Here is a 72,089-nt window from a genome sequence, read left to right on the forward strand (position 1 = left end):
GGACCATGAACTATGCTCTGATACCAAGTTTGTCACAACCCAAACTAGGGCCTGTCCATGACAGACATCCCAAACCAAGAAAGCTCAGGTGTCCTACTCTATCTGGTAATCATCCACAACATTCACATAATAAAAGAATATGCAGAAATATAATCTGATCCGAAAACATGGTCATACTCTGGACTAAGTTTAACAATAAGGAATGAAATTCAAAAATCACTAACAACATATAGAACAGTCTGCGAAATCTCTACTACATGAAAATCTGAAGACTATCTAAAAACTAGGACAAGACCCCCAGTAGACCAAAATAATAATAGATGACAAAATCTGAAAGGGGCAGGCCTTTTGGAATAGAGAAGTCTTACCACTGCATAATCTGAGCTACTATCTGAATTATCTACTACTTATTTGGACCCCTAGACTGAGCCTCAGAATCTGAGAGGTAGGGGAGGGGTCAATACAGATGTACTGGTATGCAGAGCAAATCCAAAATAATTATGTATATTCAATATATATGAGAGAAATTTAAAGCAGTTTATAAACATATCATAAGTAAGAAATCACATGGGCATTTTAAAAGACTCTGCGAAAACATCTAAAATTTGTGACACTCTTTGTCTTACTTCTACGCTAGGTAGTGTACCCTACAATCTGTAATCCCATGAGCTATATGGGATCTACCATCAACTCGGCAGCCAAGCCCCCAACACAAGTGTGCCGCAAGGGTCGGAGTTTCTGAATCTACTAAGCCACACGGCCGTCGCCAACGTACAATAATAATATACCCGTATCGGCAAATACGTTTTCAGCCTAAGAGTTTCTTGAACTCATGCCTTATTCGGGTAACCACCTAACACTCTATATGCCCATTTTTAGTTCTTTAAACATGCATGCTCTGAAATGAGTTTGCAAATATAAAATTGTTCCTTGATTCAGAATATAGAATTAAGGACTTAGGAGAGATAAATTATTTTTAGGAATGGAGATTTTGCGAGAATCATATGGATTCATCCTTAGTCAAAGAAAGTTTGCTTCAGAATTGTTGCTGGAATTTGACTGCACCAACTTACCTATGGTATCTTCCCCACTTCATCCTTCTTGCAAACTCATTCTTTCCACAGGACCACCACTATCAAACCCAACAATTTACAAGTGATTAATAAGGAAGTTTAATTACCTCACTCAAATAAGGCATGATTTTTCATTTGCAGTCCTGACCCTGAGCTAGTTTATGCAGCAACCTTGAGTGGGTCACTTAATAGCGGCACTCTGGGTTTTGAGGTATTTATGGGTAAATCCAGGCCAAGGTCTATTTTTAATTCAGATCCATCTTTTTTGCTAATTGCTTTTTATGATGTCGATTGGTCATCATGTCGAGGCACACAAAGATTAGTTAGTGGGTTTTTTATTTGTTTGAGAGGCTCGTCTATTTCTTAGAAATCCAAGAAATAAGCCTCTATTTCCTTATCCTCAATGGAATATGATATAAGTCCATGATAAGAGTTACTGCATAACTAACTTGGATGATGATACTTCTTCAAGATCGATTTATTTCTCCATCATTGCCCATACCAGTTCACTCTGATAGCCAAATAGATATACACATAGCACGCAACCCGGTCTTTCATGAACGCACCAAGCACGTAGAGCTTGACTGTCACTTTATAAGACAATAGTTTCTTTCTGGCCTTTTCTCCCTTATATTTATTCCATCGGCTTCTCAACTTGCCGATTTATTCACCAAAGCCCTCTCCGGACCATTACATCATTCGATTCTCTCCAAGATGGGCATCGTTTCCCTCCTTCCCCCTTCCCCTCCCACATCTTGAGGAGGGTGTTGATAATATGAATCAAAAGCCAAGTAATCAAGTAAAACATGCAGCAAAACATGCTGAAAAGAAGAATCAAAAAGCACCTCTGAGGCCAAGTTCATATGGACCAAAGATGGAGCAGAGTATTAGGTTAATTTTGAAGATGACATCGCCCAATTTTCTTCAGCCCAAGAATATCCATTTGGATGATTACAAATCAGATTCTCAAGATTCTTATTAGCTGTAAATATTTGCAGTATTTTCCTAGTATAACACAAGATATGTTGTGATATTTAGCTTCCTAGTATAGTACAAAATCTGCATAGATGTTATTTTGTTTCTTTTATATTCTACCCATACTTGTATATATATATATGTATTCTTGAATGACAAAATACCCAAAAAAAATTCCCATCTCTTTCTTCATTTATATAGTTATTTACTACTAAGTATAGAATTAAAAAAATATATTTCTCTTGATTTTATAAATTGAAACAACTATTTTTAATATGGTACCAAGAAATATGAGATGAAAGATGTATGTACATTTAAATCTTGTGGTCTTAGACTTATAGTATAGAATGTTGAATTGAAAAACATACTTGTAACACCCTACGAGTTCCATCATATTCGTATAGTTCCTTATACCATTTCAACCATGAAAACGAAGTCATGGACCTTTAAATCAATTGAAAATATTTGGAATGAGTTACGGAACTTAAAAAAAAGTTTTAGGCATGAGAAATGGTCGATACACCTCGTGGGGAGGCTTGACCCTCCCGGTCGTTAATGAAATTTTCTCATCTCCCATATTTTAGCCCTTCGCGTAGTTTGTATATGTGAATTATGACTCATGGGATGATTATTCAATTTTTGTGGTATTCAAAAGAAATTTAAGTCATTAATGGGGTTGTTGAGTTTGGAAAAGTTAAACCCGATAATGGTTAATCTTTTATCAAGATGACCTCGAATTAGTGTAGTAATACTTTCAATAGGTCCGGAATGTACTTTTTAGTTAATATACATAATTGATTTATGTTTATGAGGTTTTTGAAATAAATTTTGAGTATTTATTAAAAGTTTAGGATATTTTAGATGATTAGTGAAACTAATGGTTCAATGGGTTAAAACCACAATCCTTTTACCATCAGATATTACGTGAAAGGACTTTCAGTTAATAGGGTTAATTTCTTTGGAGGAAAAGCAAGAACGGAAGGAGAAAAAAAAGGCGAGAACTATGGCTGCATCAACGAGCTTTAGGTAAGGTGTTAACTACAGTAATAATAATTGCCTATAAGTAAAGGCATACCTGATATAGAGGAAATTGATGTAAGTTTATACATATAGTAGTTACTTTATCCTAATCATTTATAAATTGATTGTGCTCTACTTGAAAACCAGAAAACAATTATTTTTGTTGTTAAACTTGTAGACTATTCTTCAACTAGGGCGAACATACAGTACGCATACGTCAAATATATATATATAGTAATACCATGCATGCTTGTTGTTCTCTTGGATAAGGTAAAAAGTGATCTTTGTGATTAGTCTTTTTGAAGGTTTCTGGTGTATGTTTTGAAGCCAATTTGAATAAAAAAATAATGAATGGGTAATGATGAAAGTAATTATTAGCCAATCATTAGATATCCTAATGCCAAGGTTATGTTCTTAGGGAATTTAAGTGTGCAGAATCCTAAACTCTCAGTTAATTCATGCATGACCCTTAACAGCGTTCTTAAACTTGAGGTTGTCATCAATACTCGATAATATAAATTAGAAATAAGCCGAGTAATAACTCTAGACATGTTCATGCCACAATTTTGATTATGGGGGTTTAGGTTTAGAATTTTTAGAGTGAATATTCTTGACTTGGGGCCAAATAATAACCCATTTTAGTTGAAATTCGACATGCTCGTTCGTACTCTTATGAGGGTTATATGTATTTGAACAGATTTTGAACATTCTAAATTTGTGAGGAAGAATAGGGCACTTGTGGACTAGTGATATTCAGATTCGTTGGTTGAGGTAGGTTATAGTTTAGTTGGACTTTAGACTTAATTTAATTATGTGTATGCTCCTAAATTATATACTTGTTAATTAGTATTTAGATATGCTTGAAATTGTTGATGTTTAGACTGTTAATGCGTGTATAAATGATTATTGAAATTTTACTTGATGGAATTGTCTTATGACTTTTAAGTGTACTTGTAAACTTGGTACATTCTGTTGTATGTTATGACGTTGTGTAAATTGATATTGATAATACTTGTTTATATATATGTTGGATCGGGTACTATGCTGATACATTTAAATTTATGTTGGATCAGGTACCACGCCGGTACGTTTATATTTATGTTGGATCAGGTACCATGCCGGTACGTTTATATTTATGTTGGATCGAGTACCACGTCGGTACGTTTATATTTATGTTGGATCGAGTACCATGCCGGTACGTTTATATTTATGTTGGATCGAGTACCATGCCGGTACATTTATATTTATGTTGGATCGGGTACCACGCTGGTACGATACATGAACATAGATTATTCCCTGCAGGTCATGACTATTTGGGAAAAAATAAGTCCCATAGCATGTGTGTACGTATTTATGTTGATTCTGTTGATGTTTACAGTATGGTTGATGCTCTTGATGGTTATTTGGCTTATTTGTGAGTACTGTTTGACCTGTTATTGTTGTATTGTTGATTCATTGAGTATTTATTATGTGACAATGTCTGTCTACTTGTTATCTAATTTATGTTGTGTACATGCTATTAAATTGAGTTTGCCTATGATACCTACTAGTACATAGTGGTTTGTACTGATACTACCCTGTACTCTTCTTTTATTGAGTGCAGAAATTATTCTAGAGGCTCATACCTGATCTCATCTCTAGAGTTCGATAGCAGATCTTGATCCAAGGGTTGGCACTCCATCTCCAGGCTGGCATGGGTCATCTTATTTGTTCTTGTCCATCTTTTGGGCAATGAAACATTCTTTACTTACTTTATTTATGAATATCTTTTTAGACATGATCTTTGTTAGTAGTTCTTGTACAATGACCTTCAGGTCTTGGAAATTTTAGTAAGTAGTTTATTTGACTTCCGCATTAATAATAATTAGTCCTGAATTATTGTATTATGTCAATTTTATGATAATATCATCTTAATAATGACTAAGTGAAAGGGTAATGGTTCAATTTAGATGGTTCTCCCACAGGAAGATTAGTGTGGGTGTCACTCATGGCCATTTGGGTCGTGACAAAGTTGGTATCAAAGTCCTAGGTTTGTCGATCTCGTCATACAAGAACATGTCTAGTAGAATCTTGCGGAACGGTACAGAGATATCTGTACTTTTCTTCAAGAGGCTATTGGACACTAGGAAAATTCAAATTCTTCTTTCTTACAAGCTATTACTTGAATTCAATTGGTATCTGGCGATTTCAATTGGTATCTGTTAATAAGAGCAATGTCAAGTAGAGTTCTGTAGATTAGTGTGTAGGGCCCCATACCTAATCTTCGTAAGACTATGAGGCAAGTAGAAGTCATTTTTCTTTCTTTCTCTCCATCGTTCCATCCTAATCTTGGACTATTAGATTGAATCCAATTGATATCTAGACAATTCCAGTTAGTATCTTAATAATTTTGAATAAAAATCTTGGAGATTTCGATTGGTATCTATTAATAAGTTGTAAAAGTTATTGTTAATAGGTAAAGACTTGTGAAAGTTGTGAACTTATTGATTGCTTGTGTTTGATATTTGGCTAAACTTGTGTTGCTGGATTTTTGTCATTATTGTGAATTAATTTTTTTTAAGTCATTAAGTGATAAAAATTGATGAAGTTTTTTTTTTATAAATATGATGAAATTATTTGATTTCTTGTTATTGTGAAACTAGAAATTCTATGGTTCTTACTTATTTTTGGTACTATTATACTGATGAGATTGTTGGTATAAGAATTGAAAGAATGATATGAGAATATGATGTTAAGAAAAGATAGTGGAAAAGTGACATGAATAAAAAACTAAGGTGATATGTGTTTTTCGGTAACGAGAGATTCTTGTTAATGATGTTGTGGATGGATCCTTGTGTAGTTCAATTATTTGATATTATCGGGGATCCTTGTGTGGCCCGATCATTGAGATTGTGTTTAGAATTTTTTTGGAGTTCTATTATTAAAATTATAATGGATTCCTTGTGAGGACTAGCTAAGTGACATTATCTTTGAGTTCCTTATGTGAACTAATTCTTAATGCTTGGCAAAATAATGAGTTTTAAATAAAAGTGATAAAAACTAGTAGAGGTTGCAGATACCTATAGAATTTGATTGATGACTTATCTGGAATGTGATATTGGTGATGAGACTATCAATGAACTATAATCAATTTATTTTGTTTGGCCTTGCTTATGTGCTAGTGGTGTGGGGACCACTCTTAAGATGATTAAGAGTTAAGTAAAGTTCGTAATAAAACTATTGTTAGGTAGAAATAAGAATAACTCTGTATATCTTAAATTGGTGTTGGTGATATAAGAGAGGTTTGCCTTAACCATGAAGTGTTTGTCGTTGAAAAACATTGAGTTAGTGTTTGTCAAGACATAAGTTGTAGTTGTGGATTTATGCACTAGGTAAAATTTTAAGAAGATAAATTGTTAATGACTTGACCTTGTGGCTGAATTATACATTTACATATCCCACATAGTTGGTTGTATATGACACTTTTAGATGATAGTAATTTCTATGATAGTGGCAATGCAAAATCAAATGGCTTAGTTACATTCATAAAATAATTAAGGATGATCCTGAATGGGAGAATAAATGAATTATTAAATGGCATGATTAATCTTTCCTTGAGTTATGCTTGGTAAATATTTCTTGTTGAGTGGTTTAGGTATGATAATTAGATGGATATTAACAATGTTGTGGAGGATAATATATTGTAGGCTCTAATTTTGTGGATCTGTAAAATGGCATGTTTATACCCCTTTTGAATCCTATTGATTTTTCTCTCTAGTTTAGATTAGTTGTAGCGTAGTTATGATGTAAACCTAGGTTTGGGAGGTGGTTTTAGTATTTGAAGCGTGATTTGTATATTTAGCCTTATTGGACTAGTGTGGTAGTCTTGATATCGTAAGTTGGGTAGAGTTCACTTGAGTAACTTGTTTCTAGTAGAAGCAATTATCTTAGGGTTGAATATGGCTTACTTGACTTCGAGAAGATGAACTAGATTTCTTATCCTAATTTAGGGCATAGTGTGCCTAATTATGGAAACTAAGGATTAGAAGTGGGATCGTCTGACCCACTTAAGCCTAAACTTTTGTTAAGTTTTGTAGACTTAGTTGCGGACGTTAGACATAGATGAGGCTAGTAAACCTTAAAATAAGATTACTTTGTAACTTGGTAACTCGTATTGATGTTCTCGGATTATGGGTTATGAGTTATAGTTATGATACTTCCTGTGGAAGTGATATTGGGCATTTAGAGATGATATTCCTCCTAGATACGTTATATGGTCTATAGAGATGTTATTTCCTCTTAGATATGCATTTTCCTAGAGAGGTGATATTCCTCGTAGTCATGATGTATGACCTATCGATATAAGATATCCTATAGAAGATTACATATCTATCTGCATTATGCCTTCAATATGTGAGATACCTCCTATATGTGAGATGATTAGAGATATGCTATAGCTTCTAAATATGATTATTGATATGAGTTTTGGATATGTATATGGGTATAAGGTCGTGATTATGATGTTGTGACTATTCTGGATAAATTAATAGACCAAGGGCCTTGTAATGATAATGATTGATTATCTTAGAAGTGTTTATCATTGTAAGAGATATGATTATAGTTTGTGAATGTATATATGTTTGTATGCATATCCCCCGTATGGGACAAAGGAAGCTATGGTATGTTGCTTACGACTTTATTAATTGGATATTAGTGATGGCTAGGAATCTAACGTAATAGTTAATGATTTTTTCTTAGTTGAAACATGGTAGCTAGCGATGGTTAATGCATGACTTATGGTGAGGTCGGATCTAGCATAGGTGAAGATTAGTTGGTATTGATGACTAAGTTTGTGATATTGATTACTTGATAAATGAGGAGTTGTGTGTTAATGAGGCTAGATAATAAAATATTTTGGTAGTAAGAGGTGACTAGTTAATAAATTTGAATAGTTGCTAAATGGTTAATTAATAAATAGCTAAGCAAGGATTAGTTGGTAAAAGATGGTTAGATAATGAATGATGTCAGTTAATAAAAGGTGGTTTGATGACCAATAGTAATGTGTTGTCTAGTAATGATTAACGAATATAGGATGATTAGTTGATAATAATGAATGGTTGATAAATGGAGGTTTTGATCTAGTGATAAACCTTGACTCGATGTTAGATGTTGGCTATTAAATAAATAGTGGTTAGTTTCTATCCCAGGAATAAAGATTATGTGAAGGATAATGTTTAGGCTAATAACTAGAGGTTATATGATGACTAGCGAACTAGTGATTCTATTATAATAAGTGTTGGTTAGCTAATAGAGAGTAGTTGGTAAGTATTGACTAGATACATATTCTATGGTGATATGAATATTTTTATGAATATTTTAGTGTATTTTATTTGGTAATGACTATTATGATGATATGTTGACACCCAGAAAGGCCGGAGGATACTTTTGTGATAATGTTGATACCCAGCAAGGTCAGAAGATATATTTATGATATGTTGATATCCGGCAAGGCCGGAGATTGATTACGATAGTGATGGTCCTGATGAGGATAGTTATGATGAGTTGTGATATTGATTGTGTACTTTGCATTTATTCCTGCTGGTGCATTGCCTATCACCAGTATGCACCTATATTTATCGGCTGGTATAGGAAAGTTGCATAATATGGGTGAAGAATATGTCTTGTGTTATTGTATGCTGAGTGAACCTTCCGAGTCTAGGGAGGTAGGGGCACGCATAGTCTTAGCTAGGTATATGGTTGTCCATAAGTCGTGGACTAAGAAGATTGAGTCTGTGAAGGTCCAATGGAAGAATGATCTTATTGAGGAGGCTACTTGGGAGACCGAAGCAGACATGCGTAGCAAGTATCCATATCTTTTTGATGATTCTGATAATTTCTTATTTTCCCTTCTTGTCTCTGGTTTGCTCGTTCGGGGACGAACGATTGTTTAATTTGTATCTGATGTAACGACCCTCCCGATCGTTAATAAAATTTTCTCATCTCCCATATTTTAGCCCTTCGCATAGTTTGTATATGTGAATTGTGACTCATGGGATGAGTAGCCAATTTTTTTAGATATTCGAAAGAAATTTAAGTCATTAACAGGGTTATTGAATTTGAAAAAGTTAAACCCGATAATGGTTAATCTTTTATCAAGATGACCTCGAATTAGTGTAGTAATACTTTCAATAGGTCAGGAATGTACTTTTTAGTTAATATACATAATTGATTTATGTTTATGAGGTTTTCGAAATAAATTTTGAGTATTTATTAAAAGTTTAGGGTATTTTAGATGATTAGTGAAACTAATGGTTTAATGGGTTAAAACCACAATTCTTTTACCATCAGATATTACGTGAAAGGACTTTCGGTTAATAGGGTTTAATTCTTTGGAGGATAAGCAAGAACGAAAGGAGAAAAAAAAAAGGCGAGCTTTAGGTAAGGTGTTAACTACAGTAATAATAATTGCCTATAAGTAAAGTCATACCTGATATAGAGGAAATTGATGTAAATTTATACATATAGTGGTTACTTTATCCTAATCATTTATAAATTGATTGTGCTCTACTTGAAAACCAGAAAACAATTGTTTTTGTTGTTAAACTTGTAGACTATTCTTCAACTATGGCCAACATACAGTACGCATACGTCTAATATATATATATATATATATATATATATATATATATATATATATATAGTAATACCGTGCATGTTTGTTGTTCTCTTGGATAAGGTAAAAAGGGATCTTTGTGATCAGTCTTTTTGAAGGTTTCTGGTTTATTTTTTTGAAGCCAATTTGAATAAAAAAAATAATGATGAAAGTAATTATTAGCCAGTCATTAGATATCCTAATGCCAAGGTTATGTTCTTAGGGAATTTAAGTGTGCAGAATCCTAAACTCTCAGTTAATCCATGCATGACCCTTGACAGTGTTCTTAAACTTGCGGTTGACATCAATACTCGATAATGTAAATTATAAATAAGCTGAGTAATAACTCTAGACATGTTCATATCCACAATTTTGATAATGGAGGTTTAGGTTTAGAATTTTTAGAGTGAATATTCTTGACTTGGGGCCGAATAATAACCCATTTTAGTTGAAATTTGACATACTAGTTCATACTCTTATGAGGGCTATGTATATTTGAACAGATTTTGAACATTCTGAATTTATGAGGAAGGACAGGACACTTGTGTACTAGTATCATTCGGATTCGTTGGTTGAGATAGGTTATGGTTTAATTGGAGTTTAGACTCAATTTAATTTTGTGTAAGCTCCTAAATTATATACTTGTTAATTGGTATTCAAATATGCTTGAAATTGTTGATGTTTGGACTGTTGATGCGTGTATAAATGATTATTAAAATTTTACTTGATGGAACTCTCTTATGACTTTAAGTGTACTTGTAAACTTGGTACATTGTGTTGTATGTTGTGAGGTTGTGTAAATTGATATTGATAATACTTGTTTATATTTATGTTGGATTGGGTACCACGCCGGTACGTTTAAATTTATGTTGGATCGGGTACCATGCCGGTACATTTATATTTATGTTGGATTGGGTACCACGCCGGTACGGATATGTTTATGTTGGATCGGGTACCACGCCAGCAAATTTATATTTATGTTGGATCGTGTACCACGCTGGTACATTTGTATTTATGTTGGATAGGGTACCACACCAGTACATTTATATTTATCTTGGATCGAGTACCACGCCGGTACATTTATATTTATGTTGGATCGGGTACCACACCAGTACATTTATATTTATGTTGGATCGGGTACCACGCCGGTGCAGTACGTGAACATAGATTGTTCCCTGCAGGTCCAGAGTATTTGGACAAAAATAAGTCCCATAGCATGTGTGTACGTATTTGTGTTGATTCTGTGGATGTTTATAATATGGTTGATGCTCTTGATGGTTATTTGGCTTATTTATGAGTACTGTTTGACCTGTTGTTATTGTATTGTTGATGCATTGAGTATTTGTTATGTGATGATGTCTGTCTACTTGTTATCTAATTTATGGTGTGTACATGCTATTAAATTGAGTTGGCCTATGATACCTACCAGTAAATAGTAGTTTGTACTGATACTACCCTGTACTCTTCTTTTGTTGATTGCAGAAATTATTCTAGAGGTTCATACCTGATCTCACCTCTAGAGTTTGATAGCAGATCTTGATCCAAGGGTTGGCACTCCGTCTCCAGGCTATCATGGGTCATCTTATTTGTTCTTTTCCATCTTTCGGGCAATGAAACATTCTTTACTTACTTTATTTATGAATATCTCTTTAGACACAATCTTTGTTAGTAGTTCTTGTACGATGACCTTCGGGTCTTGGGGATTTTAGTAAGTAGTTTATTTGACTTCTACATTAATAATAATTAGTCCTAAATTATTGTATTATGTCAATTTTATGATAATATCATCTTAATAATGACTAAGTGATAGGGTAATGGTTCAATTTAGTTAGTTCTCCCACAGGAAGATTTGTATGGGTGCCACTCATGGTAATTTGGGTTATGACAGAGGCCCCCACGATGAGCCCTGTGCCAGGACCATCGTAAAACTTTTGAGAAATTGCAAAGAAGCCACCTCGCGTGATTGAGAGAGTTCCATGTAGCTGGAAACCCACGTGGAGTCTGACGCCGCGAAGCTACCAAGGCGCAATGGACCTTGTCATACCCGATTTTTACCAAAGGTCAAACGAGCATGACATTATGGACTCAAAAAGAATTGATTTTGCACAGAGTCGCCACCTAATTTTTAAGGAAAAATAGGAAACCTACTTATTTGTTTAACAAGTGTGACTTTATTTAATCTGCGAAACCATTTTAGATTCCAGGTAAGGGTTAAAATTATTTCAAAGGGAAGGAATTAGGCACCCTTCAGAATCCACAAATGTGGTTTCTAGCCAGACTTAGGTTTATTAAAAGATGAAGGAAAAAATCGATGTTTAAAATATAAATATAGAATGCATTTTAAAATAATCTTCATTTAAAGTGTGTATAAGTTACATATGTCATTGTAAAAATATGAACGTGAAAGTATGTAAAGACATGCAATCAAAGTACATAAGAAAATTGTTTGAAAAATGAAAAAGAATTCATAAAAGAAAGTATTTTTAATTCTGTTTGATTAAATATCTAAATTAATTTAATTCTTTTTTGTATAAAAGTTAACGGCCTATGTTTGCATATACACGTGGTGAAGTTTGTATAAATAAAGAATATGCCCGTCCAACGCCCCAAAAAATAAAATTTCACTATGATAGTATTTGTACAAGTATAAAAATATAAAAATACAAACACAAAATTTAAGGTCTTCTTTGCATGCCATTCCCAACGAGTATTCCCAATAATCTGTATAAACATTTCTAATAACAAAGTTAGTAACAAATAACTAATTACAAAATAAATTATAAAGGTATGTGTGCATATATGTATTTAAAAGTATAATTTTTGTTAAAAAGCGGGCTCAGATAAATTTTTAAAGAAAATTATAAAAATTTCATCATTGCCCGAATTAATTTATTTTATTACATATTTATATACGTAATATCCGTCTCTTTGTTTGCAAAGGCCTCAAAAATCGATGAAAAATTTCTTCATCGTCCAAGTGTCGATCCTTGATATAAAATAATAAATTTGAGAAAATAACATCCGTCTTTTATAATGGAATGGCCTCAAAAATCTAACGGAAAGATAATGTCATTGGTCATATCAAATTAATACCAACGATAACAACATATCTTGAAAGGATAAATTAATCAAAACAATAATTGACACAATACAACTCAAATAGGATAATCAAAACTGCAAACAAAATTTAACAAAAGAAAAAATCTTACAATATAATAATTAAATAAACTAAAGCCACAAATAACATAAAGCTATTAAAGTAAATTGTTAATAAATGTCAATACAAATAAAGAAACAATTAGTAAATAGAGTCAACAATTCAAAACTAAGCCGAAACCATACGAAACAGAGGCACTTACTGAAAAATATTATCAATCACCACAAAATTCAAAAATATCAATTTAGATTATAGAACAAAATGACACGGGCAATTCAATAAAAGAGACGTACCAACAATTTAACAAAGAAATAGAATAACTTCAAATTGCGATGTCATATTTTGTATTGTCATAGTATTGTCGCCCAGATCTGAAAAACTGATAAATAAACCGACAATGGCTCATCATTTCCGATTGAGTTTAGCCGGAATCTGACATGGGTTTGTTCTTGGTTGGCCGAAATAGTGATAAGGAAGAGAAGGTGGTGGTTTGTGGTGGTGCAGCTATTTTAGCGGTGTTGGGTGGCGCGTAGCGGTGGTACGGTTGAATCTCGCCGGCCACGACCTTCGGCAAGGCAGCGCAAAAAAGGAACAACGAAAAGAGGAAAAATTGGTGGTGTTTTGCTAGAAAGGGAGACAAGGGGTGGCACTGATGGTTTCTTGGTGATTGTCAAAGTGGTGAGGCAAAGGAAGGGGGATTCCACCGAATCACCGTTGGTTCGCCGGTGGCGGTTTAAGGCTTTTGGGGAGTGAGAGAAAGAGAGAGAAAAAGGGGAGAAAAAGAAAGAAAAAGAATGGTGGAGAAGCAATAGTTTTTGTGTGTATGTGTGGTCTGAGTATTTTGTGTTTATATGTGTGGAGGTATATTTTTGTGATAAAAAGAAAGGAGATAAAATCAGTAGGTAGTTGAAAAATGCATCTCAATAATTGACCCCTTTTTCTTTATATTATAAATAAAAGTGACCCCATGTTTAACCAAAAAATAAAAATTGACCCTTTCTTGTCTTCTTAAGACTCTTCTCAGCCGTAGGTTATTGTTAGAGTTAAAACAATTTACTTATAATTAATTAATTATGCGAAGACCATTTAAAAATAGAGAAGCTTTTAGAAAAATTAAAGAATCTTTAATTAGTAACTATTCAGAATATATAAGTCTAAATAAAACAAAAGAAAATCCACAAAAATTAGCCTACTTAATTACATTAATATCTAGTATTGAATCAAAATTAATAACACATTTAAAATCCAGAAGAATAAAACATATACCACCTAATTATGATAAAATTAGATTTAGATATCCACCAAGATATTAGAAATATAATTAAAATGAATAAAATACAACAATATAAAGAACTAAAACAAATTATCTCTGAAAAACGTAAAGAATTAAAAATAAGAATAGAAAGACTACATTATAATATATTTGCCGGAGTTAGTAAAAATTCAATAGATACACAAAAAGATGAAATATCAAAATTAGAATCACAAATAAATAGTTTAGAATATGTATATCAACATGAACTATTCACAATAAAATGAATAAAGAAGAATTTATAATAGATGAAAAAATATATGAAAACTACGAAGGATCAAAAATAAAAATAGTATTTTCTAATCTAGGACGAAGATATAAGAAAATAGGCGAACATTTATATCTAATGTTAGAAAAAGAAGAATTAAAATTAGAAGATAAATTAACAGCAATGGTAAGAATAGAAAAAGAAAATGAAGAGATAGATAGGAAAAAAGAAATAGAAAAAATAAGACAACACACTACGGAAGAAATACGAAAAATAGAAGAAACCAAAAATAGTAGAATTGCTGAATTAGAAAAAGAATTACAAATGTTAAAAGAACTGTATGAACAAAGACAAAAAGAAAAAGAAGAAAAAGATAGAGAACAGAAATTACTAAATGAGATAAATCAATTTAAGGAAAAATTAGAAATAAAAAACGAAGAATTAGAAATAAATAATATAGATATTGAAGAGACAGATAATTATGAGTCCGAAGATAGTGAAACATATACAGAAATATTAACAAATACAAAAAATTTAGAAATCAATGAAGAACAAAAAGAAATTAATGAGGAAAACTTAGAAAATACCCACACAGAAATAAATACTCTTGATAAAAAAGAAAAAGGAAATATAATACCTAAAACAACAGAAACAAGAAAATCCATATATTATAAGAATAAGTTTAAAAAATATAATGAATATGATAAATGGATACCAAAACAAATAGTGAATAAAAATTATAACTTTTTAGATCTAGACTGTGTAATAGATTCAGAAAAAACAATACAATTATGGATAGGATATATGACAAAACAATTATTAGATAATAATATAAATATAACAGATGCACCGGAATATATAGAAAAAACACTAATAGGATCAGTAAAACTATGGTTTGCAAATTTAACCGAAAATAGCAAAAAAGTATTAAGAACTAATAAACCTATAGAAGGAACATCATCGACAACAACTAAACTAACACCTATAGAATTATTAAAAAAATATGAAACAGCTATAAAAGATGAATTTGGTAGTACGACAACAATCGAAGAAGAACAAAATGAAGAAAGAGATATGAATAGAAATTTAATGTTAAAATTAGCAATATGTAATATGTGTTATATAGATGAATATACTTGCGCATTTAAAAAATATTATTATAAAGGAGCATATAGTATAGAAGAAAGTAAAGAAATAAGAAAATTGTATTTTAATAAATTACCCGAGCCATTTAGTTCGAAAATAATAAAAAGTTGGGAAGAAGCAAAAATAGTAGATACGTTAGGAGCAAGAATAAAATATTTACAACAATGGTATAGAAACTTATGTGAAAAATATAGAGAAGAATTAAAAATGAAAAAAACATTAATAAGAAATTTAGCTTGTTGCAAAAATAAAATAGCACCCCAATTTGGATGCGAAGAAAGATATTATAAGAAAAGAAAAAGACATAAGAAATATAAAAAATATAAAAAATCAAAATATAAATATAAGAAACCAAGAAAAAGATATTATGTAAAAAATTATACACATAAAAGACCATATAGAAAAAAGAAATCTATAAAAGAATGTACTTGTTATAATTGTGGAAAGTTAGGACATTTAGCTAGAGATTGTAAATTACCTAAAAATCCAAAAAATAAACAAATATCAGAAATAAGAATAGATAATACAGAATATATGCAGATAGATTATATAGATTATGAATTAGAAAGTGAAGATAGTATATATGAAATTTCAGAAAACGAAACAGATAATGAAATAGATAGCGAAATAGATGAATCAAATGACTGAAGAAGATATAAAAATAATAACAAAGGAAGAATATTTAAATGATGAAGGAACGGAACAAAAAATAATATTTGACAGTAACATATTTGATGAAATAAAAGGGAAAGAATTAGATTTAAGTGTTAAAATACCAACAGTAAAAAATATTTTTATTAGGAAAAAAGATGAATATTATGTAGTATGTCAAAAAGAACATGTAATAGACTGCAGATATGCAAAAGGAAAAGCTAGTATACCACTAGTAACAAAAAGAATAATTAATAAAGAAATAAATGATATAAAAAGTAAAGGAGATCCAATAAAATATGTACACCTTGGAGGTACAGAGATATTAATAAAAGCATGTTTTAGGGAAGGAATAGATACACCAATAGAATTATATTTAGCAGACGATAGAATTATAAAACCTATAGAAAAGAGCATAATAACTGCCGTAAAAGGAAATCTAATATATCAAAAATTTAAATTTATAATAAGTGCAAATTATTCAGTAGCAGTAACAGATAGAAATATAGATAAATCATTAGTATTATATTGGAAAATATCAGGAATAGAATTAACCCCAGGAAGTAAAATATTTACAGCAAGATGCAAAAATCTATATGTATTAACAACAAAACATAAAATAACAGGAAAAAATAAGATTAACAAAATACAAATAGAAAGCCCATTCGAACAAATAGTAAAAACAATAGATTATAATGACTATACCTATAGAGACATAGATACAGAAGAAAATTTAGAAATAGTAAATGATAGAACAAGTACAACAAAAAGAATAGCTAATGAAAAACCAGAATCATCAAGCTCATCAAAAAGAACAAGTTATGAAACAAATTCAATAAGTAATTTAAACCAATATTACATAACAGGAAAAATAAATGAAAAAGAATACCTAATACTTTTAAATACAGGACAAGAAGAAAATCATATAGCAAAATATCTAGTAAAAAATGAAGAAATAAAAACTGACAATGATATATGCCCAGATCTACCAAGAAGTTTAATAAATAATAAAAATATAGCAGAAAAAGAAATAATATTAGGAGTGAGAAAAATAAAAATAGATTTCGAAATAAAGGAAGAAATGCAAAAAGCAGATATAATATTAGGAATAAAATGGTTAGAACAAGTAAAACCATATAATATAGAACATACACAATTAACCTTAACATATAACAAAGAAAAGTTATTCTTAAAAATAGCCTTAACATGAAATGAAGATATATGTATTAATGAAGATAGTAGTAGAAGGATATTACACTAGATATTATACGCCTATGATAGATACAGAAGCAGAAGCTAATTTATGTAGATATAATTGCTTACCAGAAAGCAAATGGGATAAATTAAAAACACCAATAATAGTTAAAGGATTAATAATGAAGGAAGCCTAATTACTTATAAAGCTAAGAATGTAAAAATACAAGTATGGGATAAGATATTAACAATAGAAGAAATTTATAATTATGAATTAACATCAAAAGATATACTTTTAGGAATGCCATTTTTAGATAAATTATACCCACATATAATAACCAAAACAGACTGGTGGTTTACAACACCATGTAAACAAAAAGTAAAAGCAAAAAGAGTTAATAATAAAATAAGAAAGAAAACTGATTGGATAAAAGGAAGTGAAAAATTACATAAAAGTTAGAAAATATAAAAAATACTGAAGATACAGTAGAACTAGTAGTATTTTCGATAAATAAAATAGAAATAACTACATTTTCAATAAATAAAATAGAAATAATTCAAAAAAAATTAGAACAATTATATAGTGAAGATCCATTAAAAGGATGGGAAAAACATAAAACTACTATAAAAATTGAATTAATAGATAAAAATAGCATAATAACACAAAAACCATTAACATATAATTTTGATGATTTAAAAGAATTTAAAATGCACATAGATGAATTATTAGAAAAACAATATATACAAAAAAGTAATAGTAAACATAATAGTCCAGCATTTATAGTAAATAAACATAGTGAACAAAAAAGAGGAAAAAGTAGGATGGTTATTGACTATAGAAATTTAAATGCAAAAACTATAACATATAATTATCCGATACCAAATAAGATATTAAAAATAAGACAAATCCAAGGATATAATTATTTTAGCAAATTTGATTGTAAATCAGGATTTTACCACCTAAAGCTAGAAGAAGAATCTAAAGAATTAACCGCATTTACGGTACCACAAGGATTTTATGAATGGAACGTGTTACCATTTGGATATAAAAATGCACCAGGTAGATACCAACATTTTATGGATAATTATTTTAAACAATTATCTAATTGTATAGTGTACATAGATGATATATTATTATATACAAAAATCAAAGAAGAACATTTAAAATTATTAGAACAGTTTACAGATATAATAGAAAAATCGGGAATAAGTCTAAGCAAAAAGAATGCTGAAATTATGAAAAACCAGATAGAATTTTTAGGAATACAAATAGATAAAAGTGGAGTAAAAATGCAACAACATATAGTACAAAAAATAATAAATTCGAAAGAAGAATTAGATACAAAAAAGAAATTACAATCATTTTTAGGATTAGTAAACCAAGTAAGAGAATATATTCCAAAATTAGCAGAAACCTTAAAACCACTGCAGAAAAAATTAAAAAAGGATATAGAATATAATTATGATGAAAAAGATAAAAAACAAGTTCAAAAAATAAAATTACTTTGTAGAGAATTACCAAAATTACAATTTCCAGATGAAAATAGAAAATTTATATATATAGTAGAAGCAGATGCTAGTGAATATAGTTACGGAGGAGTACTTAAATATCGATATGAAGCAGAAAAAATAGAACATCATTGTAGATACTACTCAGGTACATTCAACGAGACAGAAATAAAATGAGAAATAAATAGGAAAGAATTATGTTCATTATATAAATGTTTATTAGCATTTGAGCCATATATTGTATATAACAAATTTATTGTACGAACAGATAATACACAGGTACGCTGGTGGTTAACAAAGAAAATACAAAATTCAGTTACAACAAAAGAGATTTGGAGACTAGTTTTAAATATATTAAATTTCACATTTACAATTGAAGTGATCAGTACTAACAAAAATGTTATTGCAGATTACATATCAAGACAAAGCTACACAGACTGAAATAGTAGAGGAAGATACTCTAGAAAAAATACTTAACACCCTAACTACGCTTTCAATGAAAGTGGACAGTATGGGTAATGAGATAGAAAAGCTAAAGACTAATGAAGATAAACTGAAGTCTATAGCTACAAATCAGCTAACTCAGCAGTGTGTAGAGCTATGTCGATCGAAAGACATTAAAAATCCAGAGCTAGAAGGAGACGTTGGGACACTCCATAAAGCCCATAACATTTATCAATCTACTTCTGCAGGTACAAGCAAAGGAGTTAATAGACCAAGATACCAGAATGTAAATATGAATAAAATATTTGAAAAATCATTTACACCAAAAACACAAAAAGACCATTTATTCATACCCCCACAAGTTAACACATACCGAGATAGCCTAAACAAAGATAAAAAAGTATACAACTACACCGCCCAGAAATACATAGAAAATATATACAGAGTACAAACCTTTCTAAACCATAACCCCAGAGCTACAGACATCAAGGAACCAAATACCAATTATATAACGCAAAAATTACAAGGATATAATAAATTAATTGCACTACCCAAAACTAACCCAAGCCTAGTTAAAACCTGTTTTGACTATGGACTACTAAATACCATATATACCCAAGACGGAGAAGAGCTAACAACTATGGAAGAATTTTACAAGATATTCACTACCTACAAAAGAATAACAAAAGGAAATTTATTTTATATAAAGTGTTATACTGCACCAGCAGAGATATTATATGATGAAATAAAACTAGTTATACAAGTTGTAAAGATAGGACTAACAAGAGATATGATTATACCAGAAGATATTACGCAACAACTGGAGATACCCAGAATTGAGATACCAGATTTTTATGCAAATAAACGACTTATTGGACTAGCTACGATCATTCAAGAATTAGCAAATAATTATACTAACGGAAACCCAATATGGAGCTACTATTCAAGAGATCATCAAATGATATATTCAAATTCGAAAGAGCTACGACAAGCAGATATGGAAGATGTAAGACAATGGATAATGACGCTACTCAACCCAGAAAAACAATCTACCGCAAGAGCAATCAAAAAAGGATTTATTTCAGACGGACTACTAACAAGATACTGTAAAATAATTGGACACAAATATCCAGACCACCAATGTTCGAGGTGCAATGGAGAAGATAATATTATTCCAGAGGTACATCTAGAATAAAAATCAAGAAGACAAAATGCCAGCTGGAAAGATAAGATAAAGAGCAATAATGGAGCAGATACGACAACGGAAGATATTTGGACTTATTGTACAAATTTTTCTTATGATACAATAATGTAAAGCAATTATTACTTTTCTTACATTTATGACTTTTCTTTAGAGTAGGATAGGCCATAGGCCATTTTTGTTGACTTTATTTTCTTTAAGTTTTAAATTTTTAGTTTTTAGAAAACGTGTAAAGAAAGTTTGTAAATTTTCGTTCTATATATAACAAAGGCAGAAGGCATTGCAAAGGCAAGCCTTCATGCGTTGAAGCAACTTTCCTCTCTCCACTCCATAAAAAATATTTTACTCAGTTAATAAAATAAACATATTCCAATAGAAAAAGCTATGGAGCAACAAACTTCAGAAATATCAAAGCTACCTGAACAGGTATATCCATTTATGATTATGAATAGCTAATTTCATAATTCCCAACAATCATGATATGATAAAATAAATTCATACTAGTTACTTTATAGTAGAATTATTCGAAGAATAATATGTTAAGAAGTTTATTAACAAAGAGGAAACGGAGAAATATCCCTAAGTACTATGCCATCCTAAAGGTGAAACCAATGAGGCAAGAAGCCGTGGCGGGGAGTAACCAGAGTAGAGGCGTTGTTTAAGGGAAAAAGTATCCGGATTACCATGTTAATAGTGACGGAAGAACATATTATTTAAGAATAATCTAGTATATAGTAAGCTAAGATGACCATATTTTGTTATGTACATGGTTGAAGGAAATATTTTGAAAAAAGCAATTTTATGAAAATGAATGATAATTTATCTGATGTGATGGTAGATAAATTCAAAATACTTATTTTGTATGCACTTAGAAATATAAAAGTAGCAGATATAAGAAAAATCATATTAGAAAAAGCTTTTGGTAAATATTACATGACTAGAGTAAATTATATACCATATCTACCTAACTACTCTTATAAATACTTACGATGATAAGTTACATAAAATTTTTAGAAAAAGATATAAAAAAAATAAAAATACAGTTACTAGAAAAACAGATAAAAATAAATATAGATAAATACATGGAAAATAAAGATATAAAATTTCTTAATAAAAATATGCAAAAACTATTAAGGCTAAAACAAACAACTACAAAACACTATAATAAAACCAATTTTAAAAGATAGATTACCTAGATTATCTTAAAGTTTTAATCTTATATATACTCAAAGATATAGAAATAATAGATATTAAGAAAATAATATTAGAAGAGGTAATAAACTATGAAATTGAAACTACAAATTGTCTAGAACAGTTATACGAGGAAATTTACCCAGAAGGATATTATTCAGATTAAAAAATGTTAGAATATATTAGACAAACTAGAGAAAATCAAGAAAATCTAAATAATGAAATTAATTATAGAAACCGAATTAGAAAAATAATGGAAAACCTAAAAGAAAAATTAGTATGGATAGAAAAAACCTTAGAAAATTTAGATAAAAGTACATGTGATAGTTTATATAATTTAAAAAACTCACTACGAGAAGAACAACACAAGATAATAAATAACATTGAAAATCTAGAATTAGATATACATTATAGCACAGATAGGATAAATTATTATACAGAAATTTGTAACTCTGCAATTACTACAGGATAAAATAATTAATGAATATATCTTACGAAAAAAGTAAATTATTAAAAGATATTGAAACAAAATTTAAAAAATATCCACGCATAAATAAAAATAGATTCACTAGAGACCTAATCAATCTATTAGACCTATTAAATCCGCGCACCCCCCTACAAATGGTAATAATATCTACTGTAATATCCTTCTACTACTATCTTCATTAATACATATATCTTCTTTTAATCTATGTACAAAGACTTTTTATTTAATGGACAAAAATATCAATCTGTCACCTCAAGTGTCAACTTTTAAAAAGCAACGAGACCTTGACTTGATTTATCGCTCTGTGTATAAAAATAAGTGAACCGACTTACGTTTATGGATTATACAAGAATATGAATGACAATTTATAATTACAGAAAAATATAAATAATAAATAAAAAATATAATTATCTAAAAAACTATATTACACTATAAACATTTAAAATTATAATATGTAAGAAAGAATTGCAGTGTTATGCTATGTACGTATGTAGATAACTATGCAAATATATGATAATAAACTGATAAAAATTCTAAAATTTACGAAATTAGGGATAATTATCAATAAATAATGCAAAGTTAAAATATGACAATAAATTAATAAAAAATCCTAAAAAATGATTATTATCGTTAAAAAATTATAAAAAAAAAATGTGTGAAAAACAGCATTTTGTGTACTTTAACGATCACAAAGCCTAAAAGTACTAATTTTAAGTATGGAGAGCCAAAAATAGATGTCAACAGGCCTCACAGCATGAGGCAGCCTATTCTAGACAAGATTTCCCAAATTCATTTATTTAAAGGGCATTTCAGTCATTATACCCTTTTGAAATTGTTTTGTTTCCGAATGATAAGTGGTATTGTACCACTGTTCTGCCCCCTTTTTAAACTTAAAACAACTCGTACGACTTATGAGTTAGACACTTTGGGATCTTTTGTAAGATAATAGGGCGTATTAGTGTAACACCCCGTAGTTTGCCTAGCTTAAATTCGTTCCTAGAATGATAAGGAATAGCTTCCAAAAAGAAGAATAATTATTTCATATGGAATTTTCCAGATTTATACCTTCCATTATGTGGGAAATTGAATAAGATTTCCATCAATACCAAATTCTCCCAAATTCGAAACTCGGTTGAGGAGTTAGTGCATTTTTAAGTTGACAGTGTCCCACCTGAGCAACCACCGCATCACGGTGAAGGACAATTTCATAATTGTCAATTCCAGTAGACCTTCGTGATATTGGCACATCGCAGAGAGGTCCAAATATTCAATTTTCAATTTCCAGTGGCGCAACGCAATAGCACCGCGTCGCGCCAGAGTGGAAATTCGCACTCGTCCTTTTCCCGTGGCTTAACGTGATTCACTGCGTCGTGGTGAAGGTTTAATCGTCGTGTTCTTAATCCATCATTCGAAAATTTTTTCCATGACTTTTATCCTAAGTAAGTGAATTTCTTATTAGGTGAATAATATTCATAGAATTCACTTAGATCCAAGTGGAGCTAAGAACATTATATTCATTCAAAGTTTGGTGTTTAATTCTACAAGGGTCAACTTTGAAAGTGTATAGATTTTTATCAATGTAGAATCTTATATCTCAAGACCCACCAAATTTTAAATAATTGAATTATCTTTCCAACGATACCAATTTTGTCTTAATCCATCACCCGAGCAAAAAGTTATAGCCATTTTTATGTGAGGCAGTAAGCTGCCGCGATGATACCGCGTCACGGTGAAGAGCAAAATCGGGATACAGGTTACGAATTTCTGATTAAGATTAATGAGGGACAATGGGGTCTTCCATCCCCTCAACTCAGGTCGCAATATAGCAATAATAGCCGCCATTGGGGCATTATTTTGCCTCCATTATCCTACTTTACTCCCAAGAACAAACCTTAATCAATTCTCTTCGAGATTCATCCATTACATCACCTTCTATTCATGAAAACAATCAAGAATTAAGCTTTCTATTCCAAGAAGTTCAAGAAGAACATTCCCAAGAACATCAATTTGAGTTATCTTCTTCAAGAAACAATATTCAAGAACACAAATAGGAATTCAAGTGAAACTTATTCATCAATTTTTTTTCAAAAGAAAACCCTAAAGCTCAAACTTACTCTCCAAGAAATTCAATTTTCCTCATCAATTCTCCAAGATAGTTCAAGATTAAGAATTTCCAATTCAAGAACTCCAAGAACTCATCTTCAAAAGCATCATAGGAATTTAAGATTCAAGATTTCTTATCTAAGATCATCAATTAAGGTATGTGGGGCTATGAACAAGGACAATTATTTCGTCCTTGTGCCCAAAAACTTATTTTAATTCCAATTTTACTGAATTTTTATATGATTTCCCATGAAATTCAAGTTAGGGTTTATACCCATTATTGTTATTCACAAGCTTATGAGATTTCCCGTGATTTAGAAGTTAATTACATGATTATTTTCATATTTTCATGCATATTTAGGAAATTTTCAGATTTTGAATTAATTTATCAAATTTTACATTATCTAGCATGAACATTTTGATATTTTAACGTGAGTTTGATGCATGGGTCATTAAGCCCTAATAAAAGATTGCTATTTCAAGGTTGTTTGTGCTACGTGCACCCTATGATAAGATTATTCTCAGATTTTTGATAAAAATTTGACATTTGGTCCTAAGCTAAGATAAAGAATCCACATTATTCATATGACTTGAGATTTAAAGAAAATAAAGAGCATAATTGTTTTTCTTGTAGACCCTTCTGCTATTCTGAAGTGGATTTGCTAAGATCCTGAGCATAAGAATGGGAGTAGTATTTAGCACCGAGATGGGTATGTTATCAAGGTTTCATGCCCCAGAAATACGTTCCACGTTCCACTATAGGATTAAGATTATTCCCACTTCTATGTGGATGACTAAGATTGTGACCATTTAAGATAAAGGTTCTATTCCGATGGAAATGATAGAACAGCTCTCCCCAATGTGGGTAAGACGTTGGACTCCATGAATGCTCACATGGTTTATGTTGGTTAGAAGAACCTCCCAAAAGAAGTCCCCTACTCTTAAAGCAGTCTATTGGTTTAAAACCTTGAGATAAAAGCATGTATTTTAGAAGCTGTGGTTTTTTTTAGATTCCTAAAGCCTTAACATAAAGTGTTTTCCCTACAGACTAATGATTTTAGAAAAGATTAACAGAAAAGCTTTTAGTAAACTAAGTGTAAAGACTCACAAATTTTAGTCAGATTATGTTTTACAGAAAGATATTAGCTACAGATTTCAGATTCAGAAGTGAGCTTTTTTTTGCACTTAGACAGTATGATTTACACACAGAACATTAGTACATCTTTCAGAACTAAATATTATGACTCACTATATTTATAAAGTATGATTTTTTTCTTATTATTTTAGATTTTAGTATTTCAGATATTTCAGCTTATGTGAGTCATTTATATTTAGCATGCATTATTTTACGAATTATAATGATGAGATAATTTTTTACTTATGCATTCACCCCCATATACTCAGCATATCCTCAAAGTACTGATCCACATATATGTCTATGTGCTACATTATCTCATAATGTAGGTACGAGTTGTAGCACATATACCATATTTAGACAGTTGCAGATTTCAGCCAGCAAATAATGAGTCCTCTTTCTTCGGGACTTTAGTTAGATGTTATTTATATACTTTACTTTCTTACTCATATGTATTGATTAGTTGTAGTTAGAGTCGCATCCCAACTATATATAGCCAATATAGTAGAGGTTTCATAGACGTCAGTTAGAGTCAGTTATGTAATTCTAGTTCATCTTTTCAGACTTTATCAGAATGAAAAAGTTGTATCAGTATTGTAATTTCAAAGACTCCATCATTTTTATATTTTCTCATAGTAAACTCTATTATTTCATACCTATTTAATCAATTGCTTAAAAATATACCAGTCATGGGTTAGCTTGGGATTACTTGTGGTCCTAAGCACTGTGTGATATCTCGGGACATATTTTTGAGGCGTTACAAACTTGGTATCACAGCACAAGGTTCAAGTTTCCTAGGGTGTCTGTGAAGCCGTGTCTAGTAGAGTCTTGCAAAATAGTATGGAGACGTCTGTATTTTTCGTCGAGATGCTACAGGGTATTTAAGAAAAAGTTTCCCTTCTTTTTATACTCTAGATCGTGCTGTAAAGTTGTTCCTTCAGAAACTCCTGTCTACTCATGTGTTATCACAAATTTATTTATCTATGACATATTCACAAGATAACATGATCAGGAAGTTCCAATTCCTCTCCAAATAATGCTCTCAGATTTACTATCGAAAATTTCAGAAGTCATACAAAGGGCTTGAGAGGAGCTCTCTAGTGTTTCATAAGTCTTTCAAGTTGAAAGTTACATTCTCATCCTTATGAGTTGTCTAGCTGAGACAGAATTAGATATGTATTCAGATTGCCTATTGACCCTTTTCCATACAGATAGTGCTCATGAAAGTAGATAGTATAAACCTAGATTGTTAAACGTAGTGTGCATTTGAGGGATGTTATGAACTTTTTGTTATGATTTATGAATATTAGAACCTTATTATAGTTAGAAGTATGGGTATAGAAGAGTAGTGATAAGAAAAGTGGGAATGGCGATTGGTAGAAAGTGTAGAGGTAAACTTGTGCATATTATTGAGATGTGTTAAAGTGATATGTCCTTGTGTGTTATTTTAGTGGAGGATGAAGAAGGAGTTATTAGTTAATGTGAGCTATTGTTTGCTTGAAGTGCGGAAGGATTCATTGATGAAATTTATTGTGTTTAAAAAGGTATAGGATATCAATGAAGTATTTGGTGGTTTAGTATCATTAATTTAGGCTTCTCTTGAGGTTAAAAAAAAGAAGTTAGTTGAAACTTATAGAGCTATGATAGTAATTTAGATGTATAAAAGGGAAAATAGTAATGATGTGTAGAAGAAGGATGTGTTAATGGATTGTAAATAAGATAGGCCAAATGATTATGATTGGTTATTTGGACTAGTGTTTCTTGATGCTTTATTATATAGTTTCCCAGTGAGAATAGTATAGTATATGAGGTTGGGTTGGTACTCATGTTTAACACTAGACATTAAGTTTAAACAGTGGATGGTCATCAAGGAGGATGTAATGATTTCTTGGCTAGTGCGGCTAGTTGGAAGTAATCTAGTAGGCTTGAACAGTGTATGCAAGAGCTTAGGTTTATTTATTAGAAATTTAGTATGATGTTACAGGTATGATGTAGAGGTATGACCAAGGTGATATAAGGTTGCATTATTTTCCGAGGTTATTACGTGTTCTGTGTGCTTAGTAGTACCGTTGAGTTGTTAAGAGAAAGGAGACTAGTTATATAGTATATGATGTTCTTAATAGCTAAGTTAAGAGGTTATGGATAGATGATGTTGAACCTTGGTATGATCTTAATTTTCATGGTTTAGAAATATAAGTTTAGAGATGTGATATTAGTAGGCTATGACGGAAGCAGTATGGTTTATTAAAGGTTGAAGATATCCGTGTTAAGTGTTAGAATCTAAGTTTGAAACTTTGAAGATTGAGCAAATAGAAATAAAATTTAAAGCTCTAGATGGTGTAAACTTTGGATGTAGTGATACTCATGAAGACTCTAAGTAAGTGTTCAAGTTATTATGTGATGACTAGTGGGCTATAGAAAGATAGAGTTGTACCTCGGAAGGAATATTGTAAGTAGGTTTTACACTTTCAGGTGTAGTATTTCAGAGTAAGTTTGTTATTTACATGTCTTTTTGTGTTCCAGACTCTAGAGTGCAGTGAGTATAGTTCAGTTTAGAGTATAGAAAAGGGTTCCACATACTTAGAGTGATGGCTTAAAGCTAAGGGGGATATTATAGAGTGAGTAACAAGGTCATACTTCCAAATTATAGTGATGATGAATACTTGTGTAGATGGGAGAAAGTGAATGTGTTATGTTTGGGAAGATTGTTTTATGCTTATTTTATGTAGGTCTATAAATGAAGGATTATTGAGGTGAAGCTTTTTGTGTCTGACTTGGTTAGTTGGGAATATTTTATGTGTGTCTTCCTAATAATTTAATAGTGTAAAGAAGTTGTTATTGATAGAGGTATTAGAGAATATGAGAAAGATGCTCATAAGGATTATAAGCTAAATCAAGTTATTATGGTATTTAAGGGGATAGTATAGTTAAGAGAGTATTTGAGGAAGTGTTGCTAAGTTTTTAAGTAAGAAAATGCATTGCTTAAGGCCTAGTACTTCTAGCCTAACTTATGATTCATAAGTCTATGTTCCATGCTATAGATTTGGGGCAATGTTGTAATTTCCTATTCAGATGTCTTGCTCAGATCTTGCTCGGAGTCCTTTACTCCCTAATATTGTTAGAACTTCCTAAAAGAGTGTTGAAGAAATACCCTATTTGGGTGTGAGCATTTAGTCATGATTTAGTTCGTAAGTACCCCGCGTATCATCTCAGTCTTTTCCTAGGATTTCAACCAAATCAGTATCATTCGGGGACGAACGATCCATAGGGAGGAGATGTTGTAATACCCCAAGTTTTCCTGTCCTAAACCTCTCATTCTTTTTCTCACGAAATCAGATCCAGCCTAAAGTAATGGTTACTCATAAGTTGACGCTATCGTTTATATCTCAACCATATAGCTATTTTCATGAGAATTCATACACTAGAAGAGCAGTTCAGTAGCTCATTATGTTTAAGATTCAGTTATTCAGTTTATTTTAGTTGTGCATGATAGCTTATATCCTCAAATTCCTCAGTATTTTCAGCTTAGCCACATTCGAGGACGAATGTTTCCAAGGGGGAGATATTGTAACACCCCGTAGTTTTTCTAGCTTAAATTCGTTCCTAGAATGTTAAGAAATAGCTTCCAAAATGAAGAATAATTATTTCATATGGAATTTTTCAGATTTAGACCTTCCATTGTGTGGGAAATTAAATAAGTTTTCCATCAATACCAAATTTGCCCAAATCCGATACTCGGTTGAGGAGTTGGAGCATTTTTAAGTTGACAGTGTTCCAAAATAACCACCGTGTTGCGGTGAAGGAAAATTTCATAATTGTCAATTCCAGTGGACCTCCGCGACATTGGCGCATCGCAGAGAGTTCCAAATTCCCAATTGTTAATTTCCAGTGGCGCAACGCGAATGCACCGCATCGTGTCAGAGTGCAAATTCGCACTCGTCATTTTCCAGTAGCTTAACACGATTTCATCGTATTGCAGTGAAGGTTTAATCGGTGTTTTCTTGATCCATAATTCGAATAATTATTCCATGACTTTCATCCTAAGTATGTGGAGATCTTATTAGGTGAATAATATTCATAGAAGTCACTTAGAGCCAAGTGGAGCTAAGAACATTAGATTCATTCAAAGTTTAGTGTTTAATTCTACAAGGGTCAAATTTGAAAGTATATAACTTTTTATCTATGTATAATCTTATATCTTAAGACATACCAAATTGTAGATAATTGAATTAGCTTTCCAACAATACCAATTTCATCTTAATCCAGCACCCAAGCAAAAAGTTATGGCCATTTTCGTGTGAGGAAGTAAGTTGCCGCGATGGTACCGCATCGCGGTGAAGAGCAAAATCGGGATACGGGTTACGAATTTCTGCTTTAAATTAATGAGAGGCAATTGGGTCTTTTCCCCCTCAACCCAGGTCGTAATGTAGCAATGAATAGCCGTCATTGGTGCATTATTTTGCCCCAATTATCCTACTTTACTCCCAAGAACAAACCCTAATCAATTCTCTTCAAGATTCATCCATTCCATCACCTTCACCTTCTATTCAAGAAAACAATCAAGAATTAAGCTTTCTATTCCAAGAAGTTCAGGAAGATCATTCAAGAACAATCCCAAGAACATCAATTTGAGTTATCTTCTTCGAGAAACAAGATTCAAGAATACAAATAGGAATTCAAGTCAAACTTATTCATCAATTCTCTTTCAAAAGAAAACCCTAAAGGTCAAACTTACTCTCCAAGAAATCTAATTTTCCTCATCAATTCTCCAAGATAGTTCAAAATTAATAATTTTCAATTCAAGAACTCTAAGAACTCATCTTCAAAAACATCATAGGAATTCAAGATTCAAGCTTTCTCGTCTAAGATCATCAATTAAAGTATGTGGGATTATGAACAAGGACAATCCTTTCGTTCTTGTGCCCAAAAAATTATTTTAATTCCAATTTTACTAAATTTTATATGATTTCCCATGAAATTCAAGTTAGGGTTTATACCCGTTATTGTTATTCACAAGCTTATGAGATTTCCCGTGATTTAGAAGTTTAATTACATGATTATGTTCATATTTTCATGCATATTTCAGAAATTTCTAAATTTTGAATTAATTTATCAATGTTTACATTATCAAGCATGAACATTATGATATTTTAACATGAGTTTGACGCATGGGTCATTAAGCCCTAATTAAAGATTGTTATTTCAAGGTTGTTTGTGCTACGTGCACCCTATGATAAGATTATTCTCAGATTTTTGATTAAAAATTGAACTTTTGGTCCTAAGCTAAGATAAAGAATCCACATTGTTCATATGACTTGAGATTTAAAGAAAATAAAGAGCATAATTGATTTTCTTGTAGACCCCTGTGCTATTCTGTAGTGGATTTCCTAAGATCTTGAGCATAAGAATAGGAGTAGTATTTAGCACCGATATGGGTATGTTACCAAGGTTTCATGCCCTAGAACTATGTGCCACCATAGGATTAAGATTATTCCCACTTCTACGTGGATGACTAAGATTGTGATAACTTAAGATAAAGGTTCTATTCTGATGGCAAGGGTAGAACAGCTCTCCCTAGCATGGGTAAGACGTTAGACTCCATGAATGCTCACATGGTTTATGTCGGTTAGAAGAACCTCCCAAAAGAAGTCCCCTACTCTTAAAACAGTCTTTTAGTTTAAAGCCTTAAGATAAAAGCATATATTTTGGAAGCCGTGATTTTTTTTAGATTCCTAAAGCCTTAAGATAAAGTGTTTCCCCTATAGACAAAAAATTTTAGAAAATATTAATAGAAAAGCTTTTAGTAAACTAAGTGTAAAGGCTCACAAATTTTAGTCAGATTATGCTTTACAGAAAGATATTAGCTACAGATTTCACATTTCAGATTCCAGATTCAGAAGTGGGCTCCTTTTTACACTTAGACAGTATGATTTACAAACAGAACATTAGTACATCTTTCAGAACTAAATGTTATGATTCACTAGATTTATAAAGTATGATTTACTTCTTATTATTTTAGATTTCAGTATTTCAAATATTCCAGCTTATGTGAGTCATTTACATTTAGCATGCATTGTTTTACAAATTATGATGATGAGATAAGGTTTTACTTATGCATTCACCCCCATATACTCAGTACATCCTCAAAGTACTTATCCACATATACGCCTATGTGCTACATTGTCTCATAATGTAGGTATGAGTTATAGAACGCATACCATATTCAGACAGTTGCAGATTTCAGTCAGCAGATGATGAGTCCTCCTACTTCGGGGACTTTAGTTAGATGTTATTTATATACTTTACTTTCTTAGTCATATGTATTGATTAGTGGTAGTTGGAGTCGCGTCTCAGCTATCTATAGTCAGTATAGTAGAGGCTTCATAGACGTCAGTTAGAGTCAGTTATGTAATTACAGTTCCTCTTTTCAGACTTTATCAGAATGTAAAAGTTGTATCAGTATTGTAATTTCACAGATTCCATCATTTTTATGTTTCCGCGCAGTAAACTCAGTTATTTTATATGTATTTAATCATTTGCTTAACAGTATGACAGTTCATGGGTTAGATTGAGATCACTTGTGGTCCTAAGCACCGTGTGACGTCTCGAGACAGATTTTTGAGGCGGTACAATTAGTAATATGAGATTAGTAGTGTTGAAATTAGAAATACTGGGATTATTTTTTATACAGTATTTGATTTGATGTATTGAATATAATATATATTGTTATATTTAAAAAAGAATATTGTTTGTTTACCAAAATACCCTCGACATATAATACTTTTGTATATTTACTTTACAAAGCTTTATTATTCTTTTTTTAAAATAAAAAAAATCAACAATATAACTATAGGAATAACTTACTTTGGAATTTTAAGATTTAATCATTCACTTGCCAGATTTTTTTTTGTTATCTTTTCTTTATTTGTTCATCATTTGTTTGTTTTTCGCACTTTGTGGTGTATTTAAGTTGGAGGGGGTACGTGTTACTTTTGAATGAGACAATTGAATTGTTGTTAACATAAAATTGTGTTCTGTAAAGTGTTAAATCTAATAAAAAAATATTTTTATTTGTGATATATTCTATTTACAAAATGAAAGCTTTATGAAACCACGCAATTTATTTTCGAGCTTTGACCAGTAAGTATTTTTTAAGTTAATGGAATAGTTTTTTTTATGACTAAAATTATTTGGAGGGATATAATCATCTTGAAAATTAGACGAAATAACTCACATTGAATAAATTAAAAAATATTTAGAAAACATTTCAAAGAATTTGAGGCATTTTTGTCTTTATTCATATTTATCCACTGATTGTAATCCATGGATTACTAATCCCACCTAATTGGGTGTATTAGTTATACACCCTATGATATCATGCAGGGTGTATAACTAATCCATGTATTAGTTATACATTGCTCCTTATTTGGTGCCAAACAATGTATTAATTTATCTCACATTTTAATACATGAATTAAAAAAACTAATTCCCCCTATCAAACGGCTCCTTAATTATATTATTGGGGAACAATGGTAAAATAATAATAATAACAATATTATTTAACTTTTAACACAGTACTAATATAACAATAATAATAATAGCAGTATAATAACATAACAGCGTATAATACTACTACTATTAAAATAATAACATTATAATAGTAATATAATTTCTTATTGACAAATTAAAGGTACTGAATATTAAATAAATATTACTGCAATATTAATTTAAGTGATATATTAATTATACATGAGTCGTGCTAGGCACTGTTCTAAGAAACTATTTCAGCAGTGTAAAATATTTCTCTACGATTAAATAAGCACTTCCCTGATTAATTAGAGGATATTCTAAGTTAAGTCTTCCCTAATTAACCAGAGTATAGAGAAATCAACAAAATTATTAATACAAATACCAACAAGTTAATTTAGAAAATGATATAACTAATTCAAATAGAGCCCTTTTAATTAAACATATAATATAGCGAAGGAGTGAAAGAAATGAGAAAATAGAAGAGTAAGAAAATATGAAAGTTTTGTTACTGCATTATGGCAAAGAATGTTGCCTATTTATAGTGATTTAAAAGGCTCAACAAGTTGACAAGTGTCCATGTAGTTGTCTAGCTATCTCCATGCAAAATGACAAGTAGCAAGACAAGTGTTAAAAGACATGCATGCATGTTGCCAAGTTTCTTCCACTTTGCCATTTCTCCAAGTAACATATACACATTAATGACATAGCTTTTTCAATATATTTTTAAATATAATTTATTTATGAAATAAATACTTTTTTTCCTACAATCTCCACATTATTTCAAAATAATTTATAGAAAAAAGAGTTTTAACTTGCTGGATTTGTATGGATAAAATGCAGTTGGTTTGGTGTCTTCTGGACTATGAACCAAACTTAGTCCAATAAAATTTAACTTAGAGAATTATCGGTGAAATATAATATTTCTATGAACCGAATAACTCTTGTTGTAAGCCAGAAACTTTATCAATCACATTTTGACCGTAATTTTATTGTTCAACGCGGTTTTATGCCAATAGACCATGCGCGTGCCTGGTATTTATGAGAGCTCTAGAGAATAAGGCTAAAAGTCACATAGGAATGGCCTCATTCCACTTCTCATATAGGAGAATTCATCAAGTGTACATTGCTTTAAATACACCATCCATAAGGACTATGAATTTATAAAGAGTTTGTAACTCATCCCTCAATTTTAGTATCAGTTCAAGCACTCTCAATAAGTGCATAGAGTCAATATCGATTTTTTATTACCCATATGAACCTACTTCATGGGATCTCCAATCACATAGGTTGGGTTACCATCTCTATTGATAATCATATTGGCCTTAACCCCTATTTATTTTCAGGTTTGAAGAATTAATTTTCTTTCCATAGGTTTAGTCAGTGAATCGGCTGAATTCAACTCTGACTTCACATAATCAATGAGAATTATTCCATCTCTCAGCAGTTGCTTAACAACATCATGCCTCAATTTCATATGTCTACTCTTACAACTGTAAGATTTATTTTTCACAATAGCAATTGTGGCTTGACATTCACAATGTATATACACAGGAGGCACCAGATTATCCTTTTTTAAAGGAATATTATACAATAGATCATCTTTTTAAAAGGTCTATGATGCAACGGATCATTCTTTTTTAAAAGGGTTGTGAGGCAACAGATCATCCTTTTTAAAAAGGATATTCGCTAAGAAATTTTTTAGCCATTTAGCCTCAATACTAGCTAACTCCAGAGCTACACATTCTGATTCCATAGTTGATCTATCAATGATTATTTGCTTAGCTGATCTCCATGATACTGCACCACCACCTATAACATGAACACATAACCACTAGTGTATTTTGTCTCATCTGAGAGATCCAATTTGCATCACAATTTCCTTTTAAAGTAGAAGGAAATCCACTATATATAATATCATAATTTATGGTTCCTTTTAAATATTTCACTAATCTCATTAATGCAGACCAATGCTCTTTAATTGGGTTATGAGTATATCTACTCAATCTACACACAGCATATACTATATCAGGCCTGATAAAATTCATCAAATACATTAGACTCCTAATTATTTAGGCATATTTAGACTGGGCAACTGGTTCACCATGATTCTTTTTCAATTTAAAATTAGCATCATAAGAAGTGGCTACAGGAGTTACCTCCCAACATTCAAATTTCTTAAGAAGTCTTTCCACATAATGTTCTTGTGACAACATTATACCATCTTCACTCCTTGTAACTTTAATTCCTAATATCATATTCACTTCACCCAGATCTTTCATATCAAAGTTAGTTGACAAAAATAATTTGGTACATTCCACAATATTTAAACAAGTACCAAATATAAGCATGTCATCAACATATAAGCAAATTATCACATAATCATCGTCTACCACTTTTGTATAAACACATTAATCCACCTCAACAGAAGAAAAGTTGTCTTCGATTAAGAATTGATCAAATTTCTCATGTCACTGTTTAGGACCTTGTTTAAGGCCATAAAGATATTTAATTAATTTACAAACTTTATTTTCTTTTCCAAAAATTACACATCCTTCAGGTTGAACCATATAAATTTCTTCTTCTAAATCTCCATTTAATAAATCTGTTTTTACATCCATTTGATGGATAAAAAGCTTATGAATTGATGTCAAAGAAATTAATATTTGAATAGAAGAAACTATTGTTACTAGTGCAAATGTATCAAAATAATCAATATTTTATTTTTGAAAAAATCCTATAACTACTAACCGAGCTTTATATTTACCTATCGATCCATCCGGATTAAATTTCTTTTTGAAAATCCATTTACAACCAATTGGTTTTGCACCAGGAGGTAAATTAGTTAAAACCCATGTATTATTTTTCATGATTGAATCAAGTTCAATTTTTATTGGCTCTTTCCAAAATTTAGCATCAGAAGAAGGTATAACTTCAAAATAATGTGATGGTTCATTACCAACAAGAAAAGTTTGAAAATCATTTTCATAAGAAAAATATTCTTTTCTAGGCCTTTTAATCCTCTCAGTTCCTCAATATTAGAGGTAGATTCGTTTTCTCTTTCAAAAGGTGCATGAAAGATTTCATCACTTAGTGGAAAATACGTTCAACGAATTCAGCATTTTTTGTCTCAATTATAGTATTGCTATCAAGTACATCACTTTTCAATACAAGAAATCTATATGCAACACTATGTTCAGCATATCCAATAAGCATGCAATCAGCAATTTTAGAACCTATTTTTCTCTTTTTAGGCTCAGGAAGAAGAACTTTAGCAAGGCAACCCTAAACTTTTAAATATTTCAAATTAGGTTTATAACTTTTCCACAATTCATAAGGAGTCTTGCCAGTTCTTTTATGAGGAATTCTATTTTGTAAATGACATGCGGATAAAATAGCTTTACCCCACAAATTATCAGGTGCATTAGAACTAATTAACATTGAGTTCATCATTTCTTTCAATGCCCTAGTTTTTCTCTCAGCTACACCATTAGACTCAGGAGAATAAGGCGGAGTTACTTCATGAATAATTCCTTCTTTCCACAAAAAGCATTTAAAATACATATTTTTCACCTCTATCAGATCTAATTTTTTTTATTTCCTACTAAGTTGATTTTTCAACTTCAGTTTTATAAGAAATGAAAGCATCAAATGCATCATCTTTATTTCTAAATAAATATAACTTAGTGAATCTAGAAAAATCATCAATAAAAGTTACATAACATCTTTTTCCACCTCTAGTCATAGTCTGTTTTAAATCACTCAAGTCAGTGTGAATCAAAGATAATAATTCAGTTTCTCTATTAACTGAAAAACATGTCTTTTTAGTAATTTTAACTTCAGCACATATTTTACTTTTATCAAAATTATTTGAGTTTAAACCAGAATTAAACCAAGTGATTTCATATTCTTTATATAAGAGAAATTAACATGTCCTAATCTACCATGCCATAAAAAAATAGACTCAGTCAAATATGTAAAAGTAAATAAATTTTTAGAAATATCATTATGAGTTTTAAGAATAAATAATTCATGATTACAACGTTCATTTTCAATAATAATGTTATTTTTAGTTAATATGACCTCATTGTTTTCAAATATAACTTTTATTCCAACTTATCCTAATAATGCCACAAAAATCAAATTAATTCTGGTATTAGGAACATGCAGTACATTACTCAATGCCAAATTTTTACCAGATGTGAGTTTGAGAAGAACTTTACCTTTTCTAAGAACTTGAATAGTTCTCGAGGTCTCAAGATAAACAATTTCTTCTTCTTTTTCAACTTGGGTGTATGATACAAAATTATTTTTATTTATATAAATGTGCCTAGTAGCACCAGAGTCTACCACCCAATTTCTCATGTTGGTCTTAGTATTCATTTCTGAAATAACCGCAATGGTTATATCATCCGTTTCAATCAAATTTATTTTTAACTCAGCGGGATTGTCATTTCTTTCATATATTCTCTTGCATTGAGATGCATCTTCTATGAAGATTTTATTATTAGCATTAGATGTATAACCAAGTGTATTTTCATATCTGTATTCTGCAGTACCATAGTCTTCTGACAAACTAACTGGAATGGAAGCAGCCAAAGCAACACCAGCATTAGTATTATCAACGGTTTTAGGACCAATATTATATGGATTAGTTTCTTAGATTGTTGGGGAACAATGATAAAATAATAATAACAATATTATTTAAATTTTAACAATATAACAATAATAATATTAGTAGTATAATAACATAACAGCGATAATAATACTACTACTAAAATAATAATATTATAACAATAATATAATTTCTTATTGACAAATTAAAGGTACTGATATTAAATAAATATTACTGTGATATTATTTTAAGTGATATATTAATTATACTTGAATCGTGCTAAGCACTGTCCTAAGAAACTATTTCAGCAGTGTAAAATATTTTCCCAAGATTAAACAAGCATTTTACTGATTAATTAGAGGATATTTTTAGTTAAATAAATCTTCCCTAATTAACCAGAGGATACAGAAATCAACAAAATTATTAATACAAATACCAACAAGTTAATTTAGAAAATGATATAACTAATTCAAATAGAGCCCTTTTAATTAAACATATAATATAAAGGAGGAGTGAAAGAAATGAGAAAATGAAAGAGTAAGAAAATTAAGAAAATATTAAAGTTTTGTTACTGCGTTATGACAAAGAATGTTGCCTATTTATAGTGAAAGAAATGAGAAAATGGAAGAGTAAGAAAATCAAAAAAAATATGAAAGTTTTATTACTGCATTATGTCAAAGAATATTGCCTATTTATAGTGATTTAAAAGGTTCAATAAGTTGACAAGTGTCCATATACTTGTCTAGCTATCTCCATGCAAAATGACAAGTGTCAAAAGACATGCATGCATGTTGCCAAGTTTCTTCCACTTTGTCATTTTTCCAAGTAACATATACATATTAATGACATGGCTTTTTCAATATATTTTTAAATATAAATTATTTTTAAAATAAATACTTTTTTTCCTACAGATATCGATTAAAATCTCTCACTCCTCTCCCAAACTCCAATACTATGTCTTAAAAGAGTGATCAATGCTAGAGTTTCACTTCAAAAGTTCTTTCGTAAATTTCTTCTTCAAGGTATGTAAAGTTGTTCAACTTCATAATTCCTTCAGTTATAACCTCCTTATATCCATTTACGTGTCCTTTTGATAATCTAGGGTTATAGCCATATCTTATCTTAAGTTAGTTATTCAACTCATCAATTGTATTCAAGAAGACAAGAATGCTAATCACTTTGGTTCTTGTCCCATTCGATTGACCTAGTATATGAACTTTTTTTTCTTATAAAATTGAGCAAATCATAAACCCTACGAAATCACGAAATGTTATGATCCCTTTTGAGACAGTATAAAGTTTATGAATTTAATGGTAAATCGATTTTGAAAGTTCCAACACATGAAGTTCCATTTTCATAAAAAAAAAAAACCTTTTGTTTGTTTTCAAGGAAGCATTTTGTACTAATTTTCATAAATTGTCTAAGTACTATAATATTCCCGCAACATTCATAGAGTTTCTTTATATTATGAACTCATGAATTTATTAGTATGATATGAGGGTACTAACTTTATATGAAGCTTTAAAAATCTATTAGATGGTTGTTGGGTTGAACATGAATATAATATGGGCTTAGAGAATCAGATGGTTAATCGAGAAAGTGTGAGTCAAAGGGATTTACTATTCAATACATTTTGCGACGTAGGTATGGTTTGTTAAGTAATTTGAATGACTTCTCATAATCCCTCAATGAGGATGGTTTGGAATGACTTGACGCTGTTATATACATAAGGGTACAAATTCATGCGGCATACATGTTGGAGCTTAGTCGATCAGGTTTTGATCAGACCGACATAGCCCATGGTATCCAAAGTATTGTTGTTCCATCTACTCCTTCATTTCTTTCTTTCTTATCTTTCTCAAAATAATACTACTAATTGTCTAATCTACTGCTCCTAAATTCTGATTGAAATTATTTTTCAACTGTTTAGACCCTCATTTGTATTTCCTAAGATCCACCCTCCTAAACCCTCTATAATTCAAATCTCCAGATAATATTTTTGTTTCTTTAGCTGGTGAAGGTTATCCATACATTTTGGTTATGAAAATAGTACTAGTATTAATTTTTTTGTTTGTCTTGATATTATATTTATTAATCGGGGAAATCCAAAAGTTAAACTTGACGTGTTCAACATACTCTGTCAGTCTTATTTCATCAATCATTTTAGATCTTTTCATGCTTGCTAAGAAAATGATAAATACAAGGTATAATTTACTTGACTATGATTACTTTATAATGGTTGACTGATTTTTTCCTTTTAAGTATTGTGCATAATTCTGTAATGTTAAGGATATACTTTGAAAACTTTTGTCGATTTTGTTCCTGAATTCCTAAAGCGATAATGATTTTTAGATAATTATTTTAATCTAAGACGGTAGTTAAAAAGGGACAGAAGGAGTATAAATTTCTTAGAAATTATGGGTTCAATGTTTGTTGAAATTTTGGTGAATTTTCAAGTATATATTTCTAGACTAGCTTAGTTGAATCTAGTAAATGTGAGCTACATATATCTACTTTGATACCATGTTGAATTAAGCAAATCACCTCATTTAAAGTTTAGATTAGACAATTTAGGTACTTGTTATGAACCAATTGTCCCATATTGAAAAAATAGAGAAATGCTAAGGGGATTATAAGCCAAATAGGTTCTCTCACCTACTAAACTAGTCTTTTGGGTTGGGCTCTCCCTTTGATTTATAACATTGATGCTTTCATTGAGAGTGTCACGCGTTGGGTCGTGACTCAGAGTGATGGCCTGGACCCAAGAGGGGTGCCAGTCATGACCAACTGGGCATAGCCATGACCAACGAGGATCGATCCACGTGTGGAGCTATGCGCCAGGAGTGGTGGCCTATGCGCCAGGAGTGGTGGCCTGGACCTAAGAAGGGTGCTCTAGCCGTGAGCAACTGGGCTCAGCCGTGACCAACGAGGTCGTTGGTGTTCTCAAGCGGAGGCGATTGTTATGAACCAATTATCCCACATTGGAAAAATAGAGAAATGCTAAAGGGATTTTAAGCCAAATGGGTTCTCCCACCTATTAAACTAGTCTTTTGGGTTGGGCTCTCCCATTTGATTTATAACATTGGATTGTTATGAACCAATTGTCCCACATTGGAAAAATAGAGAAATGTTAAGGGGATTATAAGCCAAATGGGTTCTCCCACCTATTAGACTAGTCTTTTGAGTTGGGCTCTCCCGTTTGGTTTATAACAGTACTCAACATTTCTGCTCTTGAAATTGTGAAAGATGCAAGATTCACTAAGTTGTTTTATTTGTTATAATGATGATGTGAGAATTCATATGATCGACCAAATAGGTTGACCAACATAGTTGGTAAGTTACTAACATTCCCATTCGAGGTGGGCATTCAAGTAGGTTGTTTGATCTGGAATATTTGGTGAGTTAATCTTGATTTTGTACAATTTGAGTAAGTGACAATGTTCTTTCTTTTTTTCGGGAATAGAACCATCAATCATAAAGTAACTCTTGTTCCTGTTAATATTTTTGCTAGAATTCAACTCATATTCATGTAAGCAATTCATGATCAACTTAAAGAGTGTTAATCTTACCAGAACAGAATATAAGAATATCGTCATTGGCCAAGTGATTAATTTGAGGACCTTGTTTTTGCATATATCATCGACTGCAACTCAAGGGCGACAATCAAATGATGTAAATCTAACTGCAAAGTGCTTATTTATATTATTTTATATCACTTATTTAATAAATATGTAATTTCTTGAAGAAAATATTCACATTAATAGTTAAATTTAACATTTAAGTAATTATCATACTTTATCATTTTCTTATTTGATTGTTTGAATTGTTATTGTAGCTTGTGAAGAAGTGACGAAAGAATCAAGATTGACAAGGACTTGAATACTTATTTTCTTTTGTAAAAGTATGTTTGAGTTAAATGATGTTTTATAGTTTTAAATAATTTTGTTGAACCTTTGTTAACTCTATTCTCTAATATATTACATAATTTAAAATATTTTGCTATAATTTTATAAAATTTATATCATTCCTCAACTACATTTATGAATTACTTGCTATAATTTTTTAAATTTGTAGCAAAATATTAACTTTTAATAAAACTTTTATCAAACAGGAATCATTTTCTCTAAGGTTGCTTCTTTCCATGAAACTATAAAACTTTTACATTTCTGCTAGTTTTATTTTGTTTTTAAATAAAACTTTTATCAATGTATTGGCCTTGTAAATCATCACTCTAAACAAGCGAAAGTCAAAAAATAAGTGGTATTTCTTCATTGATGTAATATATAAATTTGAACCCTTCTAAAGGTAATACATAGACATAATGAAACTTTCATGTTGGTGTGATTATCAACAACTTAGTATCAAAAACAATTTCATGGAGAAATTATTTTTCGATATAGGACTTTTGGAGACTTTGACCTTGCTTTATCAAATCGACATCGCTCAAATCTAGGGGTAAATTAGTAATTTCTGTGCCATCAGGGTCGAGATCTCCTTCAAGTGGCAATCCTTCTATTGTTGTAGCAATAATTTCCCCTTTTAATGGTGCATCAACGTCTGTTTTACAAATAATTAAGAGACAAGTTTGTTTAGTTGATTAATTAATTAATAATTAAAAACACAGCCACAGTTTTTCATAATTAGAGAGAAATGCATAAGTTGTAGGTTAAATTCACTTATTTAATTGATTTTTTAAATAATGACAAAAAGTCGAGAAACTATTTCTTTTTACATAAAATATATATATATCACTACAAGAAAAAACAAGAATTATCATAGACCCATTTGACTTTGTAACAGATTTATGACAATTCTCAATTGTCAGATAATCGCTCATCGTAAAATATTTAGGATGGAATAATAACATTGTCACAAATATTTGTGATAAATTTCATAAATGATCACTTAGCCATAACTTCTTCTTCTTCGTTTTTTAACTGAAGTTGCATTATTATGTTTTCGAACATTAAAATCACAAATATATGAACAGAAAAGTCACAATTGCTGGAAAATTCAAAACCTTCCAATGAGTGAATAATCACAAAAAAAATAATTCATTCACCGTAAGAAAGCACGTACATTATAAAATTTTCATTCATCTAAATATAGGTTTCTCTGATAATTAATTACGGCTTTCGTTAGTATGGTGAAAGATTTATGATGTTTCTGTTAGAAAACATCATTGTATAACTTAATGAATAAAAAAAATCTTAAATATACAATCATTTATGAAATTTACCCTTCTTTTAACCGAAAATGTCTAAAAAGATCTGGGATTCGATACTGAATCAATCCTTAACTTCGTCTGAACTTAAACAATCATAAAAAAAGCTAAAAACAAAGGAGAAAATAGAATATGTACATAGAACTAAGTTATGTTACCTGGATTAGACACAAACCATAAGATAAATACACATAATAATAAGACAAGTGGTATAATATGAACAGCATTTGCTGCAAATTTGGCATGAGATTTTTCCTTTTTAGCAATATCAGAGAGAGGTTCATATATTGGTAATAATCCATTGGCTTCTAAAGACAATGTTCTTAGTGCTGGAGGCACTTTTTGTGATGAAATAGAAGATGATGAATAATAACTCGTGGAATAATCGTCTGAGAATCGATTTGTGCTTGATGATCTATGCATGTTTTAGTTTTTTTTTTTTTTTTTTTGCGCAATAAGCTATAGTTTCCCTTTTAATTCGAATATGTTGATTTTGAGATGACTAAATATCGGAGAAGCGAAAGAGGAAAAAAAAGTGAGAGAGTAAAGAAAGGCGAAAGCAATGAATTAGGATCTTGAGTGGAGGACAAGTTCTTTATATATTTATATAATCAGGTTATTTATTAATTACGATTTAACATATATATATATATATATATATATATATATATATATATATATCATAAAATTAATTAAGTTAATTCTTTACTTTTGTTGTTGTTATAAGAATTAAACTATAACCTTATATTACATGTGAATAACTTTTAGGTAATCTAATTGTGTAAAAATTGTTTAACCTGTCGATCTATATAAGTTAAACATGTTAGGTAACTATAGGAAATTTTTTTGATAAAAATATTACTTTAATATGTAGTTTAATAAATAAAAATGATAATTAATATGTTAGTATAAATTAATATTCAGCTATTAGTGTAAGAAAAAAGTTACATTGTCATCATATATAACTTAAATTCAATCTTAAATTACTAACAAAAAATTTGAGATTATGACCATCAATATTGATATGGTAACAAAATAGAATATTTTTAATTATTGGCTAAACTATTTTTTTATCCATGTAATTGTATAATTTGTAGGAGTCCTCGATATATTGATTATACATACGGTGTACACCAAGTATATCATCGACAACGACAAACTATACTATTAGATGGGTAAAACTCTTTTTGATTATATACACGACATATGTTTGCGACGTACTAGAATTAAGTAGTTTCGTTATGTCTTAGAATACAAACTCAAAATGTTATGCAAACATTTATTATGAATATATTATTCATTATATTCATTTACTATATTCTCATGGTATAGTATACAAGACATATCAGACTCTATTATAACACGTACATTAAAGTTCATAATACTCTTTATATTTGTAAACAAATAACATGTTGTAAGTAGTACATGACCAATATGTTTTATTAGCCACAATGATCTCTCTCATTTGAAATTGATGGCGTGGGGTCGCTACTATAGCCAGCTGAGCGACCATCATCACCACCACTATCACCATGACCATCAGAACCATATCCATTGCCAGTACTAGACCCGCTCCCAGACCCAAAACCATACCCCCAACCTCGACCAAATCCATTAGGAGACCTACTTGAGCCAGAACCATAACCCCATCCTCCTCTGGGGCTAGAACCCCAACCCCAGTTATAATCCCAGTTAGGTCCATGAGCTACACCAGTTTCTCCACTAGGGGATGAAAATGTTTCTGGCGAAGGCATCTCTCTTCCTCTTAAGCTACCACCATTACCACTTCCAGCTCCATAACCACCACCACCACCACCACTACCAGCACTAAAGCCATAACCAGTACCAGACTCTGTACTCCCAGACCCAAAATCAAAACCCCAACCTCGACCTAACCCATTAGGAGACCTACCTGAGCCAGAGCCATAACCCCATCCTCCTCCAGGGCTAGAACCCCAACCCCAGTTGTAATTCCAATTAGGTCCATGTGCTGCACCACTTCCACTACCACTAGGGGATGAGAATGTTTCCAATGAGGTCATCTCCCTTTCGTCTCCACCACCGTTGTTGAAGGCTAGATAATGAGGTGAGATCAAGAAAATGATCAAAAGACTGAAATGAAAAGTGTTATTTTGCACTATCATGCTAGCAATATTAGTGAACTCTTCTTGTTTTTTTGTTGTTGGTCCAAATTGTGTCTTTTAAGGTTTATGCATGGGATAGTGGACATTTATTTATTTATGGACCCGTGACGCTAAAGAAGCCCGTGGACCTTATAGATGCACTTGTCGAGAAGAAAGATAATGTGCACCTTCCACCCATGATTTGCACAACCGTCCCTCCCTAGCCTTTTCCATTTATAATTTAGTTTAAGCAAAAAATTATATAAATTTCAGCCTTTTCGAGCTAATTACTTTCTATTCTAATTTTCTACAAAATTACTAAAATATTAGATTTAGTTCACACATATATATCGCATTTTTCTGAATACATCACTTAATTTTACATGGATAAATCACATTTCACACGAATACAACATATTCTTCTACATCATATTCTTGTTAGTAGTGTATATAACTTTTTAACTTCTTTACTTTAAATTATTGGGTAAGATAGATCCGTGTATATGATACATGGATAGGAAGAATAGAGACATCTGATATATGTTTGTAATGAGAGAATGGTGGATCACTAACTGGCCACCTTATTTGTTAGGCGGCTATTATTTTGAATTTGCACCAAATAGACTCATTGTGCGGGTGAAATAATCGCTTTCAAGATATTCTTCACTTTTTTAATTTGAATTTGAGATCTTCGATTAAGAATGACGAGATTTGAGCAATCCATCATGCACATCTCGAATCTCAGGATGGTCTTTTGATTTTGCCTATTTTTGGACTACTAATGAATTTGCATCATATATAGATTGTGGGGCTTAATGCCCGTTGACTAAATATTTTTCATTTTCAAGATTTGAATTCACAATCTTTGATTAAGGACGAAAACATTTCATGCATCTATCAACACATCTCGCGCTACTCGTTATGGTCCTTTTTCCTACTTGTTGGATTACTAATTTGAATTTGTATTGAATAGACTCATTCAACGGAGAAAACGCTTATTAACAAAATATTATTCATTTAAAATCTGAATTTGAAACTTTTTAATTAAGGGTAGAATGCACACATTTTGGTGTGATCCTTTTGACTTATATGTCCAACCCACTATATGCACCACTTTCTAAGGTGCAAATAATAGCACTCATCACTTGGATTAAAACACTTTTAACTTTGTGTAGTTGGATAAAATTTCGACCTAAAAATTCACACACGTGTCATGAAAAGATCCAAAGAGAAAACAAAAGACTTGTTGAATTATTTTTTTATGAAAGAGATTTAGGAACTTGCCAAGTGCACATTGTCTCTTGATAATATATGATCAGTTGGATGGATATTCATGGGATATCAATGATGTTATTCGTCGATCAATCAAATATTTCAAATTGTAGTTGGTTGTTAAGTACTTCAAGACGAAATAATTTAAGACAGGCTTTTCAAAGACAAATTTAGTGGTTGGTGGCATATAAAGTTTAGGGGAAGTTGGCAAATATCCCATTCAATTTTGTAATTTAGAGTGCCCCTGGTTAAAAAAAAAAAGGGTGCATATTTATCATTTTTGTTCACAAATGTACCATTCAAAATACCTTTAAGCATGGCTTTAAAAGATGTATAGATCACATAAATCCCCTCCCAAGACAAAGTAATTACATAAAATCCCTTAAGGCCTTCTCTCTTTCGGATTTTAAAAATATACCCATACATTAGTATGTCCCTTATACATAAGTTGAATGTATGATAAAACTGTTAATCCTAAATTTAAGATAATAAATAAGATATTATCTTTATATTCCTTAATTATAGCCATTAATTAGCTAATATTATATAGTGTATGAGTAATTATAGTAACTGGAAGTTAATTCAAATATTTTGTTAAACCTCACAATAAAAGCATTTCTCTGTATATTTACGCTAAGGGAAAAAAAGAATCTTATACTGCGTTCTTCATTTCTGTAGAAAATAAATATGAACATCCTCATTTTATTACGTCATTCGGGTATTTGGGAGTCGCAAATTAATCATTTCGATGGTTTTTGGGTGTTAGTCCCTGGATTTGATCGAATTTTGGGAGGAAGTGGTCGGATTACGTGATGTCGAGGTAATTCCGATTAAAACTTCACCGAAAAAACTCGATCGGATCTGAGTTTACCTTTTCGTTTACTATTTGTTTCCTTTAATATTTTTCACTCACTTTTCCACTATTTCCTCTCGCCTTTCCTCTGTTTCACTCTATTTTTCTCTATCTGTGTGAGTGTGTAGATCACTGTGTGTATATCCCTGTGTGTGAGTGTTGTGTATCGTTGAGAGTGTGTGTGTGCTTGTTTCTATGGGAAAAAGAGGGAAAATTTTGAAGGGCTAGGAGAGGGGCGCATGGGAAAGGGGGTTGGGTTGGTGGGGTGAATTTTTCAATATTCATTCGGTAATGGCAAAATATGTGATATCGAATGGCTTCAACACCTTTGCTAAACAATCTAACAAACAAAGGTATGAACAAAATATTATCTTAATTTGTTGAAGGTTTAATGTATGTTTTTTTTTTTTTGTAATAGGTGTTTTGATGGAATTGTTGTTTGGACGCTGTTATCTGTTTGTTGAAAGACGTATAAATAATGTAAAATATGTACTTATACATTAGAACAAATGAATAATGAAACCGTAACAGGGACAATTCAGCATTTTAATTAAAATTAGGAATTTTATATCTATATTAATACATTGACTACCTGTTTATATTTGATGCATCTATATACTGCATTGTCGTAACAAAAGATGCAAATAGGTCCTCAAGGCGTCTTGTATGAATCATTCGGAACATCTGTATTAAATAATTTATTTCTAACAGGTTAAAGGAGTTGGTAGTTATCTTTACTGTGTATATGAATCAGGAAGGAGGTACATTATTGATAGTGATCATGGTACATGCAACTGTGGTCGATATCAAATTGATGAAATACCCTGTCCACACGCAATTGCCGTATTCAAAAGTAAAAATATTGATGTAAAAGATTATGGTTGTTACTGCTAAGAATTGTACAGGTCAAACACCATTGTCAAGACGTATGAACTTTCGATAGTTCCAATGCCAGACATGAAGGATTGAAATGTGCAGGTCACAACCGAAGAACGTGCGATTTCTTCCCAAAGAAAACGTGACGAAGATAATTGGTTTATCTATATGTTGATGCTTAGTTTGGTTTTTCTTGAATAATCATTTTACTTAGATTATGTTGACACACTTGTATAATTTTGAATTATGTTTTAATTATTAGTTGAAGTTTACTTCTTAATAAGTGTTTGACATTTTCATAACAATGTTCTACAATATACATAGATCAAATTGTATTGCTTTATTTATTACCTTTATAACTGACCACATGTACAGTTTTATGTTTGGAACAATAAAATTAAAAGACACACTCATGTGTCGTATTTTATTCAAATTTTAGTTGACATTCAATAATGTGTTATGTGTATGATAATGTATTATACTTAAGTATATATGTATGATATAAATTGTTTTTGGTATAACTTACTCTTATTTGCGTACTAATCATACATTTAATATTGAAAACAATCATAAAGTAAAAAACGTAAAATACGACAACGGTATGTAATTAATTTATGATATAGTTTTATACTTTAGTAATACGTATGATGTTAAATTTTCATTATTTTCTATTAAGTAAGAAACTTTTAACAATTTGTATGATGTTATGTAATACATAACTCTAAATGTATGAATTACATGTTCAATGTATTATTAACTTATAAAAGAATTTACATACTGAAAATAATACGATGCGTTACATTATACATAGATCATATTGCATTGCCTTATCTATTACCTTTATAACTGGTCACATGTACAATTTTATGTTTAAACAACAACGAATGTATTACGAATGTATAATATATTGTTATACATTCGAACGAATTTATGATGAAATCGTAACAGCCCCAAGATGGCAGTACTAAATAAACGTAGCTTGTGAAAAATTAATGATTTCCCAAGAGGTTAAAAAAAAGTATATGTTATGCATTTAAACTCAAGTATATTGTCAACTTCAATTACAAGAGTCATAAAAGGAGGAAACTAATTACATATATCAAAAGAAGTTAGATCAATAATAATATACCTGTATATGAATTTCAACAAAAAGAAATGAGTGCTTTAAAACTTTAGTCCTAACACCAAAAAATTGATTAAGAAATTTCAATTTTCTAACCAAGAGCCAGACTGAGTGTATTAACTATCAAAATTCACCCAGTCTTCACATATTAATATTTTTTCCAGAGTTTCTACTACAAGAATATTTACAGTAGTTGCTGTATAGCCCTGAAGATCACCTTTCAATAATTACAGCTCTGGATTTTCTACCATTTGATCATTTTCGCGATGAAATTATGCCATTATAACATTCATATTTTCTTTTGCATGAGCCATTACTTAGATCTCTATAGCTTCTAGCAAACTTGACAATATTTGTTACAATGGCATGTACCATGACTTCACTTTTAGGAATCATAATGACCTTCTTCTAAATAACTGCAGTGTGTCCGCAACTAGGATCCATAATAGCACTGTCTCTTAGATTCTGTAAGATGGAGTCTTTATCATCTCTAAACTCATCTGCTGACATCTGCGCGGTAAAATCAAATGTTATAATCACCCTTCAAAACAATCAGAACAACAACAACAACTACTTAACCAGTGTGATCCCGTAAGTGAGATTTCGAATGGTGAAATATACGCAAACCTTACAAAGGTTGTTTGTAATCGCCCCTTGGGACAATCAGTACCACATACTTTAGTGTGATCCCATTAGGGGTGTTGTTATACACAGACTTTACGGAGGTTGTTTCTAATAAGAAACTCGACTCAAGAAAAGCCTTTGCAGAATAAGCAACATTTTTCATAAACAAGCAGAGACTAGTCACATAACATAATAATAAGATGAAAGACAAATTATCTAATAGATTCGATTAAAGGGTCAGAGAAGATGCAGGGTCATCTTATCGAGGATGATCAGATCAATTGTTCTTGTGATGCCCACAAGAGAGTCAAAGAGGAGGACAGTCTCAAGGATAACAAGATTTTGAACAAGGAATGCATATGACAGTTTAGGTCAACCCACATAGGAAAGAGAGAAAACAGTGAAGTGATATAAAGACAATATACGTACACATGGTATGCACCTAGATGATCACATAGCTCAAGGGACAAATGTAATGCATGTCATGGTTTTGGGCTGTGACAATTCTTTACTGAAAAATATCAAGAACTAGACTACAAGTCCTGAATTTGTTGTTGGGATATTATATAAAATATTATCCAATCATATTTCTCATACGTCTCCAACTTCTGGTTTCGCAACTTATTTGATCAGTAATCAAAAAAGATTTCCATTAACTACAACAGCCAAGCATTAAGATAGCGCTGGGCAACATAAAAGTTGATCCTTTTTAGAACAATGGCCAATTCTAAAACTTTTTAACTATTCAATTACTATAACCAACATTTTTAAGTTGTCTCAAAGAAGGTTGAAGTGCTATGAGAGAAAAAAAAATAGAAACAAGCTACGTTGGCCGGACTCTTCAAAAATGTATGTGCCGGTCGGATCCTCCAATAGTAGTGCATTTTTGGAGGATCCAATATTATAATGCATATTCTACAGCATTCCAACTTCTATATTATTACTTCATATTTTAATTCATATGAAATATAAACTTAACAGAAGGTATAATATAACCTTATACAACATTAAGACTTTCTAGTTGTATAAAACCAAATATAACATAACATGGATCTTCTATATAATAATAACTTCTTAATGTATAACATAATGAAATATATATAATAATAAATTTATTATACATTGGTCGTTGTAGACACCTAATTTTGTCCCTCCCGAAGTCATTTCTTTTACTCATTTACCACTTTACCATACACCCCCTTTTAGTTGATAATTTTTCCACATAAGAACAAAAACTAATAACCAACCTTGAACAAATTCATAACAAAAAATAACAACCTCACCAACTAAAAGTGGACACCTTACCCCATCCCTAGCCATGTACACCCCCCTCCCTCGCTTTTTCTGTATTCCTTTTTGGGCACACATATACACAACTCATAAATTAACAAGGGGTCATATTTTTTTCATCATCACAACACACATAGGATCAGGATTCCATGAACATATACGGAGGTCAATAAACAAAAGAGGGGAGCTCCATTTTTCTGGGGAATAATACAACACATACACGGATAGAGAGAATGGAGGAGGGATAGGATTTCCAAGGAAAATACACACACAGAGACAGGATTTGGGGATTTTTGGGTTTCTTTTCTTGCTCAAAACACAGGAACAAAAAGAGGGATAGGGTTTCTTATTCTTCATCATCGTTCACACACACACACATATTAGGAGGGGTATTTATCGAAAAAGGGGAGGAAACTCACCGGATTAGGAAACATACACAGAAAACCATCGAAAGAGAAGATCAAAAGTAAGATCGAGGAAAAATGAATGAGAATCAGCTATGAATCTACTCGTTTTGATTTTTCTGACGAACCCTTCTCCAGCACGGTCTTTTTTTATCATCTTCAGGTGACGCCGGCTAGAAAATATTCAAATTTGCCAGAATCCGACCCTTCTTCTGTCAATTTTTGCCCTTCGTAGATCACTGAAGCTCTGATTTGTACTGTTTTCTAGTTCTCTATTAGATTTTAGGGATTTCATTTTCGTTTTCTTGTGATTCATCTCTAGTATAGTGCTTTTGGGGGTTTTCGATATTGGACAGAGACATTCTTTTTGAGATTTTCATTGGTTCTCAAATTTGTTTGGGTTGGATCTCTCTATACTGATTTTGGTTCGTTGTTTGAGGTTCTATTTGAGATTTTAGGCGCGAATTCTACTGAATTTAATTGAATAATACAATGAGTTTAAAAGAGGCATTGAGTCCAATTCTATCCTACCTCCCTTTACTTTTTACACGAATGTGAATGATTTGTTTGAGATGTTTGAATCTTTGTTGTATGTTGGTTTATGTTGGTTTCGGATTTTGAAATGTGATTAGATAATAGAAGCATGTGTTAATCATTGTTTGGGATAAATTAGGGAGAGAATTAAAACATTGATAAAAGTGAGTATTAGTTTTATGTTAATTCATTGATAGTCGCTTGATTCGGAATAAACATCGACTTTATTTAAATTTGATAGTCTGATGTTTTAAGTTGATAATTGTTAGGCAAACGATAGGGGTAGGCAAATTTAAGAACGTTAGATTGGTGAATGCTTGAAATGTGTGTTGAACGGTTCTGTTTCATCACTTTTGGATCAATTCTACTATTTGGTCGGGGAATGCCCCGAAATATCTGTGTATATTTATTCACCACGGAATGCCCCGAGGTATCTTATATACGGAGGACGTTCATGATGAAGGCCCGAGGCATCGGGTAGAGCATTGGAGCATAGTTAGGATTAGTGTAGGTTAGCGTAGGTTTATATTTTTACATTTTTATTTTGGATTGTATAATTGGACTGGGCACTAAATTTTGGATTGTTTTGTTTTGTTTTTCTTGATTGATTATTTTGCGTGCTTTGTGTGGTTTATACATTCATAGTAGCAAATTGGCTGATACGCTTCACTAAGTGACCGTGGTCAAACCGCGGGTCCAAAGGGTCAAAACCAGTTTGAAAATGATTTTCAAAGGTGACTTGGCAAACCGGATTATGCCAAGTGGTGACTCTGAGTTTTGAATATAAAAAGTCCTTTTTGGAACAAATCTTTAATTTGTCACTTAATAATAGAAAACCCTTTCGAAGCATTTAAAATCAATCTTTTTTTTTGTTAAAAGGGGTGTGACAGCTCTAGCGACTCTGCTGGGGATTTTTCAGAATTCGAGCTTATTTTTTGAGTTGTATCAGCTTAGTTTGACATTATGGGTGTATAAACATTATTTTTGTTATCGTTTGTGTTTATTTTATCATGGTTGTGTTCCTACATGCTACGTATTTACAGTCTTTCTTTATGTGTTATCACTTTATATCTGGCATCATTTGCATAACCCGAGTCAATTCTTTCTGCAACAAGTCTCGAAGTGCACGTCGTGTACACGAACTTTAGTTGAGTCATCCTTATTTTTAGGAGGGGGAGTCGTCGGCCGTATGGAGTGGGTGAAAAGCTGTCATAGCCACTATCGACGATACGCTCCCCTGAACAGCCTTGTTAGTGAACCCCAGCTTAGGTCAGCCTTTAGGTCATGCTTATATGCATCATATTGAGACCTAGAGGGGCCTATTTGGTCCTTTGTAAGAGACTCACCTCTAAAGCATGCCTATGTGGTAAATGTTGCATCTTTGAGGGTAATGTGGTCATTTGATGGACTTATTCGGGAAAAGCATGTGTTAGAAGTAAGGTGTATTTGAAAAAAAAAAAGAGAAAAAAAAAAGTGAGTCAAAAAGGGTTTCGTAGCTTTTAGTGTTCTTTATGACTTTTGTTTTTCACAATTCAAAATTTTAAAAAGATTTTTTACCTTTTGCACTCATTTTGTCAAAAACAAAAAACATTAAAAAGATTTTTATTTATTTCTTTAGTAAGCTTCCATAATTTGAAAATTCAAAAAAAAAAGATTTCTTTTAATAGGAGTTTTATAAAAGAAAATTCAAAAATGGTAGAAGTTTTATACATTTCATATAGCGAAAATGTCTCAAAAAAGATTTTTCTTTCTTAGTTGTGGGTGTCATGTGTCAAATTAAAAACCCCAAAAAGATTTTATTTATGTTCTTCACTCGTTTGTCTTTAGTCGTGTCTCAAGTCAAGGTTTTGTTTGTTCTTTAATCCTAAATTGTCCTATCTGGACGAACTACGCACCCCTGATTCTCGTCTCTCGGGAGTGAGATACGTAGGCAGCCTATTGTGGGTTCGGGGATCTTATTTCAAAAATCCAAAAAGATTTTCTTCACTCTTCATTTAGAGTAGGTGTTTCATATACATCTTCAAGAGAAAACTACAAAAAGATTTTCCTTTAATAGTTTCAAGTTTTATTTACGTATGAAATGCAAAATTGAAAATCTAAAATTATTTTTCTTTGATAATCATAGGTTACATTTTGTATAGAAATCTAAAAAAATTTAAAAAAGATTTTCTTCACTCTTCACTTAGAGTTGGTGTTCATATACATCTTCTAAAACAAAACCACAAAAAGATATTCTGTTAATAGTTTCAAGTTTCATTTTCATATTAAATTAAAAATTGAAAACCCCAAAAGAGTTTCTTTGGTAATCATAGGTTTCATTTTGTATAGGTTTAAATCTGAAAAATGCAAAAAGATTTTCATCGATTTTTTTGACAATTTATTATTTCCTTTTCTTTTTAAAGTTTCAAGAAAAAGAAAAAAAAGGAAAAAGAGTTTAGTTGGCCATTTTGGCAAGACTTCACGAACTACGCACACCTGATTCTCCTCTCTCGGGGGTGAGATACGAAGGTACCCTTCTTGGGTTCGGTGATCTTTTCAAGAAAAAAAGAGGTTTTGAAAAATTGTTGAACTCTAATGCATTTGCTATCTCTTATCCAGTTAGTTTAAGGTGGTTGGTTTGTGGCATTTTGGCTGATTCTCCATATTACACCAAGTCACAGAGAAATTTATGGACAACAAGGATACCGAGTTTGTTGTCACTAATCAGACAGGGAGTTCGAGAAATGAGAATTTAGGAGCTAATGAAGAGATTTAGAAATTAAGGCAGCAAATGATAGAAATGCATTGAGCTTAGGCTAATGGGTTGCCGCCTCCCGAAGTTCCTACTGATAATCTAGAATATCTTTCTAGCTTGCCTCCAGTGTCACATGCCCAATTTTCCATTTTTATTGATATGCCACAACATGCATCAGGATCAACTCTGAGGCAACAATATCCAACCACTTCCAATGTTCATTTCCTCACTCCCCAATCCAAGACTGCCACATACTCGGATCCACCTGTTGTTCATGTTTTTGTGGCGCTATCCCCACCTGAAGCTTCTACTTTTGATGTTCATCCACAAGTTGCGCCTCCCTACTCTACAAGAGAGTCTGTATTTAATATTACTGGTGATCAGCATTATACTTTTGAGCCTACATTTAAGTTAACTGGTCTTTACAGTGACACTCACCCGCCTGAATTTCCTCCTAACACGGAGAAGCCTATTATGATTGAAGAACAAGAGAAAATGACCAGAAAATTGAGAATTTTAGAACTGGCTATGAAGAACTTGTAAGGACTTGGGGGTTACAAAAGTGTCTCATATAAGGACTTATGCATGTTTCTAGGTGTCAACCTTCCTCCTGGCTTTAAAATGCCAAAGTTTGAGAAGTATGACGGACATGGGGACCCAGTGGAACATTTTAGGCGCTATTGTAACCAATTAAGAGGCGCTGGAGGGAAGGAAGAACTACTCATGACTTATTTTGGGGAGAGTCTTTCAGGCCTAGCTTCGGAATGGTTTGTTGACCAAGACATTGAAAATTGGATTAGTTGGGATGACCTAGCTAATGGATTTCTGCAATAATTTCAATATAATGTGGAGTTGATCTCTGACGAAAAATCCCTAAATTTTATTAAAAAATTAAAATATTGAGAGTTTCAGGGAGTATGCGATCAGATGGTGCGAACAAGCTGCTAGAGTAAAACCGCCAATGAATGAAAGAAAAATAGTGGAGGTGTTTATTCAAGTGCAGGATGAAACATATTATCAACACTTGTTACCTGCATTAGGCAAGTCATTTATTGAGGTCCTTAAAATGGGGGAGATGATAGAAGAGGGAATTAAAACTGGTCGCATTGTGAGTTTTGCAACATTGAAAGCGACAACTCAAGCAATTCAAAAGGGTTCAGGAAGTGTTGGGTAGTCAAAGAATGAGGAAGTTGCATCTTCTATTGTAGTTGGACAGCGGGCACGGTCAAGAAGATCCCGTTGTCGTCACTCTAAGGCTCAAACACGAGCTCATGCCCAAGATCCATATAATCACTCCCAAAATCCATTATAATCTGCTCTTCCATCTCCATATCTAGTATATAACACACAGCCACATGTTCAACCCCCATCTTACCCACAGTGGAACACACCAACTCCTCAGAGTCTTCATCTAACTCCACAAACATACCAAAACCCTTCTAAGCCTGATTTTTGATCCAAGCCAAATGATGAAATGAGGCAGAAGTCGAGAGATCACTTCACACTAATTGGAGAGTCATATGCCAGTTTATTTCAGAGATTGGTACAATGGGGACTGATCACTCCTCTCCTTGGGTGCACTCTTAATCGACGTTCAAGAAATTTTGATCCTAATGTACGATGCACATATCATTCTGATACTCAGGGTCATAGTATTGAAGATTGTTAAGATTTGAAAAGAGAAATTAAAAATATGATTCAAGATGGATCAATTATGGTGCAGAACATTGAAAGTGTGGGTAGCTCTAGTTATGCTGATATGCAAACCAGTGGCTAAGTTGTCAAGCTGAGCAATTGAGAAGTCATCCCTCTCCCTACTAAGAAGAGGTCTGGTAGTTTATTTTATTTTCTTTTATATTTTTTGAATTATTTCAGGGTTGTAGTTCGGGATCTATCTTGTTTTGTCTTTTTGTCATTTATATTCAAACCCTTCTATCTTTTATCTCAACTAAATGCATTGCCCCTTTTCCTTTATGTTTTAAATATGTGTTGTTTGTTTGTTTTCTTTATACAATTCATTTTATGTTGACTCTAGTGATATGACATGCTTGCGGAATTTTCAGCCAGATCTTAAAGTCCAATTTAACCATGAAACATGGAATCAGAAGGTTAAGTTTAGAAAAGCATTTGTGAAAATAGGTAGAGTGCTGAGACATTTGGTGACAAGTTGAAGCCTTTTCAGAAAATTAAGGCAATTATTTTGAGAATCACATGAATAACTTGGTCATCAATTGAAAAACATAGCTCAATTAGGTCAAACAGTGTCTGCTGATTCTATCAAGAGGAACAGAAAGAAAATCAACTTCACGAAAGCATGAGTCATTCAATGTGAGGGATGTACAACAAATATAGAGTTATATGTTTGAAAAGTATAGAAAAGAGGTGAAACACATGCTCGGGGCAAGTTAGTGTCGTAAAATATGTCATAAGTGATATTGATCGTGCACTTTCACATTGCATGCTAGGTACTAGTATTTTCAAGGATTGATATGACGAAGGCATTTTATTCTGCTATCCAAATATTGTGTCATCCTTTGTTTACCCCATTTGAGCCTTACTGTCATTTTATTTCATACCCCTCTTTTGGAATCAAGATAAAGCCAGCAAAGCTCAAAAGAAAAGTATCGAGCAAGAGAATAGAGTCAAAAGCTTCAAAAAAAAATATGTCCAAGAAGGAAGAAAAGAGTGTCAAGGAAATTAAAGTCAGAAAAATCACAAAGAAAAAAAAGTCAAAAGAAAAAAAAAGAACAAGTTAGAATCAAGCAAAAAAAAGAATAAGTTGTCAAAACTACACATGACTTGATTCTCCTCTTTTGGGGGTGAGATACGTAGGCTGCCCTACCCAGGGCTCGGTCCAAATAAATAAAAAATTTAGAGTCACCCAGTCAGAAGAAACTGGGGCATGAGTTAATCCTCATTGTTTGAGTCGATTCCAAAAGTTGTAAGTCATATCCCACCTTAAGTGTCATTTGGGCCCCATTCCATCCTTTCTTTCTAACCCGGTCCAAAAGCCAAGTTTCAACCAAAGAAAGACCTTCAGATCAATCTTTGAGAATGTTAAGGCTAAGCATGCAATGGGTGTGATGACGCATTTTGGGAACTACTTGTCTTCCTCAGCAGAATCAGGAGAGAAATGAAAATAAAAGTCTTATTAGTGAAAATTCTGATGGGCATCGTAAGATGATGGTAAGTTGAGAGAGATAAAATGATAGAGTCTTATCAGTGAAAACCTTACGGGCACTGTGAGACGATTGTGAGTTGAGAGAAATAAAAATAAGGGAATCTTATTGGTGAAAAACCCTCTCGGATACCATAAGGCAATGGTGAGGTAATAAAAAAAATGAGAGAGGCTTGTTGACGGAAACCCTTCAAGGCACCACTAGCCGAATGAGGTCTCCGAATATAATTGGCCCAAGGAAGCAACTCACTTTTAGGGTCATTAACTCAACAAAGATTTGTGAGAGTTTTGGATGGAAAGATCAGGCATTTTAATCTAATATGCATGTCATAATCATTAGAGTTGACTGTCATTTTCAGATAAACTTTTCTTTCATCTTTTTCAATGAGGACATTCATTGTCATTTCTTTCTTTTCTATAGTTATATTTTTATTTTCTTGAGTCAGTTATCCAAATAAAAAAAATTGTTGTTATTTTTCTCTTGTCTTTGAGTCAAGTCCATGTCAAAACAAGTGAGAAAGGATCTCAAAACTGGCTACCAGCTTCTTTAATTGCACAAAGCAAAACAAAAGGCCAGCACATAAAAGGCACATGATTGTGAGCTGAAATAAGGCATGCAAAATTTTTCTCAACAGACAAGTCTGGGGAACTCATGGAAATACCAAGGTTTAAAGGGTCTATCTGAGAAGCATGGCAAAGCAGAGATATTGTGTTTGTTTTAGTCACTCTTAATAATCTGAGTTCGAGTTAATGATTCAGCAAGTCAATGATATATGCTAATGGTTGGAAGCAAGGTTAAATGTGATGAGGGAAAGAGCGATTGCCGCGAAAGCTAAAGCCACAAACCAGCTACCATGTTTTAAACTCACAAGTTTTCTTTGATGAAACAGGTAACATATTACATTCAAAGTAAGGACTTCAAAGCATAAATATCAAGGGCTGCAATGACTCACTTTTACAAATGCAGAAAGCAATGTTGCTGCACAGGTTTAATAGTCAAATCATGGTAAAATTCACCATTCCATATCCCTCGGCGACCCTCAGGTGATACACTTCTTAAATTAAACCTTTACTCCTAGAAGACCTACCTTTTAGTCGAGTTATTCCCTTTGATTTTTATAAGACGTACCTTTTAGTCGAGTCATTCCCCTTAACCCCTAGAAGACGTATCTTTTAGTCAAGTCATTTCCTTTGATTCCTATAAGACGTACCTTTTAGTCGAGTCTGTCCCCCTTGATTCCTATAAGATGTACCTTTTAGTCGAGTTATCCCCTTTGATTCCTATAAGACGTACCTTTTAGTCGAGTCATTCCCCCTTGATTCATATAAGACATACTTTTTACTCAAGTCATCCCCTTTGATTCCTATAAGACGTACCTTTTAGTCGAGTCATTCCCCTTGACCCCTAGAAGACGTACCTTTTAGTCGAGTCATTCCCCTTGACCCCTAGAAGACGTACCTTTTAGTCGAGTCATTCCCTTGATTCCTATAAGACGTACCTTTTAGTCGAGTCATTCCCTTTGATTCCTATAATGATATGACTTTCATAAAAGTCCTTTTATGATAAATTGGGGAAAAATTTAATTCTTGCATTTGGAACTTCACTTTCCTGGAATATCAATTCTCTTTATAATAATATTGGTCTGGGATAATTTTATTTTAGTTTTGATGTGATTTCAGGAGCCCGCATGAAGAACAGGGCGAAAGAAATGAAAGTCAAGAAACAAAGTGAAGAAATTAAAAGACAACAAATGGAAATAGCAAGTCAGGAGCCAGACTATTGAATGGGGTGATAAAATGGTAATTCGGGAGCCCGTCTGACGAACAGACTGATGAAATTGAAAGTCAGGAGCCTGCCTGAAGAACAGGGTGATGAAATTGCAAGTTAGGAGTCCGTCTGAAGAACAATGGCAAATAAATGGAAATTCAAAGCAACAAAGTGAAGAAGTTGAAAGTCAAGCAACAAAGTGAAGAAATTGAAAGTCAACACATTGAAAAATAGAAAGTCAGGAACTCGCCTAGAGAACAGGGTGAAGAAATTAAAAGGCAAGCAACAAGTTGAAGAAATTGCAAGTCAGGAGCCCGCCTGAAGAATAGGGTGATGAAACTCAAGTTAAGAGTTCAAATGAAGCTGCACAGATAGGACTTTTCTAATTTCATTTATGTTTTAACTTGTAATTTTCATTTTTGATGTAATAACAAAACCGCAGACCGAAACCTCAATAGGGCCTTACTCGACTCTCCAACTCGGTATAGTCCTTCTCCTTCCAACCCTCTGAGATATTTGTGACTTGATTCCCTCATAATTAGGGATGAGTGTGATGTTTAAAATCAAAACTTGGTTTCCTTCCTTCCTTCTGTTTCTTGCTTTGTGAATAATGATCGGCACAAAATTCTATCTCGTTGTCTACTTCTTTGTCTGAAAATACTTCGTGTTGACATTCAAAGGGGGCATGTTGTAGACACCTAATTTTGTCCCGCCCGAAGTCATTTTTTTTACTCATTTACCACTTTACCATACACCCCCTTTTAGTTGATAATTTTTCCACATAAGAACAAAAAATAATAACCAACCTTGAACAAATTCATAACAAAAAATAACAACCTCACCAACTAAAAGTGGACACCTCACCCCACCCCTATTACGTACACCCCCTCCCTCACCTTTTCTGTATTCTTTTTTGGACACACATATACACAGCTCATAAATTGACAAGGGATCACATTTTTTTCATCATCACAACACACATAGGATCAAGATTCCATGAACATATGTAGAGGTCAATAAATAGAAGAGGGGAGCTCCATTTTTCTGGGGAATAATACAACACATACATGGATAGAGAGAATGGAGGAGGGATAGGTTTTCCAAGGAAAATACACATAGAGAGACGAGATTTGGGCATTTTTGGGTTCCTTTTCTTACTCAAAACACTGGTACAGAAAGAGGGATCGGATTTCTTCTTCTTCATCATTGTTCAAACACACATACACATTAGGACGGGTATTTACCGAAAAAGGGGAGGAAGTTCACCGGAGAAGGAAATATACACAGAAAACTATCAAAAGAGAAGATCAAAAGTGAGATCGAGGGGAAATGAATGAGAATCAGCTATGAATTAGGTCGTTTCGATTTTTTCAGCAAACCCTTCACCAGCACGGTCATTTTTTATCATCTTCAGGCGACTCCGGCTAGAAAACATTCCAATCCGTCGGAATCCAACCCTTCTTCTGTCAATTTTTTCCCTTCACAGATCACTGAAGCTCCAATTCGTACTGTTTTATAGTTCTCTATTAAATTTCAGGGATTTCATTTTCATTTGTTCGTGATTCATCTCTGGTAGAGTTCTTTTGGGGGTTTTTGATACCGGATAGAGACATTCTTTTTGAGATTTTCATTGGTTCTCAAATCTGTTTGGGTTGGATTTCTCTATACTGATTTTGGTTTGTTGGTTGAGGTTCGATTCGAGATTTTGGGTGTGGATTCTACCGAATTTAATTGAATAATACATCGAGTTTAAAAGCGGCATTGAGGTCCAATTCTATCCTACCTCCCTTTACTTTTTACACGAATGTGAATGATTTGTTTGAGATGTTTGAATCTTTGTTGTATGTTGGTTTATGTTGGTTTCGGATTTTGAAATGTGATTAGATAATAGAAGCATGTGTTAATCATTGTTTGGGATAAATTAGGGCGAGAATTAAAACATTGATAAAAGTGAGTATTAGTTTTATGTTAATTCATTGATAGTCGCTTGATTCGGAATAAACATCGACTTTATTTAAATTTGATAGTCTGATGTTTTAAGTCGATAATTGTTAGGCAAACGATAGGGGTAGGCAAATTTAAGAACGTTAGATTGATGAATACTTGAAATGTGTGTTGAATCGTTCTGTTTCATCACTTTTGGATCAATTCTACTATTTGGCCGGGGAATGCCTCGAAATATCTGTGTATATTTATTCACCGGGGAATGCCCCGAGGTATCTTGTATACGGAGGATGTTCGTGATGAAGGTTTGAGGAATCGGGTAGAGCATTGGAGCATAGTTAGGATTAGTGTAGGTTAGCGTAGGTATATATTTTTACATTTTTATTTTGGACTGTATGATTGGACTAGGCACTAAATTTTGAATTTTTTTGTTTTGTTTTGCTTTATTGATTATTTTGCGTGCTTTGTGTGGTTTATACATTCGTAGTGTCAAATTGGACGATACGTTCCAGCAAGTGACCGTGGTCAAATCGCGGATCCGAGGGGTGTCTAACACCTTCCCCTCGGTCAACAGAACTTCTTAGTTGGAATCTTTGTTCGCGGATCAGTTATAGAGTCAAAACCGTTTTGAAAAGGATTTTCAAAGGTGATTTGGCACACCGAATTATGCCAAGTGGCGACTCTGAGTTTTGAATATAAAAAGTCTTTTTCGGAACAAATCTTCATTTTGTCACTTAATAATAGAAAACCCTTTCGAAGCATTTAAAATTAATCTTTTTTTTGGTCAAAAAGAGGTGTGACGGTCGTTCATGATAACTAATGTATAATGTATGAAATATTATAAATTATACGTTAAAATACAATCTTTCATAATGTATAATGGCACATCATACATATAAACTATTCACCTTATACATAAATTATCTACAATATTATCAGAATGTATAATGTAACCTTATACAGTATTCATACATTCACAAAGTATAATTCCACTTAGAACCAAATTGCCTCATATATGTAATACGATTTCTTAATGTATAATATAATAAAATATAAAGCAGAAGACTTATATTATACATTAATCTTATAAATAAAGTAATGTATAAGGTATGAACACTGTATAATACGGCAATATGATTATCAACTTATAATAAATCAATTACTGTATTAAATCAAATAATATAAAATCAATACCTTCGAAAGACGTGGTTGACCAGAATCATCAATCTTCTTATTACTTGTCGATTTTGACGCAGACTTCTTCGACCTAGAACTGGTCACTTCCTTCAATTTCTCCATGGCTACCAAATCGTTTCGGTTCTTGGAACGATCTCTGCGAAATTGGGTTCTTCGCAATCAAATGTATCAGTAACAAAACCAACAACAAAAATATTTTCTTCTTGAGCATCTAACTGACTAAGGCCTAAACTAAAGTTAGGACAAGAATCCATTACAAAATTTATACTATATTGAATAAGAACTAACAACTTTAAAATAAAAAATACAAAGATCTGACTTTTAATAAATGAAAAAAACGATATTATCGATCTATCAAACTAGAATGAATTTGCAAAAGCAATTAATTTCATAAAAAACAAACATGCAACCAAAAATCGAACCAGATTGTGATTTGGTAAAGTTTTAAAAAGAATCAAAAATCAGTGAAGAAAATCAATAAGTTCAATAAATATTTGATAACTTACAAATTGATAACCTCTAAGTACACGATTGCTTGAATTTGGGCATGAAAAAAGGGATTCAATAATGGAGGAACAATCGGTTGTTTAATGGGAGAAAAAAAGGGAACAAATATGAGAAAGAGAGAAAGTAAAGAAACGAAGCCTTTTTTTTTTTTTTTTATGTATAAGAGGAATGAGAGAAAATAAAAAAATAGAGAATTTTAATAATAACTTTGGAATTTATGTAATTACTTTGTCAATATGGGATTTATTGTAATAAGATAAAGTTACCTTGGGTATATATGTAAATTTTAGTTAAAAGATTACCTAACCCATATATTTAACCCCTGAAGACCTGATCCAATGAAAAAAACTCAATCCTTGTTTTACTTAAGCCTAAAATGTATTTGATCAGGTTTGAATAAAAGAGAGATCTTTTTCATTTTCTCAAGTAAGGGGTAAAAAAATGGGTAAAGTAATTTTTTTTGAAAACAAATTTTAGATTTCTTTTTTTGTTTTTGTTAAACTTAATTTGTTAACGAAAAGGGTAAATATACCCTATTTGTTAGACAACAAGGTATGTATACACCATCTATTTAATGACAAAAGTATATATGCATCACTTTTTTAACGAGGGGTATATCAACTATAATTTGCAAGTTCAGGACAGGAGTGGAAGATGAATTGGAAACCTAAGGTGCCTTGAGAAGTAAACTGTTTTCTATGGTTACTAACTAAAGAAGCAGTTTTGACTCACAAAAATCTTAAAAAAAAAAAAGAGGTTATCAATTGGCTTCCAGGCGTTCTCTATGTGGAGAGCAAGTTGAGACAATAAACCATCTCTTTTTGCATTACCCATGGACAGATCAGCTTTGGAGAATGTTCATTTGCCTGAAAGGGATCAGGTGGGTGAAACCGAGGGGCATTAAGGGAGTTCTAAGTAGTTGGAACCTGGACAGAAATGCTTCAAAGGACGAGGAGAGATGGAAGATTGTCCCAGCATATATATGGTGGACAATTTGGAGAGAAAGAAGCAACAAATGTTTTGAGAATGTGCAGAAGATCAAAATGAACTGTCTAGACGTTTTTTATTTTTCGAGTAAACTTGATGCATTAGCTCAGACAGGGGCGGAGCCAGTGTGCTTGATTGGGGTTCGGCCGAATCCCCTAACTTTTGCGTATACCCTATATTTACAATTAAAAAATTTGGAAAATGTGTATAATTATATATGTCCGACCCCCGTACAAACATGGCTGATAGTCCAGTGGTATGCGCGTCACCTCCGCGTCCCTGAGATGGGCGTTCGAACCCCCAAGCTTCAAATCCTGGCTCCGCCTCTGAGCTCAGACAAAAGTTATCTTTGATGTGCTAGATTATTTATAAACACCAGTTAGCTCGAAAATGATATAAGTTGTAACAGTTTTTGGAGGGAAACTACACTTTTGGTTGTAGTATGCCTGTGAAATCAGGCAGGGGATTAAGCATGTGTTGATCATGGCCAGATCTAGACTAAGCTTATGGGCTCAGCCGAACGTGTTAACTTTGATCCACATTTATTATAAGAAAACTTCATTCAATAAATTTAAAATCTTGCAACTTAAAAAACTAAAATCCTAGACTCATAAGCTTCAAATCTTGATTTAGCCTCTCGACTGCTAATTTGCTTGGGCTCATTAGATTGTCAACAATGCCAATTCACCAAGTTGGCAAAGGAGATGCAACAATTACAACTAACACCACCTGCAGTGTCAGTACAAATTCTGCTTCAAGTGCATTTGATAGCTTTCACTAATGTTTTCAACAAGCTTAAAAGTACAACATTCCTGTTTATAATATTAGACCATTTCTTACAAGAAAAGTAAGATCATGTAAACATTCAGCTGAGGATGGAAAAGATTATTTGGCATCAAACAATATAGGCGAATACAATTACGCCTCCCAACCTCTCAGTTGTGTAGCACGTGCAACGCGATTCACCCCCAATGTGAAGGCGCCCATTCGAAGATTGCAATTATGTGTTTGACACATGTTCTTCAGATTATGGAAGGCTTTTGTCATGTATTTCTTCAGCTCCTTGTTAACCTTCTCTTCATCCCACATAAAACCTTGAATGTTCTGCTCATGAAAAGGTTTTCCATATGCTTTTAGGGACAATTAAGAATTGTAAGAGGACATATCTAATAAAACATGGAAGAGATTCACTGACAACGTTAGAACATGGGCACCTAATTCTAATGCAACAAGGGTGTTATTAGTACATGGCAGTTGAACACCGTAATTGATGAGAGTGGCAATGAAGACTTGTCGTCAATTATGAAACGGATGATTGTTGTCTATTTAAGTTGCTGTAACTTGTAAGGCCACCTACTAAACTATACTCTTACACGCGGAAAGAACTGCTTGATCTATATTAGACAATTCCAACTAAATACAGTCAAATCTCTTCATAATAACATCTTCTTTTCTGGATGTTTTTTGACTGCTACAACGAGATGTTATATAGAATATTATAATATAACATAATATGCAAGTCGGTTCCAAAGAAAACTAGGTTGTTATAGTGAAATGTTGTTATAAAGTATGACTGTTATAGAGAGGTCTTACGGTATACTTCAATATCTTAGCGATATGTCAATTTGAGCTTTAAGTAATCGTCAAAATAACTCTACATGTGTTTTATGCGGTAATATAAAGCACAAAGAGTTAGGATGTCACGTATAGAAAGATTTTTTTTACCTGAACCCACTCAAAATAACTAACGGTTACACCTCCGGCGTTGGCATATATGTCGGGAACTATTAAAACACCTTTCTTAGAGAGAATCTGGAGAAGACAAGTAATGTGTTAGAAATTATTATCATGCTAGTCAAACGGATTTGAAAACCGGCAAACAGTGGTACCTCATCAGCTTCTGGATCAGTTGGATGATTTGCTGCTTCTACGATGAACTTGGCCTTCACGTAATCAGCATTTTCTCTGAATAGACAAGGACAAATTAAAAAACTTCCGTGGGTATAATAAGTCCATATATACATCTTAAAATGATACGGAATAAGGAAGAAATCTGAGCAGCAAAGAACTCCAGTTTCTATATCCACACAGATTTAAACACAGAAGAAGATACCTATTTTTTGCCAATACTGAAAACTAAATTTAAATAAAATAAGTGCATACAATCAATTTTTAGAATGTACTAAGAATTAAAAAAAGAAATATTACGCAGAAGCAATATTTCATAAGCATAATGGGTTTGTACTTGTTCAAAACTCCTCCCAGGGCGCAGGGTATAAGAACATCACATTCGTGCGTAAGCAGTTCATCTGAACTCATTACGTCAGCACCGCTGAAATCAATTAGCTTCCCTGTTGCTTCTTTGTGACTAAGCAAAGATGGTATATCAAGACCATTCTGATTCTTGACTGCTCCAGTTATATCACTAACTGCAACTACTTTGCCACCCATCTCGTGAATAAGCCTTGCTGCCCATGATCCTACGTTCCCGAACCCCTTAGGAATGGAAAAATACATTTAGAATCATTTCAACTGACTTGTTTTGTGCAATATCATGGCTACTAGAATTGAACTAATTAGAAACTCTACCTGAATTGCAAAAGTCAAATCCTTAATCTGCTTCCCCTGCTCAGCAAGAAAAGCTTCTGCAGCATAAACGACACCACGCCCAGTTGCAGCTTCCCTACCCAATGAACCGCCAAGATCCTAGGTAAATAGTGAAAAAGGGGTCGTCAAATGACTCGTTTAATTCCGATAGGATAAGTTTGAGTGCAATAGCACATTAGGAATTTAATAATTTACTGAACAAAAACTTACAACTGGTTTCCCGGTCACAACTGCAGGAGAGTGACCATGAAATTTTGAGTACTCATCCAAAATCCAAGCCATGGTCTGTCGTAGGAAACACCACATAAGCACATTTGTTTGCTTCATAATCTGAAGCTCCACAAAGAAGAATATGTTCACAAAGTTACATCAGAGAACTATATCAATAACCTGAGCGTTGGTGCCCATATCAGGCGCCGGGACATCAGTATTAATTCCGATAAGGTCATGAATTTTCTGCGTGAAAACACGCGTAAGGCGCTCCAGTTCGCTCACACTTAACTCCTTTGGTATGCAGCCAATCCCACCCTTTGCTCCCCCGTATGGAATATCTACTACAGCAGTCTTCCAAGTCATTAGTTGAGCAAGGGCGTTCACCTCATCAAGATCAACCTTGTAAAATAAATTTAAACCATTTCAGCGCAAATTCTATTTCCTAAAACAACAAAACATTGAAGTATACAGTACAGAGGTAACCAGCACAACCATGGACCGTGGCGTACATTGAACTATAAGAACTATAAAGTAACATGTTCATGGAGATAAAATCATGAAATGATGAAGACGTCAATCAACGTTAAGCAATCGCTTTGAGGAAAACATTTTTCAAACACAGACTTACCAATAAATAAAAGCTAAACATTTTTTATGTAAAGACCTACTAGTATTTAATTTAATTACCCTGCAAGCACAGATAGCCAAGGTAATCTTCCCATTGAAGTTGGTGAATAAAGGTTCACACCTAGTGCTGCAGCTCAGACTCGAACCTACTAGTATTTGGACCATTAACTATGCCAACTGTTAACTAAATTTTTAATGATTAAACAAGATCATCCTGTTTTCTTAGAATGCAATGAAGTTACTGAATTTTAGCATTTTACAAGTTCTCATACTTTATTTCTCTCTTAGACATAGTAGAGGAAACATTTAGGTTATACAACAACAAACCCAATGTAGTCCCATAAGAGGGGTCAGGGAGAGTAGAGTGTGCACAGACCTTACCGCTACCTCATGGAGGTAGAGAGGCTGTTTAGAAAGACCCTCGGCTCCAGTAACACACATCAGAGCAGTTAAAAGAAAAATACAAAAATTAATAGGACATCGAAAATAATAGGGGAAACATAAAATAGCATTCAAAAATAGGAGCAATAACAATAATCAACTAGTGTAATAACTGAAGCACAGTAAATAACGAGTAAAAAAAATTGTAAGACAACAAAAGTCGTAAGACACAACTACGATAAAAATGCTACTTTTACTGGTTATACCTAAACCAATATTGATACAACACTGACTTTGAATCAAATACAAATGGATAGGTAGCTTGAGAGAATAAAAATTTGAAAGACCAAAAAAAGCTGTCAAATGTGGAGTGTCAGTTTTTTACCAGTTTCACAGACCTAACTGTATGTTTTATAGGACTCCTATACTGTAATTTGGTGAAGGACTACAGCTCTTGAAGTCTTGTGCAAAATGTGTATCTATTACTCTACCTTTCTAGTCAATGATTATCTAGAATCAGTAGCAGAGCCACAGGAAATGAAGAGGATTCAGCTGCATGGACTCTTCACTTTTGATGCCGCACACGTGTCGGATTCTTCAAAAATACATCATTGTTGGAGAATCCGACAAGCACCCGTTAACATTTTTGAAGAGTCCGAGCAGCATAGGGATTCATCATTGAATGTTATACTATGTCAATAGAGAACAAATTCGCATCACATGTGGCATCAAAATGAAAGATTCTTATTGCTAGAAAAACTCAATCAACCAGAAGAGAAGCAATAAGTTAAGACATTGAAGTAAAAGGACAAAATGAAGAAGGAACATGGGAAAAGATAACCTCAGGATGGTATCTGATTCCTCCTTTCATGGGTCCGCGAGCATTATCATGTTGGACTCTAAATCCAACATAGGAAACCAACGTCCCGTCATCCTTGGGAATTGTGCATTCTACCTGATCAAATACAAAATTCATCAACCAATCTGCTCCATAACAAAATAATAAACAGATATTTTCACCTACTTATAAGTTTAAACTTTGAGCAAAACAATTATACATTTCAACATGATCCTGTATCTCAACAAATAAATAAAACTGTCCACTCTTTGATGATTTTTTCAGACTTTAACACATTTCAGTAGTTTTAGAAATCTTGTTCTGAAAAAAAAGTTTTCCTAGAGTCGAGGATCTATCGCAAATAATTTTTCTACCCCACAAAGGTAGGAGTAAGAACTGCGTACACCCCACCCTCCCCAGACCCCACTTGTGGGGCTACAATGAGTATGTTGTTGTAGTTGTAGTAGTTTCTTCAAAATTTTGAGAAGAAAATAAATAGGAAAATTGAGTTCTTTGAGAACAAGATCACCCTTCTCCACCTTAGTTTCAATCAGAACAAAAAATTCTTCAAAAAAGATTGAAACTTTACACTAATATACATCACACTATTCATTCTATATACCTGTTCTTCAAAAAAAGATTGAAACTTTACACTTTTATACATCTCGTAATTCATTCTATATACCTGTTCTTCAATAAAGATTGAAACTTTACTCTAATATACATCACAATATTCATTCTATGTACCTGTTCAGACTCAATTTATGTGGCACCGCTTCAATTTCAAGAGTCAAGCAGTTTAATTTTGCTCGTGAAGTTGATCATGGAATTTTTAAATTTTTGAAATAAAATTCATATTTGAAAACTACATAAACGTCCTGTAAGTTACAATAATTAAAAAAAGTGCAGCCAGGTGCACTAAAACTCTCATTATGTGTCTAGAAAAAAGCCAAACCACAAGAGTTTATTATATGTAGCCTTATCCTATATTTCTTTCAAAGATTGCTTCACAATAATTGACAATTAAAAATATTTAAATGATATGTGAAAAATTACATCAATGAAAGACTCATTTGAATTACGAAATTGCAAAGGTGTCATGTAAATTGAGACAAACGAGCAATTTACATATTTAGGAACTACATGAAATAGTTCAAGTCACAAACAAAAACAACAACACATCAAGTGTATTCCCACAAACTGGGATACGGAGAGGGTGGAGTGTAGCAAGTCAATCAGTCACAATAATTAACAATTCAAAATATTTTAAAAAAATAAATTAAAAAATTATGATCAAATAAAGATTCTTTTAATCTTGAAATTACAAAAGTGTCACGTAAATTGGGATATAGGAGTAATTTATGTTAGAATTTTTCCTGAATTTGATCTTACCTTACTTGGATTCTACCATAATTGTGTTTCACTTTGGAAAGGACTTCTTAGTAGAAATCTCTTATTTCTACTAGGTTTATTCTTTCTTTTAACAACTATTTTCTCAAGTCATAACACAATAGCAAAAGTATAGGAAGATTTTATCTCTCATTAGTTTTATTTATTTTTTTTTAATTTAGGTTTTTAATATGTAAGCCAATTGGCCGAATCATATCAACAATTTTATGTTTTAGTATGTTTTTCTTGTCATCTTATTTATCGTCTCAAATAGTTTGCAAGCTACAAGCTTCCGCATAACGTCCTCTCAATTTTGAACCTTCGAACCTAACTATTTAGATATCTAGGAACTACATGAAATAGTTTAAATCACAAACAACAACAACTTATAAGTGTAGTCCCACAAACTAGACTGCGGAGAGGCTAGAGTGTAGCAAGCACTATCCATTACAATAATTAACGGTTCAAAATATTTAAGAAAAATATATTAAAAATTTACGATCAAATAAAGACTTGTTTAATCTTGAAATCACAAAAGTGTCACATAAATTGAGACAGATGAGTAATATGCATAACTTAATTCGTACTATGTACCTTAATTTCTCTGAAAGGGATCAAAAGACTCCTTTCAAGTTTGGAGTCCAAACCAAGAATTCTAGCAGCTTGACGAAAGTTCCTGTTTGTAGCTACAAGTGCATTCATAGCTGCCTTATATATTACTGGAAAAAATAAACAAGATCACCAAAATGTCTAGTAGGATCAAGATTATGAAAAAAATAAATAAATGGAATTTTCGTGATCTTGATTTCTTGAAACAATACTTATATAGTTATTAAGGATGATGACGACGATATTAGATGGGTAAGGAGGCAATGCTAATTACGATAAGATTTAATTAAGATGATGATGATATTAATGGGTAAGGAGGCAACGTTAATTAAGATGAGATTTAAGTGTAATGAATATGGGTTTAGGTTAATCACAAAAGAAGTGGTGATTATCGTCGAAGTAAATTTGAGTTTTTTCTTTTTTGTGAAAAAAAAAAGTTATAAATATAAAAATGGTAATTTTCTTAATCTTAAATTCTTGAAATAAACTACTTTTATATAATAGTAAGGACTCGTTTGATGTGATGAATAAGAGAAAATTAATTTTGAATGAGTTTATCTCATATTCATATTTGATAGAGATAAAATTAATAAAATACTTTATCACATGATTAATTATCACAGGTAGAATTAATTATCAAATTATTGAAATAAATTCGATTTTTTTTCCTGATAATTACAAATGGGATCACGAGCTCCTTGGGATACTGTACAGCCATATACCCCTCCTCTTTTTTCTCTCTTTTTTATTACCAAATACATGTGCCATTTTTGGCCTAAATCAATTTTTATTTTTATTTTAAAATATGCCATTTTTGGCCTAAATCAATTTTTATGGAAAATATAATCTATAAGAATTAGAGTTAATACCTAAAAAAAAATTATTCATATTTTATTGGTTTAATATTATTGAACTTTAATATTTCTGCGTAAAATTCTCTAAATTGTCAAGTGGCCTTGAGAGTGATCTCACTCTCCTTCATGTGTGAGAACTTAAAAAAATTGGGTATCTTTCAGAAATAGCACAATTTGTTATAAAATTCTCCTTTTATAGTCATACTTTACGTAATTATTATTTATAGTCATATTTGATTTTCAGTCGTTGTATTCACTTTTATTCAGTGGTCTATCTTCAAAAAAAACACATTATATATTTAGTCTGGCCAAAAACAATACCATTATTTTTTTATACTTTTTTCTTTTTCGTGT

The 72,089-nt window shown here is 32.1% G+C and overlaps 3 protein-coding genes and 2 long non-coding RNA genes across 6 annotated transcripts; 1 reads left to right on the forward strand and 4 right to left on the reverse strand.

The window, feature by feature from the left end:
• Positions 1–2,987: 2,987 nt before the first annotated feature.
• On the forward strand, positions 2,988–4,774 carry LOC124895735. The gene is made up of 3 exons (XR_007051866.1): positions 2,988–3,074; positions 4,142–4,189; positions 4,672–4,774. It is a non-coding gene; the product is annotated as an uncharacterized LOC124895735 (long non-coding RNA).
• A 7,516-nt stretch (positions 4,775–12,290) lies between these two features.
• Positions 12,291–13,781, reverse strand: LOC124895736. The gene is made up of 2 exons (XR_007051867.1): positions 13,150–13,781; positions 12,291–12,420 (listed from the first exon to the last, which is right to left on the reverse strand). It is a non-coding gene; the product is annotated as an uncharacterized LOC124895736 (long non-coding RNA).
• Positions 13,782–41,825: 28,044 nt separating this feature from the next.
• LOC124895737 lies at positions 41,826–43,301 on the reverse strand. Its single transcript, XM_047406167.1, has 2 exons — positions 42,962–43,301; positions 41,826–42,136 (listed from the first exon to the last, which is right to left on the reverse strand). Exons 1-2 carry the CDS (start codon positions 43,224–43,226, stop codon positions 41,964–41,966), a joined length of 438 nt encoding a protein of 145 aa, XP_047262123.1. The 5' UTR covers positions 43,227–43,301; the 3' UTR covers positions 41,826–41,963.
• A 944-nt stretch (positions 43,302–44,245) lies between these two features.
• LOC124895758 (putative glycine-rich cell wall structural protein 1) lies at positions 44,246–45,160 on the reverse strand. Its single transcript, XM_047406186.1, has 2 exons — positions 45,115–45,160; positions 44,246–44,877 (listed from the first exon to the last, which is right to left on the reverse strand). The coding sequence occupies exons 1-2, from the start codon at positions 45,158–45,160 to the stop codon at positions 44,246–44,248; spliced, it is 678 nt and encodes a 225-aa protein (XP_047262142.1).
• Positions 45,161–64,952: 19,792 nt separating this feature from the next.
• LOC124895738 (glutamate dehydrogenase A) lies at positions 64,953–71,344 on the reverse strand. 2 transcript variants are annotated; one of them, XM_047406168.1, is made up of 9 exons: positions 70,867–71,344; positions 68,887–69,000; positions 67,215–67,436; positions 67,035–67,109; positions 66,807–66,923; positions 66,463–66,713; positions 66,107–66,182; positions 65,943–66,029; positions 64,953–65,321 (listed from the first exon to the last, which is right to left on the reverse strand). In XM_047406168.1, exons 1-9 carry the CDS (start codon positions 70,972–70,974, stop codon positions 65,136–65,138), a joined length of 1,236 nt encoding a protein of 411 aa, XP_047262124.1. In that variant the 5' UTR covers positions 70,975–71,344; the 3' UTR covers positions 64,953–65,135. The 2 variants fall into 2 exon arrangements, with proteins under 2 accessions (XP_047262124.1, XP_047262125.1); XM_047406169.1 differs by lacking the exons at positions 68,887–69,000; positions 70,867–71,344 and adding an exon at positions 67,725–67,972.
• Between the last annotated feature and the right edge of the window lie 745 nt (positions 71,345–72,089).

The sequence above is a fragment of the Capsicum annuum genome, unplaced genomic scaffold (genome assembly GCF_002878395.1).
Source record: "Capsicum annuum cultivar UCD-10X-F1 unplaced genomic scaffold, UCD10Xv1.1 ctg995, whole genome shotgun sequence".
Taxonomy (NCBI): Eukaryota; Viridiplantae; Streptophyta; class Magnoliopsida; order Solanales; family Solanaceae; genus Capsicum; species Capsicum annuum.

Bases quoted from the DNA above. Each gene is read 5' to 3' on its own strand.
- LOC124895758 (XM_047406186.1), bottom strand. From the start codon at position 45,160: ATGGAAAAGGCTAGGGAGGGACGGTTGTGCAAATCATGGGTGGAAG. The intron at 44,878-45,114 runs GTGCACATTATC...CTCATTATCTAG, and splicing joins GTGCAAATCATGGGTGGAAG to CCTTCAACAACGGTGGTGGA.
- LOC124895737 (XM_047406167.1), bottom strand. From the start codon at position 43,226: ATGCATAGATCATCAAGCACAAATCGATTCTCAGACGATTATTCCACG. The intron at 42,137-42,961 runs GTAACATAACTT...TTTGTAAAACAG, and splicing joins ATGGTTTGTGTCTAATCCAG to ACGTTGATGCACCATTAAAA.
- LOC124895738 (XM_047406168.1), bottom strand. From the start codon at position 70,974: ATGAATGCACTTGTAGCTACAAACAGGAACTTTCGTCAAGCTGCTAGA. The intron at 67,437-68,886 runs GTTATCTTTTCC...TTATTTTACAAG, and splicing joins GAATCAGATACCATCCTGAG to GTTGATCTTGATGAGGTGAA. The intron at 67,110-67,214 runs GTTATTGATATA...TTCCTACGACAG, and splicing joins ATATGGGCACCAACGCTCAG to ACCATGGCTTGGATTTTGGA.